Consider the following 70,900-nt stretch of genomic DNA (forward strand, 5'->3'; position numbering starts at 1 on the left):
GCAAAACAGGATCGAGGGACCGCACCCGTGTTCCGCTCTGCTGCTTTGCCCACCACCTCGGAAGCCTGCTTGGGCTGATCCCTGGACTCTGTCCCATTGCTTCAAAATAGAAACATTATCAGATTTTTTTTCACCACCAGCTCTTCAGCTTCATTCAGATAGCTGGTTTTTAATTTTGGCAGAAAATGTCCCTCGTTCCCATAGGTTTATTTTCAATTCAGTTATTTCTGAATTGAATTTTCAATTGAATTTAGTTGTCCCTCGTTCCCATAAAAGCCAAAATGGGTTTATTTTCAATTCAGTTATATCTAATGTACAGCCCTAATTCTGCTTAATCTACTTGTAGGGGTTTTGTGAGGATATGAGATAGCGTGGTGTAATACCTGGTTCCCCGAAAATAAGACAGGGTCTTATATTAATTTTTGCTCCAAAAGATGCGCTAGGCCTTATTTTCAGGGGACATCTTATTTTTTCCATGATTTTGCGCCCCCCACATGACCAGATCAGGTGTGCTGGGGAATCTGTAACTAGGGCTTATTTTTGGAGTAGGGCTTATATTTCAAGCATCCTCCAAAAATCCCAAAAAATCGTGCTAGGGCTTATTTTCGGGGTAGGTCTTATTTTCAGGTAAACAGGGCCAATTGGCCATGCTGGCAGGGGCTGATGGGATTTGTAGTCCATGAACATCTGGAGAGCCGCAGGTTTCAGCCCTCTGGTCTAGGACCTGGGAAAACCAAGTTCAAATTCCCACTTGGGCCATGGAAACTTGTGGAGTAAATTTGGGCCCAGTCACACATTCTCAGCCCTGACCCTGGCTAGTGTTTGAATGGGAGGCCTCCAAGGAATACCATGGTCATGATGTAGTGGCAGGCAATGGTAAACCACCTCTGAACATCTCTTGCCTTGAAAACCTTTTCAGGGTCACCATAAGTGAGCTGTGATTTGACAGCGAAAGAGAATGAAAACTATGTTCCTCAGAGCAGCAAGACAAGTATATAATCATGCCCTCCATGTCTTAATGGTGTACATACAAACCAAGGTATAGACACTGCTAAAATTTCAACTCATTCTCCAAGAGACTTTTTTTCAAGAGTACTTGTACAGGAAAACTGGTGCAATTTTCATTTGCCATTCTTCACAGCGACTATTCCTTTCAGCTCCAAAACGTTGTGCTCTTCACAATGCAGTTTTTACATTTGAAAATAACCCTCAGACTGGCTTACGGCCATACGTACAACCAGACAGCCAAGACTAAGAATCTTCCTGCAAGCCATACATACTTACAGAAGCTTAATGTAGGAAAGGCTTGTGACTGTTTATACAGATCCAAAGGAAACAACTGCGAAGAAATTAGTTCACCACACAACTTTGAATCTGCTATCTAAGCATTAAAGACACATTTTTCCTTTTTTATTACATAAAAATTCAGAGTGCATGTTAAGTTTTGATATTTAAAACTGTTACACAGATACCAATGTTAGGAAAGAATTGGGATACACAGGAAGGGTTAAACGCCCCTGCAACCTTTTAAAGAGTCAGAAGACATGCTTTGAGAATTGTCTTTAAAAGAGGGGCAAGTTAAGTACAATTGAAGAAATGTCATTTGACAGGGTTAGTTTACTGGCTAAGACTGAGAATTTACTAAGAGCGTTAAAGAAATAGCAGGTGACTGTTGACTGTTAAAAATATCACTGGATACAGAATTGGTTAAGATCTTAAGGAACAGCAGTGGCGGAGTGGTTAAGAGCAGGTGTACTCTAATCTGGAGGAACCAGGTTTGATTCCATGCCTTGCTGCCTGAGCTATGGAAACTTATCTGGGGAATTCAGATTAGCCTGTGCACTCCCACACACGCCAGCTGGGTGACCTTAGGTTAGTCACAGTTCTTCTGAGCTCTCTCAGCCCCACCTACCTCCCAGGGTGTTTGTTGTGAGGGGGGGAAGGGTAAGGAGTTTGTAAGCCCCTTTGAGTTTCCTATAGGACAAATAGGGGAGGGGGGATATAAAACCAACTCTTCTTCTTCTTAATGGCTACAAAGTATTATGGAGTTTGTAAGTGAAGTTCTGGATTGATTTTTGTTTACTTTGATGGAAGTATTTTTAATAGTAACATACGTTTAGATCATTCTTCATGAAAGTTTGGTTCTGACAACAATTCCTGTGAACAGAAGAGAAGCAATTTTTACCAATTCTCTCTCCCACTGCAGACCTCGAACTCCCGTGTGTAGTTCTAGGGAGGGTCCTCAGTCTCCCTGAAGCAGTATTTTAGGGGGTGCTTTGAGATTCAGCAGTAGGCGTGAGATGAGGAAGTCTTCTTCTGCTGATAGAAAACCTTTCAGCCAGCAGATATTTACTGTGGGATCCAAGTCTCCTATGACCATTGCCCACTTAACAGAAACTTTGCAACGAACTGGAACTTCACACAAAGTTTAAATTAAACAGATACTGCATACAGCGTACTTGCAGTTTAACAAAAACTTCTGAGGGCAGCAGCAGGAACAGGAAAATGCTACCTATCCAGCCAACCAGGCTGAAGATTTACTGTGGGTCTGTCGGGCCACATTACAACAACCATAAACAATTTTCATAGCATAGTGTAGTCTTAAGCATGCTGACTTCGACGTTCCTTTCCATGAAACTAACACAACTGCTTACAAAGAAATGTGTTTAGGATTTAGTGTATAACAGTGAACTGAGCACGCTTATTCACAAGTATCGCCCACAAAGCATTATTATTATGAACACACACGTTCTCAAAATTATCATTACTTACCCCCCAATTTGGGTCTCAGCACAGCAGAGATCCATAGCTTCTTTGTAAAATTTTAAACTAAGCAACCTATCTGTTTGATAAGGTCAAAATTTTCACTGGGACACCTTTCTGGTCCACCAATTCCAATTAAACATTTTCAACACACTCATTTAAATAAGGAAACAATAACAATGTCCACACATGGTTCTGATATATATATTTTTTAATTTCAGAGATATCTTCGTTTAAGATATATTCTTTTTAAATGAGGCACATTTATGAAACTAAACCTTCTGCTGAGAATCAAAATACAGAATTTGTTAACTGGCACAAGTCTAGTTTAGACACATTTAGGTGTGTAGGTGTGTTCATACACGTGTATATATAAATTTTATATACATACAAAAATCATGCCAATGCTACCAAACCAGCACCCAAACCTAGATACCAACGTCCAATGGAATGGCTCAGGAAGACTTTGGCTACATTCAGCAGGAAGCTTGAAACCACTCAAGGCCATTTACACACTGGTCCTAATCGCACAGCACATATTTTCTCAGAACACACAGAGGATCAGTGTTAGTTCTGTGGTATTGAACTGCAAGCAGCAGTCCACCCGCATGACCAATCTTTCTTGCTTTCCCCTGTTTCTGGAGCTCTCCTCCACCCTCTTAAAAGCTACCCTTGAGGGTCAGGAGCAATGCAGCCCACAATATGGGGGGAGGGGGGGGCCTACATCTTGAATGGTGATCTAGTGGAAATTGCAGCCCCCTGTATTTGTACGTGTGTGTGGAAATGCCTTCCGTTCACATAAGTGCACCTTGGGACCCAACCCACTGAATTTAACAGCAGTAAGTTGTCAAATAGAAGCACGCTCATTGAGGCCGCAGAAACAACTTGGTAGTACTATAATGAGTAACAGATGGCAGCTTTAGGTGGTTTGGGGCTCGTAGTTTACACATACTTTTTCAGTGACCTCACTTATTTCTGATTAAATGCACAGAGGCTAAGCTCTCAGTGTCTGATTTAATGTGGTATTCAATTCGCAACTATTAATACACTATCAAAACTTCTTTCTCTGAAGGTTTTGGGACTTAGGAATACGCATTCCTGTGATGGCTCTGGGCAGGTGAACTCTTGCATTTGTGAAGGGCCTCCGTGCCACAGTCCATTCGTACATATCTGAAATTAAAGCAAAGTCTATCCATTTCAGCTAGGCTTATAGGCTATGCTGCTTAGGGCCACAGACTCAGTGGGCTTGCCAAGTCCTGGCTGTTTGATTTTGGGAAACACAAATCATCTATTTAATAAGTGCAGACTTGACAGATGTAAAATGGTTTTCCCACACCTGGCCTTGGGTGTTTTCAGTGCAGCAGGCTTTAGCCTTGCCATTTAATAGATGTAAAGATTTAGGCTAACATTTGAGATGTCCAGAAAGTACACCTGATTGAAAAGCTCTAGTTGTCTCTACAGAGCTCTTTTTTAAAAGAAAGAGCAGGGGTAGCAATGAGGAAACAACAGGTGGAAATGTATATTTTTTCACCTGTACCCCGTATAAGACTTTAAAATGTTCACCTGTATTCCAGATTCTGCTCCAAAAAACATCTAGTGAACCAGTGTGCAATGGTGATACTTCTCTGTTAAGTCAGGTTTTCCCACATTCTCTGTGTATATATAGCTGGGTTTGCTCACCAAAGCAGGCAGATGCACACATTGTGCTCACAAGACATTTCTCTCCCTCCCCCCATCTACTCAACATTCCTCTAAGATTACAGAAATGAAGATACCACATACTTCAAACACAGTGTCATGCACAGCTGATTCAGACATGAAGCTCTGAAAGGCCAGCATACATATTAGAAACCAGACATATTTCCCTTTTTTGAACAGCTAGTTCTTTTCTAGGATCAGAAATATACTGGATTTCTTCTTATACTCTCTTCAAATATTACATTATTTTGATACCAAGAATAGTTTCTTTTAAAAAAATACAAACACATATCCTACTCTGGTCGCTATTATGCTTCCCAATCATAGAAACAAAACTGTGCTTCCCACATCTCAACAGGGAAAGGGCAATCAAGGCAGGAAATGGTAAGGTCTCAAAATAAATAACGTACGCAAACTTCGGTGCTTTCCCTAGGCATTCATTTATGTATTATATTTATATGCCACCCTACCCCTTGAGGACTCATTTTAGCAGCCCCACCATCACTTCGCTGATATCCCACAGTTTCCTTGCCACTAAGTCATCCATGGCTTTAGGCAGTAGTTGCTGCTCCTTGCAGTTCCCAAAATATTTCCCAGAAACCCCCTCTACTTCAGGAGAGGAGGCCAAGTAAATAGATGTCTGGGCTCCTTCCAATGGGGTTCTGAAGAAAGCCCAAGACACCAAATTTAGGAGGGGCTTTACCAGTAACGGAATATGTATGTGTCTGCCTAGATTTGTTCTGACAATACCGGGATGGAGGGCATTGACAGTGACTCCGGTGCCTTCCAAGCGTCGGGCCAACTCCCTGGCAAAGAGGAGGTTAGCCAGTTTGCTCCGACTGTAAGCAAAGCTTTTGTTGTAACTCAGCTCACTGTTCAAGTCATCAAAGTTGATCTCACCGTATTTGTAAAGGGCGGAGGAAACCACTACAATCCTGCTGGGGGTGGAGCTTTTGAGAAGCCCCAGGAGGAGATTGGTGAGTAAGAAGTGGCCCAAATGGTTGACACCAAACTGCATCTCAAAACCATCCTCTGTCTTTGAGTAGGGACACTGGAATATCCCGGCATTGTTGATCAAGACATCCAGCCTTGGCTGTTCCTTTACAACACAAAAAAAGATGCAGAGAGACAAAGTCAGGCACACGAACATGTGGACATTATTTATACTTTTAAAACTATTTTTTAAAATGCCCCCACAGTGGGTGAAGGGAAGCTCAACCCCCTTTTCAGCCTAACAGCAGTGGACTCTGATCGGGAGAACCAGGTTTGATTCACTGCTACTCCACATGAGCAGCGGACTCTTGCCTGGTGAACTGGATTTGTTTCCCCACTCCTACACATGAAGCCTGCTGGGTGATGGGCTAGTCACAATTCTCTCAGAACTCTCTCAGCATCACCTACTTCTGATGTGGGGAGAGGAAGGGAAAGGAGTTTGTAAGCTACTTTGAGACTTCTTACAGTTGGGGTATAAATCCAAAATGTTTTTCTTTCGACACCTGCAGTGCCCCACATAGTTTGGCCTTACTTTATCTTTGATCTCACCCTCCCTTCCTATGGACTTCACAACCCAGGTACAAAGTTTTCAGGGAGACCAGGAAATGTGGGTTTCTTGAGGTGCTTCCTAAGTGGAAAGCCATGGCAAACAAGCACTATGCCCCTACCTCACCTTTACTGGTAGTAGCTGTGATGGATGAGGGGCAAATTGGGGAAGAACATTTTTATGACAACTGACCAGCTTTGAGGCACCAAAATTGGAAAATTCATTATCTGGCTGTGTAGGCTTGGTTATATACCCAAGCGTGAAAACATGGCATCTCTATGGAGCAAGCAGCAGTGGCGTAGTGGTTAAGAGCAGGTGCACTCTAATCTGGAGGAACCGGGTTTGATTTCCCCGCTCTGCCGCTTGAGCTGTGGAGGCTTATCTGGGAACTTCAGATTAGCCTGTGCACTCCCACACACGCCAGCTGGGTGACCTTGGGCTAGTCACAGTTCTTCTGAGCTCTTTCAGCTCCACCTACCTCACAGGGTGTTTGTTGTGAGGGGGAAGGGAAAGGAGTTTGCAAGCCCCTTTGAGTCTCCTTACAGGAGAGAAAAGGGGGATATAAATCCAACTCTTCTTCTTCTATGCTATGTAAACACCTCCCTACTGGCTAAGATGTTTCTGGTGGCCTTTTTGCTCCAGAACCCAAGGCCCAGATTTGCTAAAGCCTTTTAACAGATTTGGGGAGGAGGAACCTCTTTCTCTGTGTGTGTACACACATGCACATGTAGCTCCCATACATTTGAATCAGCCCATTGGTCCAGCAAGGTCAGTACTATCCCTTAGACAAGCAGCAGGTCTCCCATGTTCCCTTCGCATCTCCTACTACCTCATCAGGCCTGTAGACAAGGTGGGCCAAAAAGGAGCAGGGCCCCATCAATCATCTGTCCTGCCCCTCCAGCCAGCTCCAGGATTGGTGTGAAACTCATCACGAGTCTTTCAAGTATAAATTCTCTATGCAAAAAAAAGAATGGAGCCGAGGTAATAAGGTGTGAATCCTCTCACAAATCTTCCAAATATGAATTCTCTAGGCAGTTGGCAAGACAGCACTTAGCAGAGCTGAAGTGTCCTGAAGTCTGGGAGGTGACATGGAATGTCAGAAACCTTTTGAACTTTTCTAATTTTTATAATCCAAGATCTATTGCATTAAATTGCATTGCTTTATACTTGAGTCTTAAGTACAAAAGTGGTAAATCAATAATAAAGCACAAATGAATAAATAATGAAGAAAAGAAATAATGATGGGCTGATCATCGTTCTACTTATCTTCTCCCAGCCCCCACGAAAAATGTTCTGCCTTCGGCCCTATACCTCATCCTTTTAACTGGATATGCCAAGGATTGAACATGGGACTTTCTGCATGTCAAGGAAATCTATCACTGAGCCACAGCATCTACCCCAACATCCTCTTTACACATAGACCCATATGGGAAAAGGGCGTTCAGATGTGAAGGATTTGTAAATCTTGAGTAGATTAGCAACCTACGTTCCCCTTCTTTTCTTAAGATGCTGCCTACACATGAACTGTATTCACCCGAGAGTTGTGCACTGTTGTAATAAAGTTGAATTAGTTAACAGAGCACATTGCCTTGTTTCCTATCACATCTCCTGGCAGCAAGCTAGAAAGAAGGGTCAGAAACCAGGGGGTGGTGCAAGCTATCTGAAGAAGACCTGTGAAGACCACTTAACAGCTTGCTGCGAAAAGCAAAGGATTTTTGCTGGGATCTCCCTTACCCAAAATAACAATTTCTGTCTCAGCCGCTGAGCAAAAGATGCTCCTCTCTCACTTGCTGGCCATTTGTTTTGAGTGGGGAGAGTAGTTGAGTGGGGAGAGTAGATAGCACAGCTATCACAGCAGTTTTGGATGTTCACTAAAAACAGCACACTCTGTTCTAATAATTGCATATACATTGTTAAAGTGACTCACAAAAGCATATGCAGGAGTACATTTTTATCTTTAAGGGTGCCACTGAACTCCTGTTTTATTTTGCTATATGGAGGTGTTCTAGCCCATGTTACAACCAACCCGGTGCTGGTGGAGAAAAAGTATATATCTATATATATATAAAAAGCAAACCGTCCATTTGTGAGTCATGCTCTAACTCCGAAACCACTAGACGGATTCCTTTCAAATTTTCACTCGATGTGCCTTTCCAATGCGGACAGGTTTTTGGATATTCACATTGCTGAAATTCAATACCTGAGCCAGGTAAAACGTCTTTTTCCTGGTGCACCAGGCCATGAACCTGGCTGTGTTTAACTGTCACCCTTAGAATGTTTCATGCAGCATGTCTGTGGCCTGAGGGGTTGGCATGCCCTTAGAATGTTCGCGCAGATGGCCAGAGATGAGAAGTGAAAACAGTAAATAGGTAATACTGGTAGGTAATACAAGTAGAAGTCAAACACAAACACACTTTGCCGTGTGAGACGTCAGGTGGGGTCCCCCCCTCACACGCAGGTAACTTTCACTCTCTGTGCCTCACCCACTACTATCACACAACACACATACACTCATACACATCCAGCTCATCTTCACACACCTCACTCTGCCTCCCTCACATCCAACCACCACTTACCCACTTATATTTGCCACAGCTCTCTTCTACTAAAAGCGAGCTGGAATTTGCCTTTTTCTTCTAAGAGAATCCACGGGGTGGGGGCGAACCAACACTACTGGCTCTGCTTCTTTTGCACGTGGCCCTTTACGAACCCAGGGAGCTAGCCTCGATCTGAGCGCCTCACCACCCTGCCTCTGCTGCCTGACTGGGATAGCCTCCTTGCCCCAGTTCTGCCTTACCCAAGCCAGGACTGTGAGTGTCAACCAGCCTTATGGACAGCGGGAGTCGCACTCTAGACTGTTCTGCTGTGGAATGGAAAGGGTCACCTTATACTAAAAAAAAGACACCACCATATAACAATGTGAATTGAAAAGGGAAAGAGGGATTCCATTTGACTTCCCCAAAAGGCTATGCTGGGGATCATTGGACCTGCATGGACATCTGTGTGGGTTGCGGACTGTGATGAGAAGGACAATTGCCACAGCAACGCGTGGCCAGGCCCCGCTAGAGTGAGTGAGTGAGTGTGTGTGTGTGTGTGTGTGTGTGTGTGTTTGTATGCAAGCACTGGAGCAGGTATGAACACGTATTTTCCCACATGGCTTGATGAGTGAGCAGTCAGGTCGGGAACAAATACATGCAGATGCTGCAGCCCATGAAAAAGTAATTTAACCATTCTCTTTTTTTTGATAAAGAACCCAACATAAGAAAACATCTCACTGCTAATGCATGCACTATGCATTCCCCAAAATTACTCAGGCAGCCCAGGCTACGGAGATATCCAGTGGCAATCTGCCAGTTCTGTCATGGCCATTATTCCAGAACATCGCATCTCATAAAATATAAAAGGATGTTCCCGTTTCCACTAAACAGCACCACAAAAGAGGCACTCTCCACTGTCTATTACCATCCAAAACTTTAATAGGGAAATCCTTTCATCCATTCATTTGAAGTGACTTGCGGCTTGTCCCAAAGAGAATTTATTATGGAGCTGCTATTGAATAGTGTCTGGAGAACTTCCAGTGACATTTCAAGCAGCGGCAACGCAACACAGTGGAGGGACTTGGCTTCACAAGCAAATCGCTGTTTTATCGTATCATCACACTCAAAACTGTCTGGAAAGATGTTCCTGTGTAAATCAGCCATTTTTTCCCCTCACAAAATGTTCCAATACACCTTTCCACACTGCCCTTTCAAGTAACATGCATTTTTCTTTCTCAAGTTGCATTCAGATGTGATCTTAAGTCGTAATTTGCCCTGACCAACACAAATACAGCTCCCCTCATTCTTTTCCCTCCCTTCTTATGAGAAATACACCTTAAGAAGAAAAAGAGTTTGGATTTATGACCCACCTTTCTTTCCTGTAAGGAGACTCAAAGCAGCTTACAAACGCCTTTCCCTTCCTCTCCCCACAACAGACACCTTGTGAGGCAGGTGGGGCTGAGAGTTCTGAGAGAACTGTGACTGGCTCAAGGTCACCCAGCAGACTTCATGCGTAGAAGCTGGGAAACAAAACCAGTTCTCCAGATAACAGTCCACCATTCATGTGGAGTGGGGAATCAAATTCGGTTCTCCACATTAGAGTCCACTGCTTCTAACCACTATACCATGCTGGCTGAAACAAATTCTGGTTCCCCATGACATATGGCTGCAGGATTCTGGATGAACTGGAGTTTGTTCAGTCCCTGAAACTGGGAGTTTAAGTCATAATGACACGGATTTATGGTTTTCTTTAAATTTGTGATTAGTACACCAGAGATCTATGGACCTTGTGTATCCTGTGCTGGCACATTAATCAAGCCAGTGGAGCTGCTGTGCAGAATAAACCACACTTGGACCCTGTGTAGTCACTCAATGACACTCTTGTCACCATCACATTTAAATCAGACCTAATGCAAATGCTGTAAATGCAGAAACACTTGATATTGTACTGATGGAGGGGCTAGCTACCCTGTTTCCCCGAATATAAGACATCCCCTGAAAATAAGACGTAGTAGAGGTTTTGCTGAAGTGCGAAATATAGGGCATCCCCCGAAAGTAAGACGTAGCAAAGTTTTTGTTTGGAAGCATGCCCGACGAACAGAATACAGAAAAATAAGACATCCCCTGAAAATAAGACATAGCGCATCTTTGGGAGCAAAAATTAATATAAGACACTGTCTTATTTTCGGGGAAACACGGTATGTTCAACTGAGACACCCACAGACCACAGCGGATTGCAGTACTCTGCAGTCCTGCACTGAAACCAAAGGCTAGTTTATCCTGTGCCTGTCAAAAAACTATCAACTTAGAGTCTTAGACTGTGCCCTAAAAGATACCAGAAAATAAATGACATGCTAAGAGACCTTTTTGTAAAAAAAAAAAAAGGGGCTCAGGGTGGGGGCATGGATAATGCCTGAATGTGCTCCTTCCTGAACACTGAGAAACATTTCTTATACAAACACTGATTACTGAAAAAAATCTAATAAAACCAGACCACAGCAAACTCTGTTGAGGGAACAGTATCTCTCTTCAGTCAGTCCATAGTAAACAAATGAAGTGGGCAATAACATTAAAAAGAAATGTGGATGAGCAAACCTTTGAGTAAATCTACCCCACAGGCAACCCGACCATTGACAAAACGTCCCAATTTTAAGTTTGAATTGCTTCCTTGGGGGCTGCATAAATCTAAGGACACTAACCAGGAAAGGAGATGCAGCAAGCTAGAATTATTTCTAGTGCTATTTTTTTCATGTTTTTTCAGATGCTCAATGGCCTCCTCAAACATTATTGAATTCCCACAAGGCAAGTGCTTCTGTGTAGACTTACACAAGAAACTTCATGTATGCCACAATCTGTAATGGTTGTTGGTTACATTTTGTATCTATTAAGAATAGGAATTCACAGTCAATTTTAGTTTACCACCACATATAACCTCAAATGTCAAATGCAGATGTGATCATTTATACATGGGATGTATGCAGCGTAGCACATATGAGGTGCATCATCTGGAACAGGGGTAGGGAACCTGCGGCTCTCCAGATGTTCAGGAACTACAATTCCCATCAGCCACTACCAGCATGGCCAATTGGCCATGCTGACAGAGGCTGATGGGAATTGTAGTTCCTGAACATCTGGAGAGCCGCAGGTTCCCTACCCCTGATCTGGAAGAACTGGTGCCCATGACTTCCCATACTAAGGGCCACAGGCAAGATGAGCCCCAATCTTTGCCAGTGCCCTCTTTATTTTACCATACTAAACAACTGCAACTTGGTAGGTGAAGGAGCCCTGCCCTCACCTTTGAGAATGATGCTCTGTCTGCAGATTTGGAATTCCTGCACCTGCCAGTCTGTTTATGCTGCAACTCAGATTTCCCCATTTTAACACAAACATGAAGAAATGAGAACCCCGCTGGATCAAACCAAAGGATCTTCTAGGCCAGCATTCTATTTTCCACATGATCCACCCACATACCTCCAAGAAGATCACAAGCAAGGCCAGGCTTTTACCCTCCCTCCTATCGCAGCTGGCATTCCTGAGTTACAGCACCTCTAAATGTGAAGGTTTCCACTGAGTCCTCCTCCTACCCAGCAGGCACTAATAATCTCAACCTCCACAAATTTGACTAGAGGCACAATAGTGTTTTAAGCACTTTTCTCCCAGCCTGTCCTGAATTCACTGACCTGAGTTTAATTGAGCAGCTTCAAGTTCTAATATGATGGGAGGTGGTGGGTGAGAATCCACTTGCCCCAAAATCTATGATTCAGTAGCATCGCTTGTCACCCCACCCACCGCCCCCTTTCATCTTTGCTGCTAAAGGTCCAAACCGCTTTCTCAGCTGATCTTGTCTATTTTGAGGTGCAGCTTTTCTAGATCTACCAGATCATTTTGGCCACGGGCTGACTAAAAAACAACAACAACTATGCACCTTATTCCTCGACGCCAGACCCAACAGACCTCCATTCATCAGGCTGAAGGTCCAAACACTTCAGCTTTTGCATCTGATTTGGTCTGTTTATTTTGGGGTGCATCTTTCCCGGAACTACCCAGATCATTTTGGCCACGGGCTGATTAAAAACAACAACTTATTCCTTGATGACAGACCCAGCAGACCCCCACTTCTCATCACTCTTGCCTCCCCCTCCCCTTGCAATGGCCCCATGCTCGCCCAGCGCCGCCCGCGGTCCCCCGCCGTGCTTTTACCTGCAGCACCTGGTGGCAGAAGCTGCGTACGGAGCGGAGCGAGGCCAGGTCGAGCTCGCGCACTAGGAGCTCCCCGCGGCATTCCCCCCCTCCCCGCGAGCACAGGCCCAGCTCCGCACGCAGCTCGCGCGCTGCTTCCTCTGCGCGGCCGCGGTCCCGGCAAGCCATTATGACCCTCGCGTGTTGCCGTAGCAGCTCCGCCGCCGTGGCCCGGCCCAGGCCGCTGTTTGCGCCGGTGATGATGACGGTCTTGCCTTCCATCGAGGCAGCAGACACGCTCCGCGTGACCTTCCCAGCTGCCGACCAGAGGCGCCGGGCGATGAGAAGCAACCCTCCGCCCAGAGTTGCGGCGAGCACGACCGCTGTGGCAGCGGCCATCTGGGCTAAGGAAGTACCATAGAGAGGAAAGGGCTAGAGCGCCACCCGCAACCTTTGTTTCCGGTTTGTTTGGAACTTCCGGTTTGAGGGATAGGACGCCAGCATGGGTGCATGCAGATTTGGGATACTAGTTAAACTAAAAGAATTTCCGTTGGGGGTGTGTGTGTGATTATTTTTCTAGGAATCTTACATTGCAACGGGTAGGAAAAGTTAAATAAAACAGAAGTTCTCCAGTGGCACTTTCAAGACCAACAAGTTTTATTTCAGTATAAGCTTTTGTGACTCAGAACACACTTCATCAAAGGTGTTGCTTGTGCATCCATTAGATAGATACTTTTATGTTCCCAGCAAAGGGGGTGTTATATGGCTTAACATAAGATCTAAGAAAAAGTATTGAGTTGACACCGAGTGGATAAGAGCCACTCCTGAATGTTATTAACTTCTTGTTTTATCTTCTTAGTTTTCAGTAGATATTATATTGATCCTAAGTTTTCTGTTAATAGAGTTAAGTGGTGGACCCTAATCTGGGGAATGCAGGCAATGGCAAATCGCTTCTGAACATCAGTTGTTTTACAAATGTCATGGGTGAGCTGTGACTAAAGGGAACTTTTCACCACCACTACTATATCTAGCAACAGGGTTGTTGAATGTACCTTCCTGAATCTCATTTCCAATTTCAGTAGGAAGTTTGAGGACTTCATGTTTACAACTAGAAGGAAAAGTATTTCTTTCTGATTTATTTATGTATTTTGTACCTCAATCTCCCCCCCCCCCACCCCCCGTAGATTCATCGTGGTTTACATAAATCTTCTGTTTTTCCACACAAACACCTGGGGGGTAGATTAGTCTGAGTGTGCGTGACTGGCCCAAGGTTACTCAACAGCTTCCACAGCAGAGTGGAGATTTGAATTTGAGTCTCCCAGATCCTAGTCCAGTGGTTCTCAACCTTCCTAATGCCGTGACCCTTTAATACAGTTCCTCATGTTGTGGTGACCCCCAACCCTAACATTTATCCATTTTACAGATGGAGAACACTGATGCAGAGTCCTAGGCGACCCCCGTGAAAGGGTCGTTCGACCCCCAAAGGGGTCCCGACTCACAGGTTGAGAACCACTGTCCTAGTCCAACTCTACACCACACTGGATGCACACTGTAAAGACCAAGCTTACAGACCCTAATTAATAAAGTGGTAGAGCCCTCTGGTGGTACTGCCACACTTGAGACTGAAGGTGGCAGGTTCTAGCTTTGATTGGTACTTCCTGTTTTAAAAACCTCATAAGCAGAAAACTAGCACAATGAGAACAAAGGCTCTACCATCTTTCTTTGCTGTATGGGGAATTTTTATCATAAGAGGAATCACCGGTGCTCTATAGTGGTGCCGCTTGAATTAAACGTGTGAAAGATTTCAAAATGTCTTGTTTTGCCAAGGCAGTTTCTCTCACTTCTTTCTTAAGGTATATTTATTATTCCTTCTGCTTCCCTTTCAAATCTATATTGTTCTCTGCTTGGTTATGTAGTGTTAAATGTTCCCTACTTCTTTTGAGGCAGGAAGTTTCAGGGAGAGCACTTAGGCTAGAAAACACTGAAGTGTTAAGATACTTTGTGTGTAAGATTTACTCTGTTTTACATATAACTCAAGTAGGTCACAGATGGAGGCCAAGAGGGATTCCTGCAGGGCAGTTTGCTATCCTTCCTCAGAGGACTAATCATGCACCTTAAGGCGGTTCACTCAACTGTCAGCATGGTTTGTCAGAATCCAAACTGTTTTCATAATACAGCACAACATTTTCAGATATCTCTTTAGTCTAGTTGAAAACGTTCATGAGTCCCTCCCCCCCCCCCCCCCGGTCACACATTTATTTTTCCAGTCTTCCCTGGATTATTATAAGTGCTTGTGAACGAAGTTTAAATTTAACACTGTTTTCTTTCACAGCTCTGAAAAGCTAGCTGCTTTCAGTTGTAAACAGTCTCTCCCAACTGCCAATTTCTCTCTACCTTCTTTCTGATTTTGTCACTTATTAGGGATTTTAACTGCTTCCAATGTTCTGTCCCTATAGCAAGTGTTTGCTTGGGTGCTTCCCTCATCAAGGCTTTCTGTCTTTTTAACCAAGTAATAATTTGTGCACACCCAGATAGTTTTTGGGTAGCTCCCCTTTATTCATTGCCCTACTGGGTCACACAGGAGTACCAGGTTTGGCAGTTGAGGGATAAGCTGGAGGTCCATAATGAATTGTGTGTGAGAGAAGTAGTAGAGACATTTTGCATACACACCCCTTAAATCTCCTCCTCCAATAAACTCTTCCAGCTTGATCTGGAAATTACAAAGAAGTATGCATAAGGGTGGAGAAAAAAAACAAACTGGAAATCTCCCTTATGCATCTCAAGTCTCATCATGCGCTTCAGTAGGCCAATTTTCCTATCTCCTTCTGCCTTTCTTTTAAATTTCAACCATGATTAACATTCTGTGTTTCTTAGAGCATAGTCTTCATTAGAGTTTGAAGGCATCTTCATCTAACCTGGGAAGTCATATTTTTGTCTATACCTGTTACGTAGAAACCATTACCTTTCTACAGATGGTCTGGTTTTGCCCTTTTTATAACTAGTGAAGGCCACCTTCTTTACTATTAGTTATAAGCAGTTACTTGTCTGAACAAGCCAGCATGCTGGCCCCCACCTCCACTTAGAGTTGTCTGCATAAAGTTGGAGGGAATGCTACAGATCCATTCCACTAGTAGAGGTACTTCCCTTCTATGGAAGAAGCCCTCCCCAATACAAGAATATATTGTGTAAGGGGAACACTTTCATGCACTAGAAGAATAGAACTGGCAGGATCCAACCTATGCTTTGTAGGATCTAATACTGCAGTCTTACACACATATACTTAGAATTCAGTGATCCACAGTGCAATTGTAAAAACCTCGTTGAAGAGACTTAAGTTGAATTCTAAGGATTGCTCACTGAATTGCTTAGAAGTGAATATTCTGACAGGCTGTGTCACAAGAAAGGGATTTTACTTTAGTAAATGGGAAGGAAATGATATTTACAGATGTTTCCATTGTTTCCCAAGAATGCATTCTACATAACATGTAGATGGTGAAATCATGATAGTAAGGGAGCAAATTCTATTCCCTTGGGGCACTTCACTCCAACACACCCCAGCTGGATGACCTTTGGCTAGTCACAGTTCTTCTGAGCTCTCTCAGCCCCACCTACCTCACAGGGTGTTTGTTGTGAGGGTGGAAGAGTAAGGAGTCTGTAAGCCCCCTGAGTCTCTTATAGGAGAGAAAGGGGGGATATAAATCTAAACTCTTCTTCTTCTTCTTCCATACCTGGCGGTTTGAAGAATTTCTGTCATGGGATTCCAGATGAATGCAGTCTAAACAAGCCATTCAAGACTTGCAAAAACACTATAAATGTTGGTCTAGAAATACCATTGCTCATATAAAGATAAATAACAAAGACTTTTTTCCATACACGATCATTACTTATTTCACCTGGTCAATTCAAATGGTAGGGGTATACTGGATTGATGCAGGGTTAGAAAACAGCTTTTATTTAGAAAAGTACAAAATTATTATTGTTTCTAAAGCTGGCTTTTATTAAAGTGGAAAAATAGTTTTCAAAAAAGATCGACAATTCTGACATTTACTAGTTGATTTACACCACTATTGCACAATGTAAAACACACAAAACAGATACTGTCATTCCTCTCCCCCAGCAGCTGGTGACTATTGTGTAAATCGTCCTTTTTGAAGGGGGGCGGGGGGAGGTTGGCAGTAGTGATCTGGTTCTAAGTCATGCACTGAGAAGAACCTGTTCAGAGTTACTAACCCAACAGAGGAGCATTAATACTGGTTGAATCAATGGGGATTTTAAATTCTGAATTGCACTTTGTCAACCTGATCCTGAGCTATTCTCATACTCTGCTCCACTAAATATGCAAAAGCCTGCTGTATTGGGGAGTGCAGACAACATCCAGCAATTCAGCAGTACATATAAAACTCCATTCAATCTGTGCATTTGGAACGATTTATCTAATCATGCAAGCATTTTTGGTATGCCATTTTGGGGATTCTCTAGAGCCGAGAGATTTAAGTACAGCGCAGATGGTTTCTAATATTAAAAATCCCGAACCGGACAGAGATTGATTGACAATAACCTGTTTAGGAATTTACAATGTATTTTCATTTGTTTTCAAAAATGTCTTCAGAGTAAAAAAAAAATCTAGAAAACAACAGCATAAAGTTTCTAAAATTTAGGTAGGAAAAAAGTTTAACAGCACACTGGAAGCTAAAGCGAAAGAGAACTATTTTGCAGCAGAGCTGTCTTTGAGTTTGGATTTGTGGTACTTCTGCCCAATGCCATACGGTACATGTGCGGCAATAGTACCCAACTGCCGTGCTCCTTCTATGTGGAACATCTGATCATCAAAGAAAATGTGTGGTCTGATTTTTGCCAGGACCGGGCCTTTGGGTGCCCCAGCAAGGAAGAGGGCTTCGTCAATCTGCACTCCCCAGCTGCGGAGGGTCTTGAGCACTCTTGCTCCGGAGCTGGCAGCACTCCTGGCCGTCACCAGAAAAGTCCTGATAGGGGAATCTAAGCGCTCATTCTTTGCATAAAACTTCTTCTGTAGCCTTCCGAGATCTTCCAAGAAACCTTTCAAAGGACCCTGAAAGGCACAATGTGTCAGAAACATGCTTAGCGTTTGGCTACCATTGATTTGGAGGAGATCTATGAGTATTGTAAACAGTCTATAAGCTGAACAAAGACTAAATATTTTTTTAATCAAATGAAAAGAGGGCAAGAGAGGCTAGAAGGCCCCCTCCATATTTAATAGGATTAATGAGCTGTATCAAGACTGGGATTTCCACCCATGAAGCACAGCTTTCTTACTTCCCTCAGTGGCCAAAATCCGGTTCCTGGGATGCCCTCTTCCACAAGAACAGGATTTCAGGAGACATTTCAAGTGGTAGAGGAGGAAGTCGGGCAAATTGTCCAAGGGAAGAAATCTGTGCTCCCATGGAAACGTCTTATTTAGACCGAAGCCCATTTCTTTAGCTTGTTAGCCACACTCACTAATTTGGAGTGGGTTACAATATATATTTTAAAAGAAACTTTAAAAACTCTTAAAATAACCCCTTTCTGTAGTTCTAGGAAAAAAGGTAGAACTGTCAACCAACATGTGACCCAGTGCAGGTACCAGGACTGATCTACATTCAGGTTTATCCAGCCTGCAATGGAGGGACAAACGCCATGCAAGCAATGGGATGCATGCATTATCCTCCAATATAAGGGAATGGAGAATACAGAATGCTGTTCCAACCGTTTAACTCCTCTACATCCAAGAGGTTTTACTAAGAAGTTCAGGATAAGGAGCACTGGTTTAGCCAGAAGAAACACAAATTTACTCTGAACATCGGGGGAAACTTGCATTGGTTGTGTGTTTGTTTCTGGGCTCCATTTAAGATGCTGGTTTTTACCTATAAAACCTGAGACCAATGTATCTGAAAAACCACTTCGCCCAAACTTATGCCTTGCTACCAGTTATATTTTCCACAGCACTATCCTTTGTTGTGAGAAAGTTATGTCAGTGGCAGCCCACACCAAGGCCTTTTCCGTGATACCCCTCACTCTGTGCTGGAGGCCACCACCAGAGGTAAACACAGTGCCCCCTCCTTAAGAGTCCTCTATGAGACTGTTTACATTCTAAAGAGCTTTTTTCTTCATTTGTCAGAATATGTTTGTTTTGAATGGTCTGCTTTTGTTTTGGGTTTTGTTATCTGGGTTGTAAATTCACTGTTGTTAATAGATAGTATGTATGTCACCTTGACTCATGTTTTTTGGCAAAAGTTGGTTTCAAAGAAGTTTTCAATGTAGAATATGGGATCTCTTCTTTTGGAGCCTAAACATTTGGACAGTCGTCTATTAGGGATGTATCAGGCACCTTAGGACATGAGGTTGGAATAAAAAGCAGACGTGTTTCTCTTCCAGCTGTAAGATTCTATATTCTTCACTGATGCTTCCAATAATTGATTAGGCAGAATCAGGCAGGGGAGGAACTGGGGGCGATCCTGCTAGTTAGCAGCAGCTGAATAACATCTTGCCATGTCTGTTCCTCTTTTGCTTCTTTGCTTCTTTATGGTCTGGGTGTGCCCAAATGCAGGAGTCAAAGGCTTTTGTCCTTCGGTTCTTGGCCTGATGGTCAGAGCTTAGAACGGGGCAGAAGATCAGCTAACTGAGAGACAGAAAACTCTCAGCCCCATCCAATGGGGGAGGGAGGAGGCAAAAGGACTCTAAGAAGCAATGTGTCCATATGCCGCCGCATTTGCCTTTCCCAAGGCAGGTCGCAGATGTGCTGGCAGCCGCCCATTCCTCAGCCCATGCTGCAAAGCCCAGAAATCCTGGTTGTGGCAGGGCTGAACAGGTTTTTTGATCAGACACCAGCGTGGGGGCAAGTGGACCAGGGCATTCCCGGGGCAGAGCTGATCTTAGTTGGCTCCCTTCCTGGGGTTTGGGACCAGGAGTTCTGTACCCCATCCCCTGGAATGTTGGTGCCCTAAGTCCTGTAAGCCCTATGGGGCTTTCCAATGGCAGGGTTGTTTCAGAGCTTTTCCTTGCTTCCTGCACTGCTGGAAAGCCCTCTTGGAGGTGGCGAGGTGGTGCCACACTGGCTGGATGGGGATGCCCAAATCCAACCTGCTCCTGGCTTTTCCTGTATCTCGGTTGAATATTTTTTTTCTGTCTTGTCTGTTGCTTCGGATTCCCATTGGTAAGAAAAATAGGGAATACATATATCATTATTGTATCTGCTCACAGCTGTCCTGAGGGCAGAAAAGGAAATGCGTCATCATACCTGTGCCAGAGGCTTATTCTCGTTCATCTTCTCGTGTTCAAAAAACCTGTCCAGGCCATGCTCTTTCACAATGATTTCGGACTCATCAGAAAACAGCACTGCGTCCCCGTCAAAGGCTACTCGGAGCTGCTTATCGTCATGAGGAACGTTTTTATTCCCTGAAAACAACGTGGCAGCAGCGATTCCTGCAAAAATATTACAAAAATGGTTGGTTAGCTATTGTTTGCAAGGTGTGTGTGTGTGTGTGTGTGTGTTTGTTGTAGGGAACGTTTCTGGACTAGGCTGTAACTTTCTTGAAATGTCTAAACTCAGACCTATACATTTTTACTCAAAAGAACCACTGTGCTCAATAGAGCTTACTTATAGGTAAGTATGCAAAAGTTAGCAGAACTTATTTTCAAGTAAGCGTGCAATGCAGAAGATTTCATAAATCTTGACAAGATTACTCGTGTTCATTGCATGTAATAATACTTGCTGCATGTTGGCCCCATGAAATGTGCAGGCTTACTTAAGTATTTCTATTCTTTAGACCAATATGGCTTTGACAACAGATGTCTATATAATTCTTCTGATGACAGCCTAGGAGTACACAGCTGCAGATGTGAAAACCTGCAAACTATTGGGTTGCGTTTCTCCTATGTGTGGATGTCCATTATTGCTCCATCTCTTAAAAATACTGGGTAGGACCCAACTAGCTTTTCCATGAGTGAAAAAAGGAGGAATCTCTTTGGTCCACCAAAAAGACTCTGCTGTGGATGGCAGGAACTTTGTCGACAAAAAGCCCTATGTGGGACGGGGGCTGTAACTGGAGGGGAACTGGGCAAGGATGAGTGAAAAGGTACCAGGATCCAACTCATTGTATTGACACTGATTCTGCCTTGTGCATACTAAGAACATGCCTCTGGTTTACGAACACTGACCTTTGTGGTTTTCTTCTCTTTGGATACTCTCACTGTTTGCTGCTTGATGGCTGGCCCTTGCAAAGCTGTACAAAGGGGAATGTCTCAAGACTAGGTTGATTTGATCACATTCCAGTAAAAGTACCCCAGAGATGGTGCCTCACCCCGCCTATCCTTTCACTTGACTCAACCTGGAGCAACTATCTATCAAAGCAACCTGAGCATTCCATCCTCCAGAACTGCCATCTTGCACTCTTGAACACTAGCTTTGCCTGTCTGATGATAACTCTGATCTGTTTGTATCTTTTCTATGTTGTGTTGCTCTAGTGCTAATTCTGCGGTTCAAATTTATGTCACATACTTAAATTCTCCTTGAAACTACTGAACATAATATGATGAAGACCAGGTAACTAGGAAGAAAGGTGAGATCTAAGAGTCATAGCCTGAAACTACGTATAAATTGCAACCACAACCACCTGTAGTTAACCAGTATTCTTATCCCTGAAGCAAATTCCCATACAAACCTGCTTCTATGGCTTCTTGAACTTTTTCAGAGTCAGCAGAAAGGTACAGATTTGTGAGGTATGCTTTCAGGTAGCCAATGGGACTCTTCCCTCCAGTCATACAGAACCGCTCGATTAACAGACCTGGTTTTGGGATAAAAAGAGTTATTGAGAGCTCAAACACAGACATATGGTAGCAGAGTTTCAGTGCATAATGAACAGACCAGTTAACTGAGCGATGGAGTCAACTTTCTGCTGTTCAAAATGGAATATGGCCTAGTTGTCACTCCAGATTCAATGACATGGGAGGTGTCAGCTCAGTACAGCTATGCTGAATATCACAATGACTTCTTGACATAGACTATCTTGGAACTTGTGTAAGAAGATGCCCCAAAGGATATACATGAAATAGTAAATGATAAACTGCAATATATTACGAATACAACTCAATAGGCATTAAACACATTCTAACTCAGTCTCAGGAAAGCTGCAAAAACCGTCTGTCATATTCAGGATTTTTTTGTTATGTAAATCCTCCCCCCATTTTTTTTTCTAGTGAGAAAATCGGAAATATTGAAGGGAAATTGGTCAAAAATTACAAAGCATGTTGTCTTTCAGAATAAGTAACATACATATATTGTATCTTTGGGACCCCATATGTCCCTACTAGGCCTCTGCGTTCAGCAGAGGCCAATCTGCTGGTAATCCCTGGCCTCTCAATGATGCGGCTGGCCTCCATGCAGGCCAGGGCCTTTACAGCCCTGGCTTCTGCCTGGTGGAACACTCTTCCTCCAGCTGTCCGGGCCCTGCGGGATCTTGGTGAGTTCCGCAGGACCTGTAAGATGGAGCTGTTCCGCCGGGCTTTTGGAGTGTCCAGTCATTTATAGGTGCCCCCTCCTCTTCCTCTTCTTCACTTCTGGGTCTCTTATCACCTATGGGACCCATTTCTTCCCCCTTTTGGGAGGGTTTTAATGAGGGTTATTGCGGACATTGTTTGTTACTGATCGCTGCGTTTTAAATTGTTTTAATGTATTTAAGGGTTATTGTATATATGTGATTTATGTTGTTCACCGCTCAGAGCCCTTCGGGGGTAGGGCGGTATACAAAACCCAATAATAAATAAATAAATAAATAAATAGATAGATAGATAGATAGATAGATAGATAGATAGATAGATAGATAGATAGATAGATAGATAGATAGATAGATAGATAGATATAAAGTTAGTATAACGTAAAAGTCACACAGGTTGCACAAAAGACAGCAACATATAAGACAGGGTAGTTGCCTTATAGCCAGGTATGCAGAACATTATTGTTTAGACTCACCATAGTGGTTAATGCTGTTGATAAGCCTCACACCTACTTGGGCATGGTTATTTGTCATGAGCACAATATCAAACAGATCTTCATCCTCTGGGTAAAGCTCACGCAGTCGGGCATTGACATGCTCCAGCGCCTGTGGGGAACACACGTATGAGCATATGTGGAAGCTCTGTATGCTGTATGGAGCAGCAGTGGTGTAGTGGCTAAGAGCAGTGGCTGAGAGCAGGTGCACTCTGATCTGGAGGAACCAGGTTTGATTCCCAGCTCTGCCACTTGAGTTGTGGAGGCTTATCTGGGGAATTCAGATTAGCCTGTACACTCCCACACATGCCAGCTGGGTGACCTTGGGCTAGTCACAGTTCCTAGGAGCTCTCTCAGCCCCACCTACCTCACAGGATGTTTGTTGTGAGGGGGGAAGGGCAAGGAGATTGTAAGCCCCTTTGAGTCTCTTATAGGAGAGAAAGGGAGGATATAAATCCAAACTCTTCTTCTTCTTTCCTCTGAAGAGCTGCTTTGGAAGACAGGGGCTTAGCCTAAAAGAATGCACTTGCTTGTCCAACCTGAATATCCTGTTCTATCAGGATACTGATTCGGCCTCTCAATCAGGCCAGCCAGGGTGTGTTACAAAAGGAACAAGCCCAACTGGAACCTCTGGGGATTACAGAATGCATTTTGCAGCCTTTTCATCAAGGAATGTATCGTTCGAGATTTGAACTTTTGCTAACGGAACGTGTCACAGAAGCATACAATAAACACCAAAGAAGTGGGCAAACAGAAATATCGAAGAATACACCACACAAAGTCAAGTGTGTATATAATGGTTAAGCTTCATTCTGAAAGAGTTCCAAGTTCCTGAAACTGCTCTTGATGTCTGACCTTTCAGTAGATCCATAACAAGCTCTTGCAAACTGAGTTGTGAAAGCACAGACTATTTGGAAATGCAACTGGAAAATTCAGGGGGAGCTAGACTACACAAGGCGACCACTTCCTGTCTCTTCCTGAATCAGCGAGGATTATGAAACATAAACCAATCATCCGGTAAACTGCCCTGATGCTGCAAGCACCAGCCAATGAAAGCAATGACACCCATACTGTGTTTGTAAGATATGTAAGATAGGTGCAAGAGGCCAAAGTGGTACAGCAGCAGACTCTAATCCGGAGAACCAGGTTTGATTCCCTGCTCCTCAACATGAAGCCTGCTGGGTGACCTTGGGCCTGTCACAGTTCTCTCAGAACTTTCTCAGCTCACACAGGGGCAGGCAATGGCAAACCGCCTGCAAATGTCTCTTGCCCGGAAAACCCTATTTGCTTGTCATGAATTGGCTGTGGTCTGATAGAACTTTCCATCACTGAGAAAGGGGACAGCTACAGAGTTCCTTGAAAAGTCTGATCTGCCCAGGCTGATCCATACTCTGATTGGAACAAAAAAGGAGCAACTACACGAAAAATTAAATTGCAGGGAAACAATATATATAAATGTATACTATCAAGAGTGAATACAAAATAACTGTCCATATAAAATCCCAAGACAAACCAGAAATGCATGATCAGCAAAATATCTCTGTGAATCTATATATGTCAAAACGGACGTTTTATGCATGATCAATGAAATGCATGATCAAGGAAATATCAGTGTGTGTGTGTGTATAATGTCAAAACAGATTAGATTTTTAAAATTGTCATTTTTTAAGGGGGCAGTGGGCATCACCATCCTTGGCCATTGTGAGCTCCGGATTGGGCTGCCTGTTGCTTTCTTTCAGGCCCCAGGCCAAAATGTTTTTATTCATTCAGGCTTCTAATTAAGGGGTTGATCTTTATTTTAGTCCGTTACATTAAACTGTAGTGTAAGCTGTCTGTTTTTTATGCCCTACGCTTTTATGCTAGGCTGTCTTTTTAACAATGAATTTTAACTAATACCTTTTAACGTTTGGTTTTTATTACTGTATTTTGTAAGCTGCCTCAGGCAGGTTCCTGGAGAGACAGCATAAAAAAAGTTTTCTAAATAAAATAAATAAAATGTTAAAGGGGGGTGGGGATGACGAGATGAAGCGCAGCAGTTTTCAGGAGGAGCCACACCATGGCTTGGATCCCTACTAACTATTCCTGAACAGAATCATTTCCATCTGCAGGGCACGATTTCCCTGCTACCTTCCCCTGGTACAGCTTCACATGTCCCCTGAAATGGTGCTCCTAGGGAAAGGGAGACCACCAGGAACAACTTGGGAAAATCAGAGGTACGCTATGGGAAGGGGAGAATTGGCCAAAATCACCCCCCCAGTCCATCTGTGGAAATTTTATACAGAATCCTCTGTTGCGTCTAATTCCAGCCTTAGAGCCATCTAAATGAACACTAACACCTAAGTCCGTGGTGGCGAACCTTTGGCACTCCAGATGCTATGGACTACAATTCCCATCAGCCCCTTCCAGCATGGCCAATTGGCCATGCTGGCAGGGGCTGATGGGAATTGTAGTCCATAACATCTGGAGTGCCAAAGGTTCGCCACCACTGACCTAAGTCCACTGAAGTCAATGGACGAGCATAGCTCTGCTGAGGATAGCACCGTCTGTCTCTAGTTTGTCAGAAAAAGTTACCAGGGGTTAAAGAATTTACTTACTTGCTTCATTTATAACCTGCCATTCTCTCTAGGAGGAAACCCAAAGTGGCTGACAACATTCTCACACTCTCCATTTGTTCTCTAACAAAGTTTAATATTTAAACTATGTTTTAATATTTAAACTATGTTTTAATGTATGTTTTAACCTTGTGAACCGCTCTGAGCCCTCAGGGGGAGGGCGGTATATAAAATTAATAATAAAAATAATAATAAACAACCCTGCGAGGTAGGATAGGCTGAGAGTGTGTGAGTGGTCCCAGGTCACCCATAAGCTTCCCTGGCAGAGCAGGGATTCAAACTTAGGTCTCTCGGATCCTAGTCTAAAGAATTAAGGAGATTTCCCTTCTAGGCTTATAATGAAACATGACATTTGCACTCCCGAGTATGCATTCAGGCTAGCTTTTTTGTCACTTTTGACTGCCGTTTCAGTTTCGTCTTTCTGTGTCCCAAGCCAGCCATCTTCCATTTTGTACATTCCTGCTCCACAGAACTGCCAGTTGTTTTTAAAAAGCACATGGTCATTCACACCCATGTGTACATAAAAGACTGGGGGCAGGCATGAGATAGGATTGGGAGCTCACTTGGTTGTAATATTGTGGAGTAAAAGGAAAATCGGTGAAAAGAGTGAATGGGTGGCATGAGTACATCGACATATATTCTTTTAAAACTGACGCAGTAAAGGAGAGAAAGGCAGGAAGATGCAAGAAGAGGAATAGCCCAGAAATAGGGATGGTCCAGGTATCTTTCAGGGTTGTACCCTTTCAAGGAAATAACAGGCTCTCACGATCCAGAAATAGATAGCTATGCAATGCCAGATTAAGGAATGTAATACAGATTGCACCAAACGGCTTGTGCAATCTTCAGCAACAGACGACTTGACAAAACGCCAGTCAATGGGGGGAAAAATGGAAAACATTTCTAAAAAGAGAACATGGCTATATAAACAAGAGCAGTGAACTGAACTAAGAATAGGTATCAGAATCTCTTTGAAGTTGGTCCCGTAGCCCTGGAAAATGCTAAACCACAGCATTATTGCCTTTGGAAGTTATTGCATCAAAGGATGGCAACTACATTGACATGTTGTTGAAAAACACAGGACGGCTCTAGCACAATACAAAACCAATATGTTTGTGTGCAGTTTTGTAAGCATACAACTTGACTCTGTTGTCCTCTCCACATGTAACTCAGTAGTTTAATGATAAAGAGAAAGTTGTAAACCAAGCCCAAGATTCAAAGGGCAGGAGACCCAATTGTGGGAGGATTTAATCAATGGTCTGAGATATGGAGAGGTGACATAGGAGAACTTTATAGAGTGTTCCTGATAGCCTGCAGCAGGGGTTCCTAACCTTTTCAAAGCTGCAGCCATCTTGGTCATCCTGACACTGCATGGTAGGTGCTGCCGCAAAATGGCTGCCGCACAATCGCTGATGCAGGAGGTGAAGCCCACCAGCCATTGGCTGCCACTGCTTGCTTTCACTCACAGTAAAGATCCTTGAGCTGTGGTGGCAGTGCTGCTAAACCAATGTTTTAAAAAATCTGCACAGTCAATAAAACATCCAATGGCCCATCAGAGGTCCTGCTGGGCAAAAGCCCCACTTGACCTCACCTATTTTCTAAAAACACTTGGAGGATGTCAGAAAAGGTATCAGCAGGCACCATATCAGGGACCCTGATCTACAGTCTATTTGTTATGGTTCTCCTTAGCATAAATTCAGAATTACAGTATTTGGGCTTCAAATGCAACAGAGCAATAGGTGAAACTAAGATACAGTATACTGGTTAGATGGTAGCACTAGCATCTGGGAGATCCAGGTTTGAATCCCCACTCTGCCATGGAAACTCTGTGAGTGATTTAGGGCCGGTCATCAGAGGCGGAGCTACTAGGGGGCAGGGTTGTGTACCTGGGGGGCAGAAAATCACCCCTACAGCGGCCTCCCTTACCTTAGTGAAACAGTGCAGGCTGGAGAAGCGGCCTGTTCGCTTCAATCTCGAAACAGCCTGGTGGGAACTACCCTTCCCAGGAGACCCTGCAAGCCCCAGGGTCTCATGGGAAGCGTAGTTCCCACCAGGCCGTTTTCAGCCTGAAGGGAACAGGTTGCTTCTCCAGCCTGCACTGTTTCACAAAGGTAAGTGTGGGGTGTTGGGGGGGGAGGGATGTGGGGGGCAGGGAACCGCAGGGGGGGGGGAACAGGGCGGAAAACAGAGGGCGCACCGGGTACAGTATGGCCCAGCTACGCCTTTGCCAGTCACACATTCCCAGCCTACTCTACAGCACACGATTCTTGTGAGGATAAAATGGAGAAGAGGAGCTGATTTGGGTCCCCAATGGGGAGGAAGACAGGGTAAAAATAAACAAATAAAATTAGGATTTGTTTTAAATGTTAATAATTTTATACGTTATAAACCAAAATATGACGGCATTGCAGTTTTTATGCAAGAATAACTGTGAGAGATACACTTATTACAATTCTCAGAGTTGGTCTCGGAGTTCTTGAACAATATAGAAGGATTTGGGAAAATGTTAAACGAGGAAAACCTTTTAGAATCTACTGAATAATCCTGTTCTTTAATACATGTTTACTCAGTGCTTTTGTGAACACCCAGAACACTAGCATTCCAGTCCAAGGAGCTGTCTCAGAACTGGTGAGAATAAGCTGTGCTCTGAGAAGGTCCCAGTTCAAATTTCACCTCTGCAACACATTGTCTCATGGATTTCACACAAAACAGTAATACTTGGCATTTTATAGTATTTTCAGTGTTCAAAGTACAACAACTCTGAGAGGTAAGCTGTTGTACTTTGAACACTGAAAATACTATAAAATGCCAAGTATTACTGTTTTGTGTGAAATCCATGAGACTGTTCATGGAAAGTGGTTTTAGGGTTGCACTATTTAGTTCTTAAGAGGACATTATAACATCTCTGCTCTATAACACACCAGTTTAATAGAGTATTATCACACATATGATTTTAAAACGACACAGACAGTCAGAATGGGGAATCTGGTGTTGGAAAGAGACAATACCCCCTCCCCCCCCAGCTAAACACAGTGAGGGATAACAGCATGCAGTGTACAGATAAGCAGAACTGATGGTTTTTTGTATTGTTTTAGTATCCTGCAGAACCTTTTTGAACTCAAATGACCATAGGATGCCAGGGAAAGGGGTACCTCTCTCAAACTACCTCTGATTCTCTTTTAAAAAATATTCCCTACCTCCAGTTCCATAGGTTGTTTGAACAAGGAAATCGAGAGTTTACAGGGCCATCCTAAATCCCGTGGACTGAGAAGGGCGTAATTCTACATGGGGTGGCACTGTGAGTCATTCAAAAAGTATTAGGAAAACTTTTATGAGGGCAGACCATTAGTTTAAAACCGCCTCCTCACTTAATATGGCCTGGACCTCTCAGCCTCCAACCTCCAGTGATGCTGTTTACAGGGAGGTTCCCCTCCTACGGCAGAAACCAGGGAGCGACCCCCCCCTCCCTCCCTCCCCTCCCTCCCCCCCCCCCCCCCCCCCCCCCCCGCACTGTTGTGTGGATTTCTGACAACAAACTTACACAACCTCCAGCTCCATTATTTATCAGCTGCTGCAGGCAGCTGGCAACGCTGGGAAGGAAATGAGGTCAAAGGATGCCTTTGGGCTTTGTGATGCTGCGAATGGGAGTCTGGGAAGGGAAGCCTAGGCGAACATTTGTGCCCCCCACACCCCTTTGAGTTTGTTACCTTCACAAAGGAAAAAGCCGGTCCAGGCTTGAGCGTGAGGTTCTCATTCGCTTGTTGGTACTCCACGTACTTTTCCACGCCTTGCTCCTCGTAGATCTTCCTTTCTTCCACCATGTTAAAGAGGACCCGGGAGGACACCGCAATGGTGATGGCATTTTGGGGCTTGGGCTACGAGAGAGGATTCAATGTAATTTTTTGCAATAAGAGGAATTAGGGCAAACGGAATCGCTCGCGGGGGGGGGAGGGGGGGCGAGGGCTTAGGAGGGCACCGTGGCCAAGAGCTGCATACCATAAAGGCCACGGAGCCTCTTTTATCACGACCCACCCAAAGCAACGTGCAAGCTTTCGAGTTCTACAGAACTCTTCATCAGGCGGGGCGTCTAGGCAGTAACAGGGACGGGAGATCTTCCGGGTGGATCGGATGCTTTGAAAGCCGTCCCGGCGGCCATGCGGGACAAGAAGGGCTGGAAGCCATGACCCCCCTCCCCACCGCCGTCACTCACGGGCCGGGGTCTCTTGCTGGTGGTGAGGCTCTCGTAGGCCGCCTTGGCCGCTTCCCAGTCCTGCTCGGCTCCGGCGACTTCCTCCTCGGACACCTCCCGCCGCTCTTTGGCTGCGCTCATGCTCTCGGCTGCCGGCGGAGTTTGGCCCCGGAGGGTGGAAGATCCCTGCAGACAAGAGGGCGCCCGGGGGAAGGAGGAGGGTCAGGCGCGGGCCGGCAGATCCCCACTCTCCGCGCCGCCTGCAGAGGCGCTGCCCGGGGCTGAGTTTCTCTTTCGGCTCGCCGTGCCACACCCAGCAGGCGAAGGCAGCGCGCCGAGCCCGGAAACCCTCTGGAGGAGGGTTTACCCGGGAGGAAGACATGGGAAGGGCCAGGGTACCGGGGCAGGGTTGCATTGGGTCGGCGGGCGATAAGCCTCCCACCCTGAGGATCGCAGCCATGCGCGCAGTGGGGTTCCGTCGAGGGTGACGAGCGAAAGGGGGCGCAGAGGCTGAGACGAGAGCGGGGTGGCGGGTGGCACAGAAGGGACATTTGGGAGTAGGGGACCATAACAGTGATCCTGTTATTGTATTTGGAATGTATGGTACTTCTGGTTTATTCCTAATAAAGGTTTTTGGATTGGATTGGAGTAGGTGGGGACCTATAAAACAGGGTCCCCTTGCAGTGATCAGCTGCTAGGTTGTATTTTTAATTATTTCTATTTTACACTTCTTCTATCCCGCCGATCTCCCTTTTCTTCCCTAAGGCATCTTAAAATGACTCCTTCGCACTAAAAGACGCTTTAATCCTGAACTATGAAGCGTGTGAACTTGAGCAGCAAGCCCTATAACGGAACGGAATGGGATTGTACTTCAGTGTAAACGTGCGTCTGCACAGTGGCCACCCTGCAGAGAAGGAAGCCCCAGTTTGTATGGCGCCAAGCTTCAGCACCATACACACCGGATAACAATTGTTTCTCCCTGTTTGAGTCATTTTTGTAATTATTAGACATTTCTTGATACAGTACACAGCACCACATATGATTGAATTGTATTTTTTAAAAAATAAATCAAGATATAAAGAATAGTTTCTCTTTGGTTGAAGGGCTGAAGTGCCATACTGGCAAAGTCAAATTAGGCATTTTCTGAATTTTTGACATGTTGAGCCCAAGAGGTTCGCCATCAGGGATACATGACCGCAGTTCAAACCGTGGCTGTCCAAGGTCTTTCATGTCACCTACGTGAACCTTTTAATGAGAGAAATCAAGGACTGAACCTGCACCTTTGGGGTTTAAGAGAAATGCTCTGCTCTTGAGCAATGCCCCCTCCTTGATACAATGGATGCAGGCAACTGTCTTCTATGTCATACTGATGGCCTAGCCAGGGCTCCTTCTGCCCATGCAGAATAATCCACTTTCAATGCACTTTGCAGCTGGATTTTGCTGTGCGGAATAGCAAAATCCACTTGGAAACAATTGTGAAAGTGGATTGAAAGTGCATTATTCTGCCTAGGTCAGTATTGTCAACTTAAGTTGGCAGCAACTCATTAGGGTTGCAAGCAGAGGCCTGTCACATCACAGGCTACCAGATCCTTTTAACTGGAGATGCCAGGGGTTGAATTTGGGGCCCCTTGCAAACAAAAGAGGTGCTCTACCACTGAGCCACAATGTCTGGTGCAGCAAAAATAATCAGGAGTCTACTGGCACCTTAAAAACTAATGGTTTCCCACCACCACCACCCCTGACACTATTATCAGTCTTGAATGTGCCATTAGAGTCGTCTTTATCAAGTTTTAGCCTGTGGGATTTCTGTGGGGTTGTGTCACAGATTTTTAAAATTGCAGATGAGGTCATTTGTTTTCTTACTTTAGACTAGGTTCTATTACAAAGAAGCGATGGGGTACAAAGTTTATGTTAATCTTATACGACAAACTATGGAAATGCCTTTCGGGAATAAGGTGTGGCTGTAAATAGCAGGCAAAGATATATTTGTTGAGAAGCCAATCACCCAAAGAAGAGCCCTGCTGGACCAGATCAGTTGTCTGTCTAGTCCAGCATACTGTTTCGCACGGTGATCAGTCAGTTGCACTGAAGGGCAAACAAAAAGGGCATAGAGGACAGGATCTAGAACAGGCATGATAGCGGTTTGCTGCCTCCGAACGTGGAGATTCCCTTTAGTCCCTGTGGCAAGTAACCATTGATAGATCTATCCTCCATGAATCTGACTAGTCCTATCTATGCCATCGCTATATCCTTTGGCATACCAACTAGTTACTCATTTAGTAATGTAGCATTTCCTTTGATCTGACCTCAACCTGATGCTCATCATCTACTTCATTGGGTTCCCCAAGTTTGACAGCCCAATCCAGATGGGAAGGTGGTGTGGGCCTATGCTAGTGGATTTGCCCTGCCTGGGGCACGTACCCCGGCAGAGGGGCAAGCACACTGGTGGGTGGCAGCCGCAGCCTCCTGAGATGCACAGATGTGGTGCCCAGTGCTGTGTTAGGACTTCCACACCACTGCCAATCCACCGGCACAGCGGGAGTGTATTGGAGGCATTCCTGGGGGCAGAGCCAAACTTGGTCAGCTTCTTTCTCAGGTTGTGGCAATTGCACCGTGGCCCCAACCCTGTAGACATATGCCACAGAGTGTCAGTTGAGTCCAATGGAGGGCTTTCTGGTGGTGGGTTTTTTTGGTGTATTTTTCTTCTTCCCCATGCTGGCAGAAGGCCTTCTGGAGGCGGAAAGACTCCAGCATAGCGGCACCATCCCTGGTTGCCCAGGGCTCTGAACTGTGTTGCCTGTACTGTGGGCGAGAGAAGAATGAACTACTTTTTGTCCTTCCTGAATCCAAAAGAATAAAGTGGATTTCTCTCCCACAGCCTATACGTCATAGTCTAAGCCTGTTTTTAGATTGTGGCATACTAATAATGTGACCTAAACAGACCCTGCCTATTAGTTATTATAACTGATCTGAAATGGAAAAGTATCAGCATTCAGCCTTTGGGGGAGAGAAGGGTGAAGATTGAAACTTCCTTTCCTAACAGAAAAAAAAAAAGAAGAAGTCACGTGGGAGCACAACAATGAGGAAGGATCAGGTACCGCTCAGTGTGACAGAACTGGGGCGTCAGGATCTCTCAGCGTCTTCTGTTTCTTGTAACCGCGCTAATCAGCAACTCCTTTTCACTGACACAAGTTTCAACTCTTTCTGCTGCTATTGGCAATGAGTGAAGAGAAAAAGCGGGCAGCTTCCTGTCCATGTAACAGACAAGAGAGTCCTTTGTGAAACTGAAACTGTGGACCAGGGAAGATCAACCCAGTGTATTGACACCTTTTTTTTTACAGGGCAAGAAACTTTTTTCTTTTCTTGCTAAAGCACATGCATGGAAAAAAGAAAAAAGATGGTGGCCAGGAAGCAACATTCTAAAGAGGGGAGTCCGACAAATTTAGTAGAAAACAGTGGGATTGAAACCATCTTCGATATGGGGTAAGTGCGGTATGCAGAAAAGGCCAACTTTTCTGATATTTTAGGGTGCTTCCCAGATCAATTGCGATACCCAGGAGGACCTAAACAATAAAACTGCGACTATATAATTCCATGTTACCTCCATGAAAATTCCACATGCCATTTTTCAGGGGATGCATCCAGTGGTGGGATTCAAATAATTTAACAACCAGTTCCGGTGGTGGGATTCAAATAATTTAACAACTGGTTGTTTACAAGCACCATTTTAACAACCGGTTCTGCCGAAGTGGTGCGAACCTGCTGAATCCCATCACTGGATGCATCTGACCTCTGGTCATTAGATTAACGAAAGTACCATGATCAACATACTGCAAGTCTTGTAAACATTAGAGGAGGGCTAGATTGTTCCGCTCCCACGTTGGAAAAATGTTTCTATGACATGTTCCCCACATTTTAACGTCTTTCTTGAATTCATTCTCAGAAACAGACTCTCTGAACAAAGAAAGAGCGGCCTTTATCTTGAGTTTGAAAATCATCATTGAACACGGTATCCAAATAGATTATAATTCTTAAGAAATAATACACTTGTATATCAGATCAAAAGTAATTCTGGGGGGAAATGTCCATGATATAATCACACAGAAGATACCAGAAGCAAGTACTTGGGCTGTAACTACTGTCATTATGAGGTGGCTCCATGCCAGGCAGATCTCTTTGAATCACGTTATATGGCATTCAAATCCTTGAAGGAGAAGTTTTGGCTGGCTCAAGGCTATAAAATTGGTCGGTGTCTTTTCCAATGTTTATTTGGATACGTTAAGAACCACGAGCAATCTTCTGTATTTAAAGTAAAAACCTAGAAGACCGTAATTGGTAGAAATGGTTTGGAAGTGCCTCTGGAACTCAGAACTTCTTTTCCAGTGGCTGTGATGATGGATAAAAATAATGATCTGTGGCAGGGAAGTGGCATGCTTGTTTGATGCTCTGTTGTCACTGTGATGTTCCATGTGAGGGTTTAGAAGAGCCTGTTCACACATAGCCAAAGTGTGGGTGGTGAATTGAAACTCCAGGATTGAACAAGTCTGGTCTGAATGTTGCATGATGGGGCTCAAAATAATTACCTTTAACTTATTTGCTTTCTTTGGCTGAATATTTTGCATAAACTGAAGATGGCAGGACTGAACTTGTTTTTGATTGCCTTTATTAGAAGAGCCAGCCCAAGACTTATGTCAAGGGAGCAGCAGTGGCGTAGTAGTTAAGAGCAGGTGCATTCTAATCTGGAGGAACCGGGTTTGATTCCCAGCTCTGCCGCCTGAGCTGTGGAGGCTTATCTGGGGAATTCAGATTTGCCTGTGCACTCCCACACACGCCAGCTGGGTGACCTTGGGCAAGTCACAGCTCCATGGAGCTCTCTCAGCCCCACCCACCTCACAGGGTGTTTGTTGTGAGGGGGGAAGGGAAAGGAGATTGTAAGCCCCTTTGAGTCTCCTGCAGGAGAGAAAAGGAGGACATAAATCCAAACTCCTCCTCCTCCTCCTCCTCCTCCTCCTTCTTCTTCTTCTTCTTCTGCTTCTGCTTCTGCTTCTTCTTCTTCTTCTTGATGCACGAGCAAACAGTTCCAAAATGGGCTTTCACTGGTGATAATGTTATTTTTAAAAAGGCGAATAACTAATGATCTGCTGTGCTTTGCTGGTTCCTAAAGGCTGGTCATCCTACCTAATGGTAGAACTTGCTCTTGTAATTGCAGTAGGTACGTATGTATGCACAGCAAATCACAACTGACTTAGGGTGATGCCAGCAAGGGGTTTTCAAAGCAAGTGAAAAAGGCTGGCTTCCTATTGCCTTCCTTTGTATGGCTGGCTTTCTATTGCCTTCCACTGTGGACTTCCATCTAAGTACTGAACACTGTTTAGCTTGCAAGATATGATGAGAGTGGGTGATACCGTGTCATCTTCCTTCCCTGAAGAAGGTACATTAACAATTTCCACCAATTCTCCTGTCGTTCTGTAGCCCTGTCCAATGTTATTCCTCAGAGTCCCAGTATCCAAGCAGAAATATTTTATGGAAATTAGTGTGTTGCTGTATTTGGGACAGGGAGAGAAGGGATGCAAAATTTAATGTGGATTCAAGCCCTTGAGTGGACCAGGAAATAATTATTGCAAGAGGTCTCTAGTTAAGGACAGGCGCTCCAGGTGAGCGATGGACTCTAATCTGGTAAACCAAGTTTGTTTCCCAGCTCCCCCACATGAAGCCTGCTGGGTAACCTTGGGCTAGTCTTAGTTCTCCCAGAACTCTCTCAGCCCCACCTACCTGACAAGGTGTCTGTTGTGGAGAGAGGAAGGGAAGGCAGTTTCAAGCTGCTTTGAGCCTCCTCAAAAGGTATGTGGGGGAGAGTGTAAAAACCAGCTCTTCTTTTTTTTCATAAGAACATCTCACCACAAATAACTGTAAACTCTGACAAAGCATCTCTTAATATTGAAATAAAACTGTGTGTGTGTGTGTGGGGGGGGGGGGAGAGAACAGTTTGTTCCAATGGATTTTTTTGCAACAGAAAACCCCTCCCATCAGAGGATCTGCAGTTTTGTTTGGCCCTGCATGGATTGCTGGATTTTTATCTTATTTTGAGGAACTGTTTCAGTGGCTTTGTGAGAAACTGTAAATTTGAGGGAACCCAGGAACTAGAACATCAACTAGTGGTGGCGAACCTTTGGCACTCCAGATGTTCTGGACTACAATTCCCCCCCCCCCCACCCCCCCCCCCCCCCACCCCCCCCCCCCCCCACCCCCCCCCCCCCCCACCCCCCCCCCCCCCCACCCCCCCCCCCCCCCACCCCCCCCCCCCCCCACCCCCCCCCCCCCCCACCCCCCCCCCCCCCCACCCCCCCCCCCCCCCACCCCCCCCCCCCCCCACCCCCCCCCCCCCCCACCCCCCCCCCCCCCCACCCCCCCCCCCCCCCACCCCCCCCCCCCCCCACCCCCCCCCCCCCCCACCCCCCCCCCCCCCCACCCCCCCCCCCCCCCACCCCCCCCCCCCCCCACCCCCCCCCCCCCCCACCCCCCCCCCCCCCCACCCCCCCCCCCCCCCACCCCCCCCCCCCCCCACCCCCCCCCCCCCCCACCCCCCCCCCCCCCCACCCCCCCCCCCCCCCACCCCCCCCCCCCCCCACCCCCCCCCCCCCCCACCCCCCCCCCCCCCCACCCCCCCCCCCCCCCACCCCCCCCCCCCCCCACCCCCCCCCCCCCCCACCCCCCCCCCCCCCCACCCCCCCCCCCCCCCACCCCCCCCCCCCCCCACCCCCCCCCCCCCCCACCCCCCCCCCCCCCCACCCCCCCCCCCCCCCACCCCCCCCCCCCCCCACCCCCCCCCCCCCCCACCCCCCCCCCCCCCCACCCCCCCCCCCCCCCACCCCCCCCCCCCCCCACCCCCCCCCCCCCCCACCCCCCCCCCCCCCCACCCCCCCCCCCCCCCACCCCCCCCCCCCCCCACCCCCCCCCCCCCCCACCCCCCCCCCCCCCCACCCCCCCCCCCCCCCACCCCCCCCCCCCCCCACCCCCCCCCCCCCCCACCCCCCCCCCCCCCCACCCCCCCCCCCCCCCACCCCCCCCCCCCCCCACCCCCCCCCCCCCCCACCCCCCCCCCCCCCCACCCCCCCCCCCCCCCACCCCCCCCCCCCCCCACCCCCCCCCCCCCCCACCCCCCCCCCCCCCCACCCCCCCCCCCCCCCACCCCCCCCCCCCCCCACCCCCCCCCCCCCCCACCCCCCCCCCCCCCCACCCCCCCCCCCCCCCACCCCCCCCCCCCCCCACCCCCCCCCCCCCCCACCCCCCCCCCCCCCCACCCCCCCCCCCCCCCACCCCCCCCCCCCCCCACCCCCCCCCCCCCCCACCCCCCCCCCCCCCCACCCCCCCCCCCCCCCACCCCCCCCCCCCCCCACCCCCCCCCCCCCCCACCCCCCCCCCCCCCCACCCCCCCCCCCCCCCACCCCCCCCCCCCCCCACCCCCCCCCCCCCCCACCCCCCCCCCCCCCCACCCCCCCCCCCCCCCACCCCCCCCCCCCCCCACCCCCCCCCCCCCCCACCCCCCCCCCCCCCCACCCCCCCCCCCCCCCACCCCCCCCCCCCCCCACCCCCCCCCCCCCCCACCCCCCCCCCCCCCCACCCCCCCCCCCCCCCACCCCCCCCCCCCCCCACCCCCCCCCCCCCCCACCCCCCCCCCCCCCCACCCCCCCCCCCCCCCACCCCCCCCCCCCCCCACCCCCCCCCCCCCCCACCCCCCCCCCCCCCCACCCCCCCCCCCCCCCACCCCCCCCCCCCCCCACCCCCCCCCCCCCCCACCCCCCCCCCCCCCCACCCCCCCCCCCCCCCACCCCCCCCCCCCCCCACCCCCCCCCCCCCCCACCCCCCCCCCCCCCCACCCCCCCCCCCCCCCACCCCCCCCCCCCCCCACCCCCCCCCCCCCCCACCCCCCCCCCCCCCCACCCCCCCCCCCCCCCACCCCCCCCCCCCCCCACCCCCCCCCCCCCCCACCCCCCCCCCCCCCCACCCCCCCCCCCCCCCACCCCCCCCCCCCCCCACCCCCCCCCCCCCCCACCCCCCCCCCCCCCCACCCCCCCCCCCCCCCACCCCCCCCCCCCCCCACCCCCCCCCCCCCCCACCCCCCCCCCCCCCCACCCCCCCCCCCCCCCACCCCCCCCCCCCCCCACCCCCCCCCCCCCCCACCCCCCCCCCCCCCCACCCCCCCCCCCCCCCACCCCCCCCCCCCCCCACCCCCCCCCCCCCCCACCCCCCCCCCCCCCCACCCCCCCCCCCCCCCACCCCCCCCCCCCCCCACCCCCCCCCCCCCCCACCCCCCCCCCCCCCCACCCCCCCCCCCCCCCACCCCCCCCCCCCCCCACCCCCCCCCCCCCCCACCCCCCCCCCCCCCCACCCCCCCCCCCCCCCACCCCCCCCCCCCCCCACCCCCCCCCCCCCCCACCCCCCCCCCCCCCCACCCCCCCCCCCCCCCACCCCCCCCCCCCCCCACCCCCCCCCCCCCCCACCCCCCCCCCCCCCCACCCCCCCCCCCCCCCACCCCCCCCCCCCCCCACCCCCCCCCCCCCCCACCCCCCCCCCCCCCCACCCCCCCCCCCCCCCACCCCCCCCCCCCCCCACCCCCCCCCCCCCCCACCCCCCCCCCCCCCCACCCCCCCCCCCCCCCACCCCCCCCCCCCCCCACCCCCCCCCCCCCCCACCCCCCCCCCCCCCCACCCCCCCCCCCCCCCACCCCCCCCCCCCCCCACCCCCCCCCCCCCCCACCCCCCCCCCCCCCCACCCCCCCCCCCCCCCACCCCCCCCCCCCCCCACCCCCCCCCCCCCCCACCCCCCCCCCCCCCCACCCCCCCCCCCCCCCACCCCCCCCCCCCCCCACCCCCCCCCCCCCCCACCCCCCCCCCCCCCCACCCCCCCCCCCCCCCACCCCCCCCCCCCCCCACCCCCCCCCCCCCCCACCCCCCCCCCCCCCCACCCCCCCCCCCCCCCACCCCCCCCCCCCCCCACCCCCCCCCCCCCCCACCCCCCCCCCCCCCCACCCCCCCCCCCCCCCACCCCCCCCCCCCCCCACCCCCCCCCCCCCCCACCCCCCCCCCCCCCCACCCCCCCCCCCCCCCACCCCCCCCCCCCCCCACCCCCCCCCCCCCCCACCCCCCCCCCCCCCCACCCCCCCCCCCCCCCACCCCCCCCCCCCCCCACCCCCCCCCCCCCCCACCCCCCCCCCCCCCCACCCCCCCCCCCCCCCACCCCCCCCCCCCCCCACCCCCCCCCCCCCCCACCCCCCCCCCCCCCCACCCCCCCCCCCCCCCACCCCCCCCCCCCCCCACCCCCCCCCCCCCCCACCCCCCCCCCCCCCCACCCCCCCCCCCCCCCACCCCCCCCCCCCCCCACCCCCCCCCCCCCCCACCCCCCCCCCCCCCCACCCCCCCCCCCCCCCACCCCCCCCCCCCCCCACCCCCCCCCCCCCCCACCCCCCCCCCCCCCCACCCCCCCCCCCCCCCACCCCCCCCCCCCCCCACCCCCCCCCCCCCCCACCCCCCCCCCCCCCCACCCCCCCCCCCCCCCACCCCCCCCCCCCCCCACCCCCCCCCCCCCCCACCCCCCCCCCCCCCCACCCCCCCCCCCCCCCACCCCCCCCCCCCCCCACCCCCCCCCCCCCCCACCCCCCCCCCCCCCCACCCCCCCCCCCCCCCACCCCCCCCCCCCCCCACCCCCCCCCCCCCCCACCCCCCCCCCCCCCCACCCCCCCCCCCCCCCACCCCCCCCCCCCCCCACCCCCCCCCCCCCCCACCCCCCCCCCCCCCCACCCCCCCCCCCCCCCACCCCCCCCCCCCCCCACCCCCCCCCCCCCCCACCCCCCCCCCCCCCCACCCCCCCCCCCCCCCACCCCCCCCCCCCCCCACCCCCCCCCCCCCCCACCCCCCCCCCCCCCCACCCCCCCCCCCCCCCACCCCCCCCCCCCCCCACCCCCCCCCCCCCCCACCCCCCCCCCCCCCCACCCCCCCCCCCCCCCACCCCCCCCCCCCCCCACCCCCCCCCCCCCCCACCCCCCCCCCCCCCCACCCCCCCCCCCCCCCACCCCCCCCCCCCCCCACCCCCCCCCCCCCCCACCCCCCCCCCCCCCCACCCCCCCCCCCCCCCACCCCCCCCCCCCCCCACCCCCCCCCCCCCCCACCCCCCCCCCCCCCCACCCCCCCCCCCCCCCACCCCCCCCCCCCCCCACCCCCCCCCCCCCCCACCCCCCCCCCCCCCCACCCCCCCCCCCCCCCACCCCCCCCCCCCCCCACCCCCCCCCCCCCCCACCCCCCCCCCCCCCCACCCCCCCCCCCCCCCACCCCCCCCCCCCCCCACCCCCCCCCCCCCCCACCCCCCCCCCCCCCCACCCCCCCCCCCCCCCACCCCCCCCCCCCCCCACCCCCCCCCCCCCCCACCCCCCCCCCCCCCCACCCCCCCCCCCCCCCACCCCCCCCCCCCCCCACCCCCCCCCCCCCCCACCCCCCCCCCCCCCCACCCCCCCCCCCCCCCACCCCCCCCCCCCCCCACCCCCCCCCCCCCCCACCCCCCCCCCCCCCCACCCCCCCCCCCCCCCACCCCCCCCCCCCCCCACCCCCCCCCCCCCCCACCCCCCCCCCCCCCCACCCCCCCCCCCCCCCACCCCCCCCCCCCCCCACCCCCCCCCCCCCCCACCCCCCCCCCCCCCCACCCCCCCCCCCCCCCACCCCCCCCCCCCCCCACCCCCCCCCCCCCCCACCCCCCCCCCCCCCCACCCCCCCCCCCCCCCACCCCCCCCCCCCCCCACCCCCCCCCCCCCCCACCCCCCCCCCCCCCCACCCCCCCCCCCCCCCACCCCCCCCCCCCCCCACCCCCCCCCCCCCCCACCCCCCCCCCCCCCCACCCCCCCCCCCCCCCACCCCCCCCCCCCCCCACCCCCCCCCCCCCCCACCCCCCCCCCCCCCCACCCCCCCCCCCCCCCACCCCCCCCCCCCCCCACCCCCCCCCCCCCCCACCCCCCCCCCCCCCCACCCCCCCCCCCCCCCACCCCCCCCCCCCCCCACCCCCCCCCCCCCCCACCCCCCCCCCCCCCCACCCCCCCCCCCCCCCACCCCCCCCCCCCCCCACCCCCCCCCCCCCCCACCCCCCCCCCCCCCCACCCCCCCCCCCCCCCACCCCCCCCCCCCCCCACCCCCCCCCCCCCCCACCCCCCCCCCCCCCCACCCCCCCCCCCCCCCACCCCCCCCCCCCCCCACCCCCCCCCCCCCCCACCCCCCCCCCCCCCCACCCCCCCCCCCCCCCACCCCCCCCCCCCCCCACCCCCCCCCCCCCCCACCCCCCCCCCCCCCCACCCCCCCCCCCCCCCACCCCCCCCCCCCCCCACCCCCCCCCCCCCCCACCCCCCCCCCCCCCCACCCCCCCCCCCCCCCACCCCCCCCCCCCCCCACCCCCCCCCCCCCCCACCCCCCCCCCCCCCCACCCCCCCCCCCCCCCACCCCCCCCCCCCCCCACCCCCCCCCCCCCCCACCCCCCCCCCCCCCCACCCCCCCCCCCCCCCACCCCCCCCCCCCCCCACCCCCCCCCCCCCCCACCCCCCCCCCCCCCCACCCCCCCCCCCCCCCACCCCCCCCCCCCCCCACCCCCCCCCCCCCCCACCCCCCCCCCCCCCCACCCCCCCCCCCCCCCACCCCCCCCCCCCCCCACCCCCCCCCCCCCCCACCCCCCCCCCCCCCCACCCCCCCCCCCCCCCACCCCCCCCCCCCCCCACCCCCCCCCCCCCCCACCCCCCCCCCCCCCCACCCCCCCCCCCCCCCACCCCCCCCCCCCCCCACCCCCCCCCCCCCCCACCCCCCCCCCCCCCCACCCCCCCCCCCCCCCACCCCCCCCCCCCCCCACCCCCCCCCCCCCCCACCCCCCCCCCCCCCCACCCCCCCCCCCCCCCACCCCCCCCCCCCCCCACCCCCCCCCCCCCCCACCCCCCCCCCCCCCCACCCCCCCCCCCCCCCACCCCCCCCCCCCCCCACCCCCCCCCCCCCCCACCCCCCCCCCCCCCCACCCCCCCCCCCCCCCACCCCCCCCCCCCCCCACCCCCCCCCCCCCCCACCCCCCCCCCCCCCCACCCCCCCCCCCCCCCACCCCCCCCCCCCCCCACCCCCCCCCCCCCCCACCCCCCCCCCCCCCCACCCCCCCCCCCCCCCACCCCCCCCCCCCCCCACCCCCCCCCCCCCCCACCCCCCCCCCCCCCCACCCCCCCCCCCCCCCACCCCCCCCCCCCCCCACCCCCCCCCCCCCCCACCCCCCCCCCCCCCCACCCCCCCCCCCCCCCACCCCCCCCCCCCCCCACCCCCCCCCCCCCCCACCCCCCCCCCCCCCCACCCCCCCCCCCCCCCACCCCCCCCCCCCCCCACCCCCCCCCCCCCCCACCCCCCCCCCCCCCCACCCCCCCCCCCCCCCACCCCCCCCCCCCCCCACCCCCCCCCCCCCCCACCCCCCCCCCCCCCCACCCCCCCCCCCCCCCACCCCCCCCCCCCCCCACCCCCCCCCCCCCCCACCCCCCCCCCCCCCCACCCCCCCCCCCCCCCACCCCCCCCCCCCCCCACCCCCCCCCCCCCCCACCCCCCCCCCCCCCCACCCCCCCCCCCCCCCACCCCCCCCCCCCCCCACCCCCCCCCCCCCCCACCCCCCCCCCCCCCCACCCCCCCCCCCCCCCACCCCCCCCCCCCCCCACCCCCCCCCCCCCCCACCCCCCCCCCCCCCCACCCCCCCCCCCCCCCACCCCCCCCCCCCCCCACCCCCCCCCCCCCCCACCCCCCCCCCCCCCCACCCCCCCCCCCCCCCACCCCCCCCCCCCCCCACCCCCCCCCCCCCCCACCCCCCCCCCCCCCCACCCCCCCCCCCCCCCACCCCCCCCCCCCCCCACCCCCCCCCCCCCCCACCCCCCCCCCCCCCCACCCCCCCCCCCCCCCACCCCCCCCCCCCCCCACCCCCCCCCCCCCCCACCCCCCCCCCCCCCCACCCCCCCCCCCCCCCACCCCCCCCCCCCCCCACCCCCCCCCCCCCCCACCCCCCCCCCCCCCCACCCCCCCCCCCCCCCACCCCCCCCCCCCCCCACCCCCCCCCCCCCCCACCCCCCCCCCCCCCCACCCCCCCCCCCCCCCACCCCCCCCCCCCCCCACCCCCCCCCCCCCCCACCCCCCCCCCCCCCCACCCCCCCCCCCCCCCACCCCCCCCCCCCCCCACCCCCCCCCCCCCCCACCCCCCCCCCCCCCCACCCCCCCCCCCCCCCACCCCCCCCCCCCCCCACCCCCCCCCCCCCCCACCCCCCCCCCCCCCCACCCCCCCCCCCCCCCACCCCCCCCCCCCCCCACCCCCCCCCCCCCCCACCCCCCCCCCCCCCCACCCCCCCCCCCCCCCACCCCCCCCCCCCCCCACCCCCCCCCCCCCCCACCCCCCCCCCCCCCCACCCCCCCCCCCCCCCACCCCCCCCCCCCCCCACCCCCCCCCCCCCCCACCCCCCCCCCCCCCCACCCCCCCCCCCCCCCACCCCCCCCCCCCCCCACCCCCCCCCCCCCCCACCCCCCCCCCCCCCCACCCCCCCCCCCCCCCACCCCCCCCCCCCCCCACCCCCCCCCCCCCCCACCCCCCCCCCCCCCCACCCCCCCCCCCCCCCACCCCCCCCCCCCCCCACCCCCCCCCCCCCCCACCCCCCCCCCCCCCCACCCCCCCCCCCCCCCACCCCCCCCCCCCCCCACCCCCCCCCCCCCCCACCCCCCCCCCCCCCCACCCCCCCCCCCCCCCACCCCCCCCCCCCCCCACCCCCCCCCCCCCCCACCCCCCCCCCCCCCCACCCCCCCCCCCCCCCACCCCCCCCCCCCCCCACCCCCCCCCCCCCCCACCCCCCCCCCCCCCCACCCCCCCCCCCCCCCACCCCCCCCCCCCCCCACCCCCCCCCCCCCCCACCCCCCCCCCCCCCCACCCCCCCCCCCCCCCACCCCCCCCCCCCCCCACCCCCCCCCCCCCCCACCCCCCCCCCCCCCCACCCCCCCCCCCCCCCACCCCCCCCCCCCCCCACCCCCCCCCCCCCCCACCCCCCCCCCCCCCCACCCCCCCCCCCCCCCACCCCCCCCCCCCCCCACCCCCCCCCCCCCCCACCCCCCCCCCCCCCCACCCCCCCCCCCCCCCACCCCCCCCCCCCCCCACCCCCCCCCCCCCCCACCCCCCCCCCCCCCCACCCCCCCCCCCCCCCACCCCCCCCCCCCCCCACCCCCCCCCCCCCCCACCCCCCCCCCCCCCCACCCCCCCCCCCCCCCACCCCCCCCCCCCCCCACCCCCCCCCCCCCCCACCCCCCCCCCCCCCCACCCCCCCCCCCCCCCACCCCCCCCCCCCCCCACCCCCCCCCCCCCCCACCCCCCCCCCCCCCCACCCCCCCCCCCCCCCACCCCCCCCCCCCCCCACCCCCCCCCCCCCCCACCCCCCCCCCCCCCCACCCCCCCCCCCCCCCACCCCCCCCCCCCCCCACCCCCCCCCCCCCCCACCCCCCCCCCCCCCCACCCCCCCCCCCCCCCACCCCCCCCCCCCCCCACCCCCCCCCCCCCCCACCCCCCCCCCCCCCCACCCCCCCCCCCCCCCACCCCCCCCCCCCCCCACCCCCCCCCCCCCCCACCCCCCCCCCCCCCCACCCCCCCCCCCCCCCACCCCCCCCCCCCCCCACCCCCCCCCCCCCCCACCCCCCCCCCCCCCCACCCCCCCCCCCCCCCACCCCCCCCCCCCCCCACCCCCCCCCCCCCCCACCCCCCCCCCCCCCCACCCCCCCCCCCCCCCACCCCCCCCCCCCCCCACCCCCCCCCCCCCCCACCCCCCCCCCCCCCCACCCCCCCCCCCCCCCACCCCCCCCCCCCCCCACCCCCCCCCCCCCCCACCCCCCCCCCCCCCCACCCCCCCCCCCCCCCACCCCCCCCCCCCCCCACCCCCCCCCCCCCCCACCCCCCCCCCCCCCCACCCCCCCCCCCCCCCACCCCCCCCCCCCCCCACCCCCCCCCCCCCCCACCCCCCCCCCCCCCCACCCCCCCCCCCCCCCACCCCCCCCCCCCCCCACCCCCCCCCCCCCCCACCCCCCCCCCCCCCCACCCCCCCCCCCCCCCACCCCCCCCCCCCCCCACCCCCCCCCCCCCCCACCCCCCCCCCCCCCCACCCCCCCCCCCCCCCACCCCCCCCCCCCCCCACCCCCCCCCCCCCCCACCCCCCCCCCCCCCCACCCCCCCCCCCCCCCACCCCCCCCCCCCCCCACCCCCCCCCCCCCCCACCCCCCCCCCCCCCCACCCCCCCCCCCCCCCACCCCCCCCCCCCCCCACCCCCCCCCCCCCCCACCCCCCCCCCCCCCCACCCCCCCCCCCCCCCACCCCCCCCCCCCCCCACCCCCCCCCCCCCCCACCCCCCCCCCCCCCCACCCCCCCCCCCCCCCACCCCCCCCCCCCCCCACCCCCCCCCCCCCCCACCCCCCCCCCCCCCCACCCCCCCCCCCCCCCACCCCCCCCCCCCCCCACCCCCCCCCCCCCCCACCCCCCCCCCCCCCCACCCCCCCCCCCCCCCACCCCCCCCCCCCCCCACCCCCCCCCCCCCCCACCCCCCCCCCCCCCCACCCCCCCCCCCCCCCACCCCCCCCCCCCCCCACCCCCCCCCCCCCCCACCCCCCCCCCCCCCCACCCCCCCCCCCCCCCACCCCCCCCCCCCCCCACCCCCCCCCCCCCCCACCCCCCCCCCCCCCCACCCCCCCCCCCCCCCACCCCCCCCCCCCCCCACCCCCCCCCCCCCCCACCCCCCCCCCCCCCCACCCCCCCCCCCCCCCACCCCCCCCCCCCCCCACCCCCCCCCCCCCCCACCCCCCCCCCCCCCCACCCCCCCCCCCCCCCACCCCCCCCCCCCCCCACCCCCCCCCCCCCCCACCCCCCCCCCCCCCCACCCCCCCCCCCCCCCACCCCCCCCCCCCCCCACCCCCCCCCCCCCCCACCCCCCCCCCCCCCCCCCCCCCCCCCCCCCCACCCCCCCCCCCCCCCTTTCCCCCCCCCCCCCCCCCCCCCCCTCTCCCACCCCCCCCCCCCCCCACCCCCCCCCCCCCCCCCCCCCCCCTATCACCACCACCCCCCCCCCCCCCCCCCCCCGACATCCCCCCCCCCACCCCCCCCCCCCCCCACCCCCCCCCCCCCTCCCCCCCCCCCCCCCCCACCCCCCCCCCCCCCCCCCCCGATACGCCTTTGTTTACCTCATTTCTGTCTGGGACCCTGGAGTGTTACACTTGAAGTTGCCTTTTTAATGAATCAGATCTTTGGTTCATGAAGGTCAGTATTTTGTGCTCAGGCTAGCAACAGGTATCCGGGGTTTTGGGCAGCAGTTTTCCACATCACCTACCACCTGGTTTTTTCAACTGGAGATGCTGGGGATTGAAACTCCTAAATGCCGAGCAAATGCTCTGCCACAGAGACATCCCCCCCCCCAACCCACAACACCCATGAGGCTGCCTTGTACTGAATCAACCCTGAATCAACTGCCTTGTACTGAATCAACCCTTCATCAGTTCTGTCTACTCAGGCCAGCAGCAGCTATCCAGGGTCTCTGGCTGAGTTGCTTCCAGCCTGAGCCAATTCATGTTACAAAATTCTTGCATCTAAAAACATAAGAACATAAGAACACGCCAGCTGGATCAGACCAGAGTCCATCTAGTCCAGCTCTCTGCTACTCGCAGTGGCCCACCAGGTGCCTTTGGGAGCTCACATGCAGAATGTGAAAGCAATGGCCTTCTGCGGCTGTTGCTCCCGACTTGTCCAGTCAACAGATGTGGTCTGGGAGTTCTGTGGGCAGAACATAATACCCAGGCGTGCAGGAGCCCAATTCAATCAGGAGTGAGATGTGCAGGAAGAATGGACTTAGACCTTCCCCTGTGCTATTTCCTCAACCTGAACCAGGATTAGGGAACAACTGTTCATTCTGTTCAGAGAAACTTTCATATAGCCGCCAATATAATAAATAGCTGTTCTCCAGAGCCATTGTGGCTCATGAAGCTCGTGAGGGAGAAAGGTTGAAGTTCCTTCTCCTTGCAAGTCATCAGTCTCACCCAAATCAGGTGTAAGAACATCTGGAAATTAAGTTCTGAGCATGTAACTCCTAGCACATGTCTGATCGACAGGACTCATGGTGTACACGCGGCAACCCAAGAACTTCGTAATAAATAAATTAGCTCTCAATGGACAATAATGAAGTAGAGAAACCAGCAGTCTGATTCTGCACAAGGCAGTTTTTTGTCATTTTCTTTAAGGGCATCTGTGGGCCTTTCCCCACTTTTCCTTCTGCCGCCGTCGTTGCGCGCTGCTCTCAGCGCGCAGCATCCCTGGCGCATGTCCGGGCGTCCCCACGACCCCACGCAGAAGTCATCAAAAGGTGCCATTTTCTCCAGAGCCAGGGATGCCGTGCGCTGAGGGGGCGCGACAGTGGCAGCGTCGGGGCGGCTGCGCTGTCGCCGCCCCTGTCGTGGGGAGTGCAGTGGGACCCCAGAGTAGCGCGGGGCTTACGGTAAGTGGGGAAAGGCCCCTTGAAACGAGAACTCTGATGGCACTCTTGTACTGTTGACAAAAGCTTGATGCTATTGAGGTTGCTTTTAGTATTATATCAGGACCTTTATTCCCAAATTTTGGGGCAAGGATCACACAAACAAGTGGGTCCTTTTCTAGTGTTGACCAAAAAAAGGCCTTTGGCATGCTACAGGACAGCCTTAATTTGTTTTCCACAATAGCTTCTTCAGTGCCTAATATTTATTTTAAAATGCCTCTAGCCTAACTTTTTAAGCTTCTCATGCAAGAACAAAAGCGTTTAGCATTGGTGGAATTCCTTTCTGATAACCAACAGGTCTCATTTGGGATTTACCCTTTAGTTTTTATAATAAACATGTAATAATAATATGTCAGAACGGGATCCAAAAATGTCCTAGACAAGTTCCAAATCCAAGGCTATTTTTATTTACTTATATCCTGCTTTTCTTCCCACGGGGAGTCAAACAGCTTATAATATTTTTTAATTTAAAAAAAATTGAAAAAGAGAGGAAACACTACAGAACGCAGAGCAGAGATTTTCTCTACTTCTCTGAACTCTAGGCTGCAACCCTTAGGTGATGAATTGAAGGATAATAACTCTTTGGCTCATTCCAATGGGCACACCAAGGCATTGACTACTAAGGGCTGAGCAGAAACAAATTCAGCCAGATCTTTTTCAGTAGCTGCTATAATCTTACCTGCTGTAAAATATCAGTTTTGCTCAAGGTTCCATTTAAACAGGTCTCGGATATGCTCTTATAGAAAAAGTCTATCCTTATAAAAGATGCATTTCTGACGGAAATCTGCAGGTGAAATATTTTCAGATATGGAGACCCAGCAAAAGAAAATACCTTGCTTTATTATATCAGCAGCTGTGAGGCATAGAATTAGGGTTCCCAGCCTCCAGGTGGAGACTAAAGATTTCCTGGTATTACAACTGATTAGTTGCCCTGGAGGACCCGGAAGCTTTGGGAGGTGAATTCTGTGGTATTATATTCCTCTGAACATCCTCCATGGTCCAAACTCCACTCTCCCCAAACTCCAGAACCTCCCCCCCCCGCCCAATCCAGGTTTTTCCCATCCCAGGGCTGGCCCTCCTACATAGCACTCCTATCCAAAAAAGGGATGCAGCCCTTTGTTTATATTGTCAGTATGATCATGCTTTTGGACCAAAGGATGAAGGATAAGGAGTCAGATTACCCTCTGAAAGAAAGGCCAACTGTAACTGGAAACCAATATGCACTGGGTATCAATTTCCTGAAAAAATAGGTAGGAAGTATACAGAGGTGGGATCCAGCAGGTTCTCACAGGTTCCTGAGAGTAGGTTACTAATTATTTGTGTGTGCCGAGAGGGGGTTACTAATTGGTGATTTTGCCACGTGATTTTTGCCTTTTTTACGCCCCTCCTCTCAGCAGTAGCGCGCAGAACTTGAAGCAGTCTAGCAGGAGGTGCACCGGCGTGCGTGGCAGCCTGCGCCTGCGTGCATTCGTTTCCTGCCCAAGGACCGGCACAGTGGCTGCATCCTTGCCACAGCCCCGCCCAGGAATGCCCGGCCATGCCCCCTTCGTGCCCCGCCAAGCCCCATTGGCGCTATGCCACAGTTTGAATCCCACCACCATGGGAACCTGTTACTAAAAGTTTTGGATCCCACCACTGGAAGTATACCTTATAACAAATTTTACAAAGCAATAATAACAACAGTGTGTAAGGACAGGGTTGCCTCCCATCAGTTTGCAGTCTTCCCCACCCCTCTCCCTGGCCCAGACAGTTGCTCAGGGACTGCAGGATGCCCCACAACTGGCAACAGGACTTATCAGCAAACTCAGGAACCTCTTTGAAGCCAGAAACCAGGAGAAGCTGCAGGGAACTGGCTGGATTACCTGAGCAGCAGGAGCAGGCCTCAGCTGGTCCACTGAGAAAGGTGGAGCTGGCAAAGACCCAACGCCACTGCAGTCAACAGGCCTTGGCATTTCCACAGAGTGGGGCAGGCTGGCACAGTCTTGACCAGGCTGCAATCAGGGACAAGGGCCCTGAGTTCTGGGGGGCCAATCCCAAACCAGAAGGGCTGAACAGGCAGCTCATCAACATTAATAGTCTGGAATAGGGAGCCCCAAGGGGAGTAAGGAACCCTTTGGGGAGGGATAAAAGGGACACAGGAGAGGGGAGGGGAGTGTGCAAGAGTGCTGTATACTGCTTGCCATTAAAGTCTGCCTATTGGAAACTGCTAACCGCAGTGTGCTTCTATGTTCTGTGGGCAGTTCACCAGGGTGCTGGCCTACCTTGCAAGGATGGCAGGGAGGGAGATGCCCAAACATCAAAGGTCCTAGAGCCCTGAGGGTGGGTCATAATGGACCTCCTTCTCAACAAGTAAAAATCTGTCAGTATTTGCATGATTATTTCTCTATAATAAGAAGCAGGATGAACAAAAAACTGACAGGCTTGGATCCTAAATACAATTATATGCAAATGCCCTTGAAATCATAGGAATTTGCTTCTAATTCAGTGATTAGATGTTAATTTCTCTGTCAGAAATAGATTGTTCAGTATTTTATGAAATAGGTTTCTACTGTTGGTTCCGGTTCCAGCTTTGGCTGGGTCAACACACCAAGCACAAGCTTCTTCAGTAACTACAGATAAGACTTTCATTATTTAGCTTTTGAACTCACTTGCACGTACTTTTGTGCGATCATTTCTTCTGATTGCTGAGATTATTGTATGCATCCTTGACTTTTTTCTAAAATGACGCTGGAAAGCCCTCCAGTACGTAAACAAGCTAAATTGGAAGACTATTTTACAACTACAGCAACTGAAACAAATACCCAATTTATACATACAAACTCAAGCAAGGAAACCCCAAAAGCAGGCAAATGCTCTGTCTGGAGTTTCCTTGCTTGCAAGCAAGGAAATGCCAGAGCAGCCAAGGGCTGGGGCTGCTGTGGGGATCTGGGAGGTGGCGGTGGGGGGAAGTGATCCAGTGCGGAGCAGGCACCCTGGCTCTTCCCTGCCCCCGCCTGCTTTGGAGTTACCACCCTTATACATGAGTCAATAAGTTTTCCCAGTTTTTGGCTGTAAAATTAGGTGCCTTGACTTATACACAGGTCGACTTATACACGAGTATATACGGTAAATGATTTGGCTCCAGTCCTTCAAACTATAAATGGACATCCTTCTAAATTAGCCAATCATGAGACACCAGTACTACTGTACGCGGATGATACAACACTTCTATCATTTACACAAGTAGGGCTCTTAAGTTAACTCCGTGTATTTAATGATTACTGTTCAGAAAATCATCTTAGTATCAACTTTACTAAATCCAAAATTATGATATTTTCAAGAAGTTGGAAACGATATAGATGGATAGTTGGGAACAAAATTCTTGAACAAGTAAAGAACTTTACTTACCTAGAAGTAAATTTTCAATATAAATTAAGATGAAATGCCCATATATCTAAAATAACTCAGTGAGATGTACAACAGCTGCTATAAAACGCTTCTTGTATCTTCATGATAACCAATTTATACCTGTGGCCATGAAACTTTATGAAGCAAAAGCTCTATCCCAACTTCTATATGGCATACCTGTGTGGATGGAGGGATTTTAGAAATCAATTGAAGAAATTCAAACTAATTTTTTTTTACAAATTTTAGGTGTAGCTGGGTGTGTGCCAAACAATGTGATCTGTGTAGAACTGGGGCAGCATTTGCATGACTCTAGAGCCTGGATACAAACCATCCACTATTGCAGTGATGGCGAACCTTTTCGAGACCGAGTGCCCAAATTGCAACCCAAAACCCACTTATGTATTGCAAAGTGCCAACACGGCAATTTAGCCTGAATACTGAGGTTGTAGTTTAGGAAAAAAGGGTTGGCTCCGAGACGTGCGTTACTCGGGAGTAAGCTTGCTGGTAGTCGGTGGCTTTGCTTTGAAGCAACCGTGCAACTCTTCCAACAGGTGAATCGCGACTCAGAAGTAAGCCCCATTGTCAGCAACCAAGCTTACTCCAGGTAAAGGATTGTGCTTTAGTTCTTCACATGAAAATCAGTGGAGTTTAACAGCACTTAACAGGGTTACCTACACTGCTTCCCCAAAACTAGGTCTTAGGTTTAATGCTAATAATCGAGCCCAGCAGCCCAGGCCAGCCTAGATGTAGGGGGAGCAACTCTGTTTGTGCGTGCCCACAGAGTGGGCTCTGAGTGCCACCTCTGGCACCAGTGCCATAGGTTCGCCACCACTGCACTATTGGTTCAAAATGCATTTTAGAATGAAGCAGAACACCTTGCTATTTCATCTACAAAACAATTTATTTAGTCACCATTGATTGTCCTTTATTGAAAATAATAGTCACTCTATAGAGTTTTCTACTGAATATTTTGAAAACATGAATGAAACTGAAATATTTAGAACAATAAAACAAAGAATTTTAGACCAAGAGATCCAAAAATTGAATCCAATGAATGCGCCAGTATGTTCACCATCTTTCCTAAAACTAAAAACATATAACAGGAAGATGGCCGATTATTTATATGAACTGGACAACCCCGATCTTTGAAGAACATTTTTATTAGCACGCTTTAATTCTTTTCCATTGAATAATCTTTGGGGAAGATTTCAAAAACTTCCCCCACACAAGAGAATGTGTAACTGTGATGGTAAAACAATTGATTCACTTGAACGTATTATAATAGAGTGTAAAACACACAAGAGTAATTGTAACAGATATATAACCCCTCTAACATAAAAAAAAAATTAGAAAATACGAATATTGTTCAATATCTTCTTCAAGGAAGCGCAAATGCAAGTTAGCTAACAACTGCTGTAGATAAATTTCTCACAGACATATTAAGATTAAGGAAGCTAAATTAAGTGGCCTGTAATAAGTTATTTTAATGTTAATAAGGAAGTATAACAGACAATCGAGTCATTGCTTTGATATAATATAATTTTTAATTATTTGGAAATGTATGAGATCTTATGGAAGTATTATGTAATTTTGAGAGACATATAGTTACACCTAATAAAGGATTATAAATATAGAAAGAATAGACTGGAAATATGAGTATTCACGTGTTCAGAAGTATGTGATATATTGCTCAATTGTTTCATTGCTGTTCTGTCTGCATTACTTCTGTAGCTTCAGTGGGGTAGTAAAAAAATTTTTAAGAATCAGGACTAGTTTGGGTGGTGCTTTCCTATTTATTTCTTGAAATCACCAAGGAAACCTCCTAGGATCCTTTGTATAACATGTATGCACGTACTTATTTGTAATGTAATGCAAAAGAAAGTATAGGAGGGTTTCCTTGGTGATTTAAAATAATGAACTGTAAGGTACTATCCAAACCAACCCACACTTTGGAGAACCTCATCAGTGCAGAAATGGGTAATTCTTCTAATAGAGAATTTTTGATTTCCAGTTGTTATTATCACCATAGTACTAAAAGCCATAATTCCAAATACTTAAGACTTGGTGAGTGGAGTCAAGGTCAACATATTGTTGACTGGACACTTACTGCAATCTTAGTATCAGTTAGTATTAATAGTAGCACCAACAATTACCATCTGTTCCAGAACATTCCATAGGATGTTCTTAAGAAAGAGTTCTTAATGGCCATCAGGTGTTCTACATATTTCACTTTGGAAAATATTCTATTGCACCTTTCAACTGGTGGGCAGTGTCTTGGAGAAATCAAAAGTAATTTGTTCTGACTAGAAGGACCCACAGTATGTGATTTGCAGATCCCATTAAACTGCTGTGTGTGTTACTTCTGTACTTGTGTAATACATCAACACCACAAGATCATAGCAACCAGAAATCTTTCCCTGAACTTGTACCATAAGAACATAAGAACTAGCCTGCTGGATCAGACCAGAGTCCATCTAGTCCAGCTCTCTGCTACTCGCAGTGGCCCACCAGGTGCCTTTGGGAGCTCACATGCAGGATGTGAAAGCAATGGCCTTCTGCTGCTGCTGCTCACCGGTACTGTTCTGCTAAGGCGTACACGTCTGAGATCAAGGAGGATCAAGATTGGTGACCCTTAGATTAACTTCTCCTCCATAAAATCTGTCCCAGAAGCCCCTTTTAAAGCTATCCAGGTTAGTGGCCATCACCACCTCCTGTGGCAGCATATTCCAAACACCAATCACACATTGCGTGAAGAAGTGTTTCCTTTTATTAGTCCTAATTCTTCCCCCCCACCCCCCCCCCCCCCCCCCCGAGCCCCCCCCCCCCCCCCACCCCCCCCCCCTCCACACCCTCCCCCCCCCCCGCCCCCCCCCCCCCCCCCCCCCCCCCCCACCCAAGCCCCTTTTAAAGCTATCCAGGTTAGTGGCCATCACCACCTCCTGTGGCAGCATATTCCAAACACCAATCACACGTTGTGTGAAGAAGTGTTTCCTTTTATCAGTCCTAATTCTTCCCCCCAGCATTTTCAATGAATGCCCCCTGGTTCTAGTATTGTGAGAAAGAGAGAAAAATTTCTCTCTGTCAACATTTTCTATCCCATGCATAATTTTATAGACGACAATCATACCATCTTCTACTATTTTTAACACTGAAGTTCTGTTAGATGTAACATTAATAATCACATTGGACTGAGTTGGACTTCATGGTACCATGAATTCAACCAACACATGAAGATATCTCAGTTGTGATCTCATGTCAGGTGAAAAGGTAGATATCTATTGCCTTCAACACACTCATTCTCATATTTTGAAACAAAATGGATGTTGAATAGATATTCTGAGCTTTCCTACCAACTCACTATACGTTCCATGTAATGTACTTTAAATATTATTCATATGTTAATACTTACATAAAAATGTGTATTTTTTTCCACACCCTAAAGGCTTTCAGGGTTTTTCACATCAAGGAAAGAAGAAGAAGAGTTTGGATTTATATCCCCCCTTTCTCTCCTGCAGGAGACTCAAAGGGGCTTACAATCTCCTTGCCCTTCCCCCCTCACAACAAACACCCTGTGAGGTGGGTGGGGCTGAGAGAGCTCCGAGAAGCTGTGACTAGCCCAAGGTCACCCAGCTGGCGTGTGTGGGAGTGTACGGGCTAATCTAAATTCCCCAGATAAGCCTCCACAACTCAGGCGGCAGAGCTGGGAATCAAACCCGGTTCCTCCAGATTAGACACACGAGCTCTTAACCTCCTACGCCACTGCTGTGGTACAAGAATACCACAGAGATTGAAATCCTTACTCCACATTAAATCCAATCTGGCAACATACCCATAACAAGAATACAAGTAACCAGCTCAAACCAAGACTAAAGCTCCTGTTTGTTTTTACTGCATTGGTTTGTACCAAAGTAACCTCCTTTCTGCATTCACAATGCACCCTCTTAGCTAGAAGTGTGGGCTATAATAAAGTATAATAATAAAACTATCAAGACAACCATTCATCAGATAGCCAGGTTACACAAACATCTTATGCCAGAATGTCATCAAATCTGGCACTGATCAGGATACCGCAATTGCTGGGTGTCACAACTGAGAAGGCCTTGCTGTATGTACTAATGAGTTTAGTTTTTGCTGCAGATGGAAGACAGAGGAGAGATTGCGGTATAGCACATCTGTACATTAGCAACAGAGAAGCAGGATACAAATGAAATGTTCAAAATATACACACTCCAACTCCAGAATCACTTATATTCTCCAGTTACCCCAGAACTGAGTGGAGCATCCCAGAGTCAAGTTACAAAATAATAAAGGAACAAACAGGTTTAATCCATTCAGATCTAAAAACAATGAAACAAGGGATGAAGAAATATCAAAGACTGCTGCATGCAACTTCAAGCCAACATTCACTCTTTAGCAAACTGCCGCACTGCCCCATTTCCACCTAATGCTGATTTCTTACACCCCTGTGGCTAATAATGGATTGCAGGATAATAAATCAAGCAATTCCTTCAGTAAGATAGGTGCATTTTAATGTGCTTCCTTGAAAAATGGCCAGGAGGGTTGCTGGTGACTTACCAGAGCCAGAAGGCATTGCAGAGTTGTGTCCCCTTAGTCAAGGAACAATAAGCACAAAGGAAAATAAGCTTTGCGGGAATGAACAGGAAAAAGGAAAAATAACTCCGCAAACATTCCTATGTCCTTTTTTGTCCAGTGATATTTAACAGCCTGACCAGGTCCTCTGCATGATTAATTAGCCCTCTCCACATTATGACCCTCATTATGTTTCTGACAAGGTAGATGATTAAATCTTATTTTCTTTCTTTGGGTGTGTTAGCAACCTTGCAAAAGGAAAAAAAATTAAATTGCAAGTGTCAAATTATAGATGTGTATTTTGCTTGGCTATTAACGTATTTAGGGGCAGATCATTGGCAGTAGTGACATAATGGGATGGCATGGACTCTTGAGGGGGAGGTTGTGGCCGGCTGGAAGGGGGTAATTGCTTAAGATGTGTGCCATGTTGACCCAATGCATGTTGCTGCCACCTCTCGGGTGAACTTTAATTAAAAGTTATGTATTATTTTTTCCCTCTGCACTTGATCTTAGTATGCAAGAGCGAGTGAACAGAAGAAAAAGCACATCAAGCTACAATGTGTTGTGATCATAAATTAACTTGGTTCCAGCCAGAATAATAACTTAAAAGGGTGCGCCACATTACCATAACATATTAAAGCCAATTTCACCCCATTTTGCAAATTAATAGTAGTAGCTAGGACTTGTAATTTTGTACAACGGTGGCTGCACCATCTCGTGCTCATCTACTTACCGTGTCCACCAACCAGCCAATTTTTTTTATCTGTCACCATCTTCAGTTTTCCCTTCCTCCCTACCCCTGGAAACCTTTACCTTTGAAAACTATGGCCCAGTTGAATGGTACTGGCTTCCATGACAGGCCCAGTTGCACTGTGGGAAAACTGAAAGGACAGTGTCTAATATTAATTTTTGCTTCCAAAGATGAGCTATGTCTTATTTTCAGGGGATGTCTTATTTTTCTGTGTTCCGTTCGTCGGGCATGCTTCCAAACAAAAACTTTGCTATGTCTTACTTTCAGGGGATGCCTTATATTTCGCACTTCAGCAAAACCTCTACTATGTCTTATTTTTAGGGGATGTCTTATATTCGGGAAAAGAGGGTAGTAGTAAGTTTTACAGTGAACAGTGCACTTCTACAAAAAATTAACAGCTGGCCAGATATTTACATTCTCCATTGCCATCCCCACTTTATGGAATGGTGTGCCATATAAGGTCAGGAAGGCACTCACTCTCTACAGATTGCAAAACTGAATTATTGATGGGGGCTTTGTAACACAGGTAATACGACTGTATTGTAATTAAATGATTCAGAAAGATGCTGTGATAAAGAGATAGAAACAGTGGACCATATTACTAGGTCCTGTTGGTTGCTGTAAGCATTCTACTACCGTGTTATTTACACATCATTTAACATGGCACGTTTACACATTTTGTTTCAGGTTGTTTCAGTTCTGCTTCCGATTTCTGCAGTCGAAACCCTATTATTTGCTTAATTGGATGTCCCATCCTGTTGAATGAATTTTACCTAGACTGTGTAATCCACCCTACACCTCAATGAGAAAGGCGGACTATAAATAACATGAATTAAATAAATAAATGTGTAGAGAATTACATGCTAAATCCCATTTTGCTAGAGATCTTCATGATTAAGTTTCTGAGGTGGAGAATGGCCTAACAAGTCTATCATATTTTCAGCTCACCATTCTCTGTTTCATCTTTCCCTCTCCTGAAAGCTATCACAGTATTTTCCTTTCCTGCTTCCTTCTCTCATTTCTGTCCACCAACCAGCCCATTTTTTTAATCTGTCACCATCTTCAGTTTTCCCTTCCTCCCTACCCCTGGAAGCCTTTACCTTGGAAAACTATGGCCTAGTTGAATGGTACTGGCTGCCATGACAGGCCCAGGTGCACTGTGGGAAAACTGAAAGGACTTGCAGGGGGCTGCTCATTTTCCCAAGTATTCCCTAACTCACAATATTTCCTCTTTCCTTCCTCCAGGCAACCCCCTATTCTCATCTTTCCCTGCTTCCTTCACTCCTCTCCACCCACCAACAGCCTAACTTTATCTGACCCCCCCCCCCATCTTCACCTATATTTATTTCATTCATATTCTGCCTTTCTCCACAATGAGGATCCAAAGCAGTTTACATCATTCTCCTCACCTCTATTTTATCTTCACAGCAAACCTGTGAAGTAGGTTAGCTTGAGACAGTGTGACTGGCCCAAAGTCACTCAGAGAGCAAAGGGATTTGAATGCAGATTTTTCTGCAAATCTTGGGAGTTTCCACTCCTGGAGAGTCCTGGCAATTCTGTGTGGCCTCAATCTGTGGATGTAGGTATCCACAGATGGGGATCATACATTTCTATTAAATATATAGATGATGACAGCTAATAATAATGCCGAGTATTTAAACAGTGCTTTCAGGTAGTAGTAAGGCATCTTGTTTCAATACTTAAGGCTGCTGAAAGCGACCATGGCTCCCCAAACTTCCTTTTTCCCTCTTCTACCGATACAATTGTGTGAAAACAGAGGTTCCAAAGGCTCTCCAAGGAGATCTTTTTTCAAATCTCCAAAAATATTGCCTCCTTAGAACTCTCTGTGAAGCTCTGGTGATGATTACAACAGCCCTATAAGCAGTGGTGGGATTAAAATAATTTAATAACCGGTTCCCTATAAGCAGCCCTATAAGGTAGGGTAGTATAATTAAACCATATAGAACAGTTAGCTGGTTTGAGGCTAAAGAGTCTGGTTGCCTAGGTCTATTTAGGGAGTTTATAGCAGAAGTTAAATTTGAACCAGGGGCCTCCCCCATCATAGCTAACTCTCTTGTTATAGCTATTGATAAAATAAAATGGAGAATGTTGCCTAATCATCTGAAATGTCTTTCTATTAAATAACTGCAAGATAGCCAGTGTCTGGAAGAATGCTGCATTCCTTGAAATCTAGTCTCAAGCTCATCTTCTGCTGATGCTGATGACAAAGGAGTCTTTAGTAAACAAAACAAAGACTTGAGAAAGGCATCATGATATCTTTGAAAATATTTTCTTATTTTTTTATTTTTTTAGGCTCAAATCAAGGTCTTGTTTGTTGTTGTTGTTTTTTAAATTTCAAAAGTTTATTACAACTTGAGATTATACACAAAAAAATATTGTTACATTGTTCTGTATCTCTTCATACATTTACAAAAGCCATTGCACAGTTGTGCAACATTTTGTCAGATACTACCCTTATTATTACAAAATTGAAAAATGAAAACTTCCTCTGTATCCACCGAGAGTCCGACAAAGGTGAGGGGGAAAAAAGGAAATAAAAACGAACAATTCCATAATTCCATAAATCTATTCTTTCTAATGATAATAAACTAATACACATTTTTAAACTAATTTACAACTCAAAGTGCCTCTACTGCTATACTATCTAAGAAATAAAACTTATTTACAGAAAAATATCTATATTAAAATAATGTATAGGAAGACATCTGGTGACTTGTCCTTTGCTTTGACTGAAGACTTCCATTCATAGTTCTACTTGCTTAGACAAAGAAAAAAAATAAGATGAAGAGCATGAGTAATACAGTTCTATATAGTCAATGTAGGAATGCTGTTCACCCACATTACCCTTCAATCCCCGGGGGTCACAGGGCAGAGTGGGCGTGTTTCCTTGTCCCTGCTTCGCAGGGAGAGAAGGTAAGTGTGCATCAGCGGGCTGCGGCCGCTCTGGGGGAGCTCGCACCTCAGCGAACAGTCCCAGGGCCATACCGGCATCATATATGCTGGTGTGCAGCCGCTGTGGGGGCCTATGCAGAATGGGCCCTGGAGATTTGGGAATGGAGTCTGGGGAGGGTTGGGATCTCAGTGGAGCATGCCAGAGTCTACCCTCCAAAGCAGCCTTCTTCATTAGGGCAACTGATCTCTGTAGTCTGGAGATAAACTAGAGATCCCCCAGATTACATTGGGAGGTTGGCATCGTTAGAATTCTGACCCTCTTCCATTCGTTCTGTAGCTGCTTTCTCTGTGTAACATTTTAGGCTCCGTTTCCGAGAGAGGAATTTTTGTTCTAAGCTTCAGAAAAAGTCCCCTCATTTTGTCCGTGTGAAGCACTCGATAATTTTCAATGCAGTTAGCCATTAATCATTTTAAAGAGGTTTTAAATGAGCATGAAGTCCTTTGAGCCTTTCTGCATGTACAGGCACTGGATCAGGGACCTTCTTACAAATTGCTTTTGTCTGGCCTCCTAATGCAAAATCAACCCGAGAATGGGAGAAATATATCACTGCTGAGTTTTATTAGGAGACAGAACTATTACAAACACATCACAGGAAATATTTTTGAGCTGTTCTATTAATAACAGCGGGGCCTGATTTCTTGATTTAAACTTACCCTCTTTTCACGTTTTCTGTGATATTTTCCAGATATAAACTGTTATGATGGAGAGTCATTCAAAAGCAGGGGAAAGCTGCAATTATAGGTTTCCCCCCCCCCCCCCCCCCCAAAGCAAGAAGGCAGAACAGAGAGATTGTTTTACATACATCAGTGAAGGACATACTAATAAAGATTGGTCTGGAACATTTCTTTTTAGGACGATTGACTTATCAGCAATAGCCATTGTAGCAAATCTGGAAATTACTTAATTGCCAGAAACTGTAGATATTTAACTTGGCAATGGCTCTAGGTGTCTCTGATTTATTATTGTAACTATTTGGCTCTCCAGAGATGAAGACATGTTTAATGAAAGAACAGTAGAACGCATGCGATCCAAGAAGCAAGCTAGTTTCAAAGAGGCTTTTTAAAATTACGCTGTTACTATCCTGTTAATCCAAATAAACCAGCATGAACCTATTCAAGATGGAAAGACAATGCAAACTCATTCACGAATGAAAATACTGATGTCAACCGCTACATACATTTTATCAGAAATTCCACCAGAGAAATGATTTCACCACAGAAACGTTTACGATGCTGAGCACTCTGGACATGAGATATTAACTCTGAAAGTAACGATACTGGTTTGGAACGTACAATACGATTGTAGTTAGCAACTTGTTTACAATGAGTAGCTGTCTCATCATCTGCCTTCAGACTGATTACAAGTTTATAATAAGTCAAAAGAGAGGTGAGAACTTGCATACTCTTTTAAAATATGGTTAACTACAATGGAACTGCATGTTCCAAATCAGTATCCTAACATAATATCTTGTATTTAGACAGGGGCGTACCTTGGCAAACTGGCACCCGGGGACAAAACCTAATTTTGGCGCCCCCCTGCACACCCAGCGTATGGGCGGCCACCCTCCCCCACGACCAAACAATGATTTTTGTACCAGCTCACAAAACACCTCCCACTCCCATCAAAACATACATGGCTCTCTCCCCACCAACTCTTTTCCTAATTTCCTAATCACAACAACCCTATGAGGTAGGTTGTTAGCCTGAGAAACAACTCCAAGACAGTGCAAGTGAGTATTAAGCATGTAAATCTCTCACAAATCACCCCCAGCAAAACATTTATCAAACACATGTCAGCATCATCTCTCACAAAACACCTCCAGTGGAATCCACGCCCAAACAGCATCACTTTCAATGGTGTTTAAACTAGGGAGCTCAGATTCTTCTTTTAAATCTACCTTAAAGGGAGAATCTGGGGTCCCCGGTTAAAACAAAATTGAAAGTAATGCTGTTTGGGGGTGGATTCTCCCCCACCCTGAAACAGCATCACTTTTGGGGGTTGGAGATTCAGATGAAACAAATAGCAGATTCGGATGGAATCTGGGCAAATTTGGGCACATTCAGACAAAAATTGTCCGATTATGTCCTGCCCAAATATGAACAAATGCAAATGCAAGGTATTTGGGGTGGGTGGGGGGTATTTTTGGTGTTTTTTCAGCCTGCAGGGAGCGCATTTTTAAAGCTAGCGGCACCATATTTCGGAGCATCATCCAGAGACTGCCCCGATGATACCACCCGAGTTTGGCAATGTTTGGTTCAGGGGCAGCAAAGTTATGGACGCCCAAATGGAATGCCCCCATCCCCATTGTTTTCAATGGGAGCTAACCTGAGATGGGGGCTACCCATTTGAGGGGCCATAACTTTGGTCCCCCTGAACATAACTTCACCAAACTTGGGTGGCATCATAAGAATAGTTAACAGATGATACCCTGAAATTTTGGTGGCACTAGCTTTAAAAATACATCCCTTCCAGGAACCCCAAGAAATTTGCCCAAGATTCTTTGTTTTGCAGTGACTTTGCTCCATTGTAGCTAATGAGGAATTTCTGAGGCAGGCCTTGAGGCCTTGAGTTATAGCATCCAAGCTTGGTGAGCTTTGCTTCTGGAGTGGGGGCGGGGGGAGAGTTGAGAGAGTTCTGAGAAAACTCAGCCCACAGGCTTTCATGTGCAGGAGCGGGGAAACAAAATAAGCCTTTTGGGGGCCCATAAAATTGAACCCCCGGAAGCAAAGGTCTCCAAACCTGGATGCTATTACCAGGATGCCCTCCTGGAGCCACCCTGAAAGTCTGGTGCCTCTATCTTAAAAAATGTGCAGCCTGCCTACACACTCAGAACTGCCTACACCTCAATTATGAATTAACTAAAAATTTGCATGCATCCTTTTTCCCAGGTAAGTGTGGAGAAGATTGCAGTCTTGATTAATCCTGGGAGCAAGCCTAAGCAGGCCTACTCAGAAGTAAGCCACATTTTATCTAGTGGAGCTTACTCCCAAGGAAGTTCAATGTATTGTCGAAGGCTCACGGCCGGAATCACTGGGGTACTGCGTGGTTTCCAGGCTGCATGGCCGTGTTCTAGCAGCATTCTCTCCTAGAACAATGCTGCTAGAACACGGCCATACAGCCCGGAAACCACACAGCATCCCAAGGAAGTGTTTTTATGACTACATCCTCTGTCACTTAAACTGGTTAAGACTGTAATCTTAGACCCCCATTTTGCTTGGATGAGGAATAAATCTCTTTATAAAACTCAGTGGAGCTTACCTGTGAGTAAACAGGACTGAGTTGTAAAATGGTTAGTCCCCATGCTAACACATAATAGTAAAGCAGAATCAAGGATATTATTAATGGTGGAGGAGTCAGGTCCACAATTCCTCCCTGAGAAATTTCTTGGCAGATTATGTGAATCCTTTCTGAGACAAAGCTCTAAGTGTCAAAAGAAAAAAAAAGGAGGGGTTAAAAGGTTACAATTCAGAACAATTTAGATGATTTAAATTATAAAAATGACAGCATCTCAGTCTGGAGAGATTGTATAGACATTTTTTGACATGGGGCATTTGAAACCCATGGAATTACATAAAAAATATTATATGAGCTGTACTGTTTAAGCTTTTGACATATTTAAAGTGTCAGGTTGTCAAAGCCTAAATTGAATAAAACGTCTTTGTGATTCATTTTCATCAAAAAGATTTACTTTGGCAAATTGTTCGAGAGAAAGTTTTGCCTGCCTGATAAAAGTTCACTCTCTGTTTCTAGCCCACGTATCTTCTTGAAAATACAGGTATTATCTCCTCTTTAATACCTCCTTATATTTCCCATGCTTATCAGTTTAGACGGTCAACTGGGCTGAGCAGCTGCTGCCTTCAGTGTCAAAACTGCCACAGCCCTGCTGAAATGGAAGAGACATACCGGCTCGGGAAAGCGGGATCAAAATTCCAAAGATAAAGATTTGTTGACAGGAGCCATCATAATCAAGCCAAGTTTAATCAGACAGTTCAGGAATCCTCCAGCATCTTGATATAGACCCCGACCAGAACTCTAGCAATATTCTAAATGAATGAAGTAAGGAGCAGGATAAAACCAAGAGGGTAAAATGTTATATGAGAGGCTAGACGAATTTTGTTAAGGACAGCAGTGGCTGCTGGTGCTCTCCAGAAGGGATAATACTTGAAGTCCACTCCAGGTTGTGTCCAGAGGTGGGATCCAGCAGGTTCTCACAGGTTCCTGAGAGTAGGTTACTAATTATTTGTGTGTGCCGAGAGGGGGTTACTAATTGGTGATTTTGCCACGTGATTTTTGCCTTAGTTACGCCCCTCCTCTCAGCAGTAGTGCGCAGAACTTGAAGCAGTCTAGCAGGAGGTGCACCGGCGTGCGTGGCAGCCTGCGCGCTTCATAGTATTCGCTCTCGCCTATTCCAGCGGTCACACCTTGCCACAGCCCCGCCCAGGAATGCCCCACCCCAGAATGCCTGGTCACGCCCCCGTCGTGCCCCGCCCAGCCCCATTGGCGCTACGCCACAGTTTGAATCCCACCACCATAGGAACCTGTTACTAAAAGTTTTGGATCCCACCCCTGGTTGTGTCCCAGTTCTTCACCCTACTCCAGCCCCTATAACAGTGATGGCGAACCTTTTCGAGACCGAGTGCCCAAATTGCAACCAAAAAACCCACTTATTTATCGCAAAGTGCCAACATGGCAATTTAACCTGAATACTGAGGTTTTAGTTTAGGAAAAAACGGTGTGCGTTACTCAGGAGCAAGCTTGGTGAAGCAACCGTGCAACGCTTCGAATCACAACCCTAGGAGGGTTTACTCAGAAGCAAGGCCAGTCTAGATATGTGTGTGTGGGGGTGTGGGGTGATTTTCTGCTCCCCCTATATGACGAACTCTGTGCATGCGTGCCCACAGAGAGGGCTCTGAGTGCCACCTCTGGCACGCGTGCCATAGGTTCGCCACCACTGCCCTATAATCTATCTCTTCCCAGCAGTCCCACTCTACACCCCTGAGAAGGAGGGAAATTAGAAGTCAGAAGGTAATTTTGTGGCAGAAAATTCATACAGGGTAGCGCAATCCAGAGGCGGGAGCTGAATCCCCCTTTGAAGGTGGTACAGGTTTACGCTGGCCCCTTTGTTCTCCCTGAGGCACTTACCCTGGCAGGGGGGTCAATTCATCGGTGCCCGGACACTACAGGGCCCTGGGAGGGCCAGCCACAGCGCCCAGCTCTCTGTTGGTGCTCCCGCACTACCTCAATCTGTGCCAACATGGTGAGGGCGTTCCCAGTGGTGGAGCCAACCTTAGTCGACTTCCACCACCTGCAAGCTCAGCCTAGCTGCATCCAGCTTTATATTGCTGACTCCACCTCCAGAGGTCATATGCACATCGGAGGTGAAGCTAGCTGTGTAAAGCTGGGCCCACAGGCAGAGTTGAGCACTGGCCAAGCACAGCTTTAAACTGTGGCCTATGGAAGCGAAACCTGCAGTTCAAAGCTAGACTCAGCCAGACCCAGCCGTTGAATGCTGGGCTCAGCCTGGCAGGCCCAGCATTCAACTCTGCGGCTGCCTACAGACTCACGTGGGTCTTGGAGGCAGTAGGCAGTGCGGGTTCAGCTCTATGCCACTGGGTGTCTTCTAGACCCATGTGGAGTCTGGAGGCTGGCATATTTTGGGGGTTCAGGTTTAATAACCTGAAATTGTTCAGGAAAACTGAAAAAGCATAGTATCAGCTTGTTGCTGGTTTTTCAAAAATGCCTGGGTTTAACAAATCCAAACTCATAAAATACCAATAGTTGGGTGTGTGTTTTTTTGCCTACCTATAGTAGGAACACTCAGACCCCAAAGTCTGGTTTTGAGAGCACTGACTCTCAAAAGCTTACACCCTAAAAATCATGTCTTGTCTCGCAGCTGCAACTTGGCTTTATCTAGACTGCAAAGTATTACTGGTGTGAAGCAAGCGGTTTATTGGAAGGCGTTACTACACAGTACATTGCAGAAGCAAAACTGCAGACTGAAGTAGATGCATGATACAGGAATGCAAATGAAAAATGTATGTGGATATAGCAAACAATGTGAAATACATAAGCATGAACAGATGAGACATGAGTCTACAGTCCCCAGTAAAGGACATACCAGGTAGCGGAAAGATGAACCATAAGCTGCTAGGCAGTGTACATACCCTTGTAACAAGATGTGGCAAACATGAAAGCAAATTTAACTCATTATGCTGATGATAGTAGCCATTCTGAATCTAAACATTAACCCATTAACTGCCACCTTACCATCCTGTGAAGAAAGTGTATTCATTCCTTTAAAGTTTACTTAAAAATCATTCATCCACCATGGCAAGCATTTGGTCCTTCTTGGTGTAAACAATACAACCTCTTGCCCCTCATTAAAGCTGTAAACTGTGTTTGTGTTTACATAAAGGGAAACTGAATGTCACAAGGCTGCATCCTAGGACCCGGTCTTAATTACCCCTCCCTCTTCCTGGACTAGGGAGAAAGATGCCATAAAACAAAACCTGACAAGAGAGAGAGATTCATTCAAAGATTCAGCTCATGCCTTCAAGGGTACTGCTTTTATATGCTTGAAACTGTTTAGAGCTGAGAGAAACCTGTTTGTAATTCTTCTTTTATTTTCTATCTTTTTAATAAAAAAATTTTTTTAAAAAAACTCCACTATTTGAGAATAGCTGGATCAAGAACCCTGTTTCTCAGTTACTGGAAAGAGGGCCCCGGCTTAGGGCACACCTCCTTTCCTTCACACACACACACAGTGGTGGAATCCAAAAAAATTAATAATAGGTTCCGATGGTGGTGGGATTCAAACAGTGGTGCCGCCGAACACACGCACCTCCAGTTCCTATTGGGCAGGGAGGTTGCTTTAGTAACCCTTCTCGGCACTCTGAAAAAATTAGTAACCACTTCTAGAGAAGTGGTGAGAACTGGTTGGATCCCACCTCTGCACACACACCCATGATCAGCTGTCCAGGAGGGGAACTTGCAACCAGCGGAAGGAAGTCTAACTCAATATGGCACCACCACTTCCAGCAAGGACCAGAAGTTACATCATTGTCAGCAGCAACCCCCCCCCCACCCCCCCCCCCCCCCCCCCACCCCCCCCCCCCCCCCCCCCCCCCCTCACCAGCTCGCTCCATTTCTCTCCCACCCACCCCCCACCCCCCCCACCCCCAACCCCCCCCCCCCCCCCCCCCCCCCCCACACCCCCCCCCCCCCCCCCCCACCCCCCCCCCCCCCCACCCCCCCCCCCCACCCCCCCCCCCCCCCACCCCCCCCCCCCCCCACCCCCCCCCCCCCCCACCCCCCCCCCCCCCCACCCCCCCCCCCCCCCACCCCCCCCCCCCCCCACCCCCCCCCCCCCCCACCCCCCCCCCCCCCCACCCCCCCCCCCCCCCACCCCCCCCCCCCCCCACCCCCCCCCCCCCCCACCCCCCCCCCCCCCCACCCCCCCCCCCCCCCACCCCCCCCCCCCCCCACCCCCCCCCCCCCCCACCCCCCCCCCCCCCCACCCCCCCCCCCCCCCACCCCCCCCCCCCCCCACCCCCCCCCCCCCCCACCCCCCCCCCCCCCCACCCCCCCCCCCCCCCACCCCCCCCCCCCCCCACCCCCCCCCCCCCCCACCCCCCCCCCCCCCCACCCCCCCCCCCCCCCACCCCCCCCCCCCCCCACCCCCCCCCCCCCCCACCCCCCCCCCCCCCCACCCCCCCCCCCCCCCACCCCCCCCCCCCCCCACCCCCCCCCCCCCCCACCCCCCCCCCCCCCCACCCCCCCCCCCCCCCACCCCCCCCCCCCCCCACCCCCCCCCCCCCCCACCCCCCCCCCCCCCCACCCCCCCCCCCCCCCACCCCCCCCCCCCCCCACCCCCCCCCCCCCCCACCCCCCCCCCCCCCCACCCCCCCCCCCCCCCACCCCCCCCCCCCCCCACCCCCCCCCCCCCCCACCCCCCCCCCCCCCCACCCCCCCCCCCCCCCACCCCCCCCCCCCCCCACCCCCCCCCCCCCCCACCCCCCCCCCCCCCCACCCCCCCCCCCCCCCACCCCCCCCCCCCCCCACCCCCCCCCCCCCCCACCCCCCCCCCCCCCCACCCCCCCCCCCCCCCACCCCCCCCCCCCCCCACCCCCCCCCCCCCCCACCCCCCCCCCCCCCCACCCCCCCCCCCCCCCACCCCCCCCCCCCCCCACCCCCCCCCCCCCCCACCCCCCCCCCCCCCCACCCCCCCCCCCCCCCACCCCCCCCCCCCCCCACCCCCCCCCCCCCCCACCCCCCCCCCCCCCCACCCCCCCCCCCCCCCACCCCCCCCCCCCCCCACCCCCCCCCCCCCCCACCCCCCCCCCCCCCCACCCCCCCCCCCCCCCACCCCCCCCCCCCCCCACCCCCCCCCCCCCCCACCCCCCCCCCCCCCCACCCCCCCCCCCCCCCACCCCCCCCCCCCCCCACCCCCCCCCCCCCCCACCCCCCCCCCCCCCCACCCCCCCCCCCCCCCACCCCCCCCCCCCCCCACCCCCCCCCCCCCCCACCCCCCCCCCCCCCCACCCCCCCCCCCCCCCACCCCCCCCCCCCCCCACCCCCCCCCCCCCCCACCCCCCCCCCCCCCCACCCCCCCCCCCCCCCACCCCCCCCCCCCCCCACCCCCCCCCCCCCCCACCCCCCCCCCCCCCCACCCCCCCCCCCCCCCACCCCCCCCCCCCCCCACCCCCCCCCCCCCCCACCCCCCCCCCCCCCCACCCCCCCCCCCCCCCACCCCCCCCCCCCCCCACCCCCCCCCCCCCCCACCCCCCCCCCCCCCCACCCCCCCCCCCCCCCACCCCCCCCCCCCCCCACCCCCCCCCCCCCCCACCCCCCCCCCCCCCCACCCCCCCCCCCCCCCACCCCCCCCCCCCCCCACCCCCCCCCCCCCCCACCCCCCCCCCCCCCCACCCCCCCCCCCCCCCACCCCCCCCCCCCCCCACCCCCCCCCCCCCCCACCCCCCCCCCCCCCCACCCCCCCCCCCCCCCACCCCCCCCCCCCCCCACCCCCCCCCCCCCCCACCCCCCCCCCCCCCCACCCCCCCCCCCCCCCACCCCCCCCCCCCCCCACCCCCCCCCCCCCCCACCCCCCCCCCCCCCCACCCCCCCCCCCCCCCACCCCCCCCCCCCCCCACCCCCCCCCCCCCCCACCCCCCCCCCCCCCCACCCCCCCCCCCCCCCACCCCCCCCCCCCCCCACCCCCCCCCCCCCCCACCCCCCCCCCCCCCCACCCCCCCCCCCCCCCACCCCCCCCCCCCCCCACCCCCCCCCCCCCCCACCCCCCCCCCCCCCCACCCCCCCCCCCCCCCACCCCCCCCCCCCCCCACCCCCCCCCCCCCCCACCCCCCCCCCCCCCCACCCCCCCCCCCCCCCACCCCCCCCCCCCCCCACCCCCCCCCCCCCCCACCCCCCCCCCCCCCCACCCCCCCCCCCCCCCACCCCCCCCCCCCCCCACCCCCCCCCCCCCCCACCCCCCCCCCCCCCCACCCCCCCCCCCCCCCACCCCCCCCCCCCCCCACCCCCCCCCCCCCCCACCCCCCCCCCCCCCCACCCCCCCCCCCCCCCACCCCCCCCCCCCCCCACCCCCCCCCCCCCCCACCCCCCCCCCCCCCCACCCCCCCCCCCCCCCACCCCCCCCCCCCCCCACCCCCCCCCCCCCCCACCCCCCCCCCCCCCCACCCCCCCCCCCCCCCACCCCCCCCCCCCCCCACCCCCCCCCCCCCCCACCCCCCCCCCCCCCCACCCCCCCCCCCCCCCACCCCCCCCCCCCCCCACCCCCCCCCCCCCCCACCCCCCCCCCCCCCCACCCCCCCCCCCCCCCACCCCCCCCCCCCCCCACCCCCCCCCCCCCCCACCCCCCCCCCCCCCCACCCCCCCCCCCCCCCACCCCCCCCCCCCCCCACCCCCCCCCCCCCCCACCCCCCCCCCCCCCCACCCCCCCCCCCCCCCACCCCCCCCCCCCCCCACCCCCCCCCCCCCCCACCCCCCCCCCCCCCCACCCCCCCCCCCCCCCACCCCCCCCCCCCCCCACCCCCCCCCCCCCCCACCCCCCCCCCCCCCCACCCCCCCCCCCCCCCACCCCCCCCCCCCCCCACCCCCCCCCCCCCCCACCCCCCCCCCCCCCCACCCCCCCCCCCCCCCACCCCCCCCCCCCCCCACCCCCCCCCCCCCCCACCCCCCCCCCCCCCCACCCCCCCCCCCCCCCACCCCCCCCCCCCCCCACCCCCCCCCCCCCCCACCCCCCCCCCCCCCCACCCCCCCCCCCCCCCACCCCCCCCCCCCCCCACCCCCCCCCCCCCCCACCCCCCCCCCCCCCCACCCCCCCCCCCCCCCACCCCCCCCCCCCCCCACCCCCCCCCCCCCCCACCCCCCCCCCCCCCCACCCCCCCCCCCCCCCACCCCCCCCCCCCCCCACCCCCCCCCCCCCCCACCCCCCCCCCCCCCCACCCCCCCCCCCCCCCACCCCCCCCCCCCCCCACCCCCCCCCCCCCCCACCCCCCCCCCCCCCCACCCCCCCCCCCCCCCACCCCCCCCCCCCCCCACCCCCCCCCCCCCCCACCCCCCCCCCCCCCCACCCCCCCCCCCCCCCACCCCCCCCCCCCCCCACCCCCCCCCCCCCCCACCCCCCCCCCCCCCCACCCCCCCCCCCCCCCACCCCCCCCCCCCCCCACCCCCCCCCCCCCCCACCCCCCCCCCCCCCCACCCCCCCCCCCCCCCACCCCCCCCCCCCCCCACCCCCCCCCCCCCCCACCCCCCCCCCCCCCCACCCCCCCCCCCCCCCACCCCCCCCCCCCCCCACCCCCCCCCCCCCCCACCCCCCCCCCCCCCCACCCCCCCCCCCCCCCACCCCCCCCCCCCCCCACCCCCCCCCCCCCCCACCCCCCCCCCCCCCCACCCCCCCCCCCCCCCACCCCCCCCCCCCCCCACCCCCCCCCCCCCCCACCCCCCCCCCCCCCCACCCCCCCCCCCCCCCACCCCCCCCCCCCCCCACCCCCCCCCCCCCCCACCCCCCCCCCCCCCCACCCCCCCCCCCCCCCACCCCCCCCCCCCCCCACCCCCCCCCCCCCCCACCCCCCCCCCCCCCCACCCCCCCCCCCCCCCACCCCCCCCCCCCCCCACCCCCCCCCCCCCCCACCCCCCCCCCCCCCCACCCCCCCCCCCCCCCACCCCCCCCCCCCCCCACCCCCCCCCCCCCCCACCCCCCCCCCCCCCCACCCCCCCCCCCCCCCACCCCCCCCCCCCCCCACCCCCCCCCCCCCCCACCCCCCCCCCCCCCCACCCCCCCCCCCCCCCACCCCCCCCCCCCCCCACCCCCCCCCCCCCCCACCCCCCCCCCCCCCCACCCCCCCCCCCCCCCACCCCCCCCCCCCCCCACCCCCCCCCCCCCCCACCCCCCCCCCCCCCCACCCCCCCCCCCCCCCACCCCCCCCCCCCCCCACCCCCCCCCCCCCCCACCCCCCCCCCCCCCCACCCCCCCCCCCCCCCACCCCCCCCCCCCCCCACCCCCCCCCCCCCCCACCCCCCCCCCCCCCCACCCCCCCCCCCCCCCACCCCCCCCCCCCCCCACCCCCCCCCCCCCCCACCCCCCCCCCCCCCCACCCCCCCCCCCCCCCACCCCCCCCCCCCCCCACCCCCCCCCCCCCCCACCCCCCCCCCCCCCCACCCCCCCCCCCCCCCACCCCCCCCCCCCCCCACCCCCCCCCCCCCCCACCCCCCCCCCCCCCCACCCCCCCCCCCCCCCACCCCCCCCCCCCCCCACCCCCCCCCCCCCCCACCCCCCCCCCCCCCCACCCCCCCCCCCCCCCACCCCCCCCCCCCCCCACCCCCCCCCCCCCCCACCCCCCCCCCCCCCCACCCCCCCCCCCCCCCACCCCCCCCCCCCCCCACCCCCCCCCCCCCCCACCCCCCCCCCCCCCCACCCCCCCCCCCCCCCACCCCCCCCCCCCCCCACCCCCCCCCCCCCCCACCCCCCCCCCCCCCCACCCCCCCCCCCCCCCACCCCCCCCCCCCCCCACCCCCCCCCCCCCCCACCCCCCCCCCCCCCCACCCCCCCCCCCCCCCACCCCCCCCCCCCCCCACCCCCCCCCC

At 54.5% G+C, this 70,900-nt stretch overlaps 2 protein-coding genes and 1 long non-coding RNA gene across 3 annotated transcripts; 1 reads left to right on the forward strand and 2 right to left on the reverse strand.

The window, feature by feature from the left end:
• Positions 1-2,956: 2,956 nt before the first annotated feature.
• RDH14 (retinol dehydrogenase 14) lies at positions 2,957-13,146 on the reverse strand. Its single transcript, XM_048499020.1, has 2 exons — positions 12,739-13,146; positions 2,957-5,560 (listed from the first exon to the last, which is right to left on the reverse strand). Exons 1-2 carry the CDS (start codon positions 13,114-13,116, stop codon positions 4,943-4,945), a joined length of 996 nt encoding a protein of 331 aa, XP_048354977.1. The 5' UTR covers positions 13,117-13,146; the 3' UTR covers positions 2,957-4,942.
• A 3,544-nt stretch (positions 13,147-16,690) lies between these two features.
• Positions 16,691-29,831, reverse strand: NT5C1B (5'-nucleotidase, cytosolic IB). The gene is made up of 6 exons (XM_048499007.1): positions 29,537-29,831; positions 29,034-29,201; positions 22,700-22,829; positions 21,393-21,515; positions 19,970-20,154; positions 16,691-17,785 (listed from the first exon to the last, which is right to left on the reverse strand). The coding sequence occupies exons 1-6, from the start codon at positions 29,654-29,656 to the stop codon at positions 17,423-17,425; spliced, it is 1,089 nt and encodes a 362-aa protein (XP_048354964.1). The 5' UTR covers positions 29,657-29,831; the 3' UTR covers positions 16,691-17,422.
• LOC125434010 lies at positions 29,130-30,571 on the forward strand. The gene is made up of 2 exons (XR_007244691.1): positions 29,130-29,220; positions 30,281-30,571. It is a non-coding gene; the product is annotated as an uncharacterized LOC125434010 (long non-coding RNA).
• Positions 30,572-70,900: the final 40,329 nt, after the last annotated feature.

Source organism: Sphaerodactylus townsendi, linkage group LG01, assembly GCF_021028975.2.
Source record: "Sphaerodactylus townsendi isolate TG3544 linkage group LG01, MPM_Stown_v2.3, whole genome shotgun sequence".
Taxonomy (NCBI): Eukaryota; Metazoa; Chordata; class Lepidosauria; order Squamata; family Sphaerodactylidae; genus Sphaerodactylus; species Sphaerodactylus townsendi.

What these genes read in the sequence shown, in the direction of transcription:
- NT5C1B (XM_048499007.1), bottom strand. Translation starts at nt 29,656, where the DNA reads ATGAGCGCAGCCAAAGAGCGGCGGGAGGTGTCCGAGGAGGAAGTCGCC. An exon ending in CCAGCAAGAGACCCCGGCCC is followed by an intron (nt 29,202 to 29,536) that starts GTGAGTGACGGC and finishes CCTCTCTCGTAG; the next exon opens with CCCAAGCCCCAAAATGCCAT. An exon ending in CGGCTTTTTCCTTTGTGAAG is followed by an intron (nt 22,830 to 29,033) that starts GTAACAAACTCA and finishes TGTTCCCCACAG; the next exon opens with GCGCTGGAGCATGTCAATGC.
- RDH14 (XM_048499020.1), bottom strand. Translation starts at nt 13,116, where the DNA reads ATGGCCGCTGCCACAGCGGTCGTGCTCGCCGCAACTCTGGGCGGAGGG. An exon ending in TCTGCCACCAGGTGCTGCAG is followed by an intron (nt 5,561 to 12,738) that starts GTAAAAGCACGG and finishes TGTGTTGTAAAG; the next exon opens with GAACAGCCAAGGCTGGATGT.